The sequence below is a fragment of the Phocoena phocoena genome, chromosome 14, assembly GCF_963924675.1.
Source record: "Phocoena phocoena chromosome 14, mPhoPho1.1, whole genome shotgun sequence".
NCBI lineage: Eukaryota > Metazoa > Chordata > Mammalia > Artiodactyla > Phocoenidae > Phocoena > Phocoena phocoena.
The window spans coordinates 12,597,652-12,669,740 of NC_089232.1; the positions used below are offsets into that span (position 1 = coordinate 12,597,652).

A 72,089-nucleotide genomic window follows, 5' to 3' on the forward strand; every position below is an offset into this window, starting at 1 on the left:
ATTCCTATTTTACTGCAAAACTGACAAAAATTCTATAGTAAAGACAAACAGTCAAAATGGCACCATACTGTTTTATTTCAACCTTCAAACAATATAAAGAGGTAACAACTTCTGATGCCGAACCATGCAAATAACAATAAAGGAACAAAAAAAAAATTAACGACGAAAAGACAATCATTCAAAGGTGTTTCACAGCAGTGCTTTGGCAGTACTGGCAAGTACTTCTAGCCAATGGCTTCCAACAAGAGGGATCTGAATGAACCCCCTGTTCTCAGCAGAAGAGCCCCCACATTTTCCCCCTGGTGGTCTACACACTCTGAGTCACACACACCACACCCCTACGCTCACCGGGTTTCTGTCATTCACATCTTACAACACGTAACTGCACACCGTGCGTCTGTACACAACAAAAACTAAAAATAAAACAGGGTGGTAGAAAAGTAAACAAACTCCAGTGTTTCCAGTAAGGCATCAGGGAATCGCTGCCGGCTGGGCCCTTCATCTCACCACTTTAAAGAAAAGTTTGATTTACATTTCTCAGCAAACCCAATATTCAGAGGCGTCACCATAACCAGCAGGCTCAAGTTAAAAGTTTAAAAGACAGTCCTCCTTTTTTTTGGTAAATGTTTCATATAAAACATGAAATCAAGTTCTACTTTATAAAAAAAAACTAAGTATTTTTAATAGTAAAAATATATATGTTTATATTTCTCTTTTTAAAAAGACATTTAATAACAATACTTCAGAAGACCAGATTTAACCCTCAACCCCCCCACCCTGCCAAGTGTCCACCTGGCACAGATACATTAAGGCAAAGGCTCCTGGAGAGGCATGTCCGCCTCGGCGGCGGGCTGGGGACACAAGGGGAACACACTCCGCTCCTGCAGGGCCAGTTTAGAAAGGCTTCTCCCTCATGTTCACCGAGCCGTCCTGCATCCCAAAGTAGACTCTCTCCGCCATGTTGATGAACAGGCCCGTGTCCACCACGCCTGCAGGACGAAGGACGGGAGGGAGCATTAAGTTTCAGGTTCCCAAGGCGAGAAGAAAACCAGGATCACAGGGCAGGGTCCGTAGGAGCAACTACCATGAACAGCACCGGACAAAGAAATGACAAGTCTAAAGCCCTCCCTCCCTCATGACAATGAAAAGAGATTCTGATTACTTTTATTTCTTCTTGCAATGCCTTCTCCCCTGCAATCTTGGCTTTCCCTCTATACTCAGATGTGCAAAGCCTTTCCTGGCCTTCGGGCCTTTGCTCACACTGTTGCCTTAGTCTGGACTGGTCATCTTTTCAGAGAGGCCCCCCCAGGACTACTCGAAGTACCCCCACTTCCAGTTATCCTCAATCACACTATCAGCCTTAGAACTTTCTCCTACAAAGGGCTGGAACATACGTGCAATGCATATACCACATCAAAATATATAAACTCTCCAAATCAATAAGACGACAGACAACCTAGTAGAAAAATGGGCAGAAGACTTGAAGAGGGACTCCCCTGGTGGCACAGTGGTTGAGAATCCTTCTGCCAATGCAGGGGACACGGGTTCGAGCCCTGGTCCAGGAAGATCCCACATGCCGCGGAGCAAAACTAAGCCCGAGCACCTAAGAGCCCATGCTCTGCAACAAGAGAAGCCCACGCACAACAATGAAGAGTAGCCCCCGCTCGCCACAACTTAGAGAAAGCCCATGTGCAGCAACGAAGACCCAAAAATAAATAGAAAATTTATTTATTTTAAAAAAAAAAAAAGACTTAAAGAGGCACTTCACAAAAAAGGTTATCCAAAATGGCCAATAAACAGAGAAAACGGTGCTCAAACTAGTCAAAAGAGAACGCAGATTAAAACAAGACACCACAACACACTCACCAGAATGAGTATAATGAAATTTGACTAGAATGCAAAGACACTCCCACACGCTAACGGTAGGAGTAAATTGGCAAAACTACGTTGGAAAACGTCTGCTGGTACATCTTCTAAAGCTGGACATATTCATACCTGATGATCCAGCAATTCTACTCTTTGGTATATAAGCTATATATTAGGTATGTATATGGCCCTCAAAAGACGTGTATGAGAACGTTCACAGCAGCACTTTTACTAATAGCTAAAAACTAGAAACACCCGAATGCCCGTAAGAGTAGAATGGATATACAGACTTTTTTTCACACACATAAATATGATGGTATACTGTTCAGCAGTGAGAATTAACCGTAAGCAACCTTCACTGAAAATAGTTACGTATATACACGTGCTACAATGAGATAATACAGCAAATCCCCTACACGCGAACCTTCAAGTTGCGAACTTTCAAAGAGGTGAACGTGCGTTCGCATGTCCGATCGCGTAAGTTAGTTCACAGGTCTGGCGTACATTGCTACGTCCGTGCGTCCTCTACAAGTGGCTGTGCTTTTGTGTACTTTACTGTGGAGTACTGCATAGAGTACAGTAGTATACTATCCTTGTTTCAAGCCCGGGATGTCTGGAAGCAAGCGTAAAAGCAGCAGTGATGTAGCTGGTACTACTGTACTTTTCAAGGTACCGTACTGTAAGATGTTTTCTTGATTTTTTGTTTGCTTTTTATGTATTATTTGTGTGAAAAGTATTATAAACCTATTACAGTACAGTACTATACAGCCGATTGTGTTAGTTGGGCACCCAGGCTAACTTTGTTGGACTTATGAACAAATTGGACTTACAAATGCGCCCTTGGAACAGAACTCGTCCATATGCAGGGGACTTAACTATACTGTTCAACTGTCGAAAAAAAAAAGTTTGGGAATTCCCTGAGGTCCAATGGTTAGGACTCCGAGCTCTCACTGCTGAGGGCGCAGGTTCGATCCCCGGTCAGGGAACTAAGATCCTGCATGCCACACAGCGCAACCAAAAATAAATAAATAAAATTAAACTAAAAAACAAAGAGTTTGATGGATCCAGTGCGTAGGGCAAGCGGCACCTGCATACACTGTTAGCAGGAGGGTAAACTGGTGCTATCCATCGAGGGCAATTCTGCACCAACAGCAAAACCAGATACACTTATTCTCTGATCTGGTAATTCCCTTCTGAAAAAAAACAAAAACAAAAAAAACTGGAAACAAACATCTGCTAGTGGGGACCTGGTTAAATAAATTCTGTGATAGCCACAAAATGGAATGCCATGCAATTATTTAAAAAACAATGAGGAAGCTCTTCTGTGAACCATTACATAATAATCTTCAAGATGGGAAAAAGTAGGAAGCAAACCACTTGTCTAGTGTGCTGTCACTTATGTAAAAGGAGATGGGGGCGGGGGCTGATTTGCATTTATGAAAGATCAACTCAAGAAGGACACACGACTTTGGCAGGGCAAAGGGACAGAAGATAGAGACTTTTCACTGTTTACTTTTGTAATTTTGAACTACATATATTAAAAAGGATAAACAAAATTAAAATTTTCAAAGACAGCCCCCAATACATAAACAAATAAAATCATTTACCGGCAATAAAAAGCCATCAGATAGAGAAAGGAGCTGCTGAAACACAGAGGTCTCCAGCACCACACTGGGCCGCCACAACTGGGGCCTCCCAAAGACATGCCAAGTGGCCACTCAAGACCCATCCTTTTCAAAAATTTTATAATACAAGGTGACAGCTTCCACCTGATCCAAGAGAAAGCCATACTGGCTCCAGATAAGACTTCAAAGAAAGCGCAGAGATGCATGGCAGCAGTCTAAGGTCTGATCTTAGAGCAAACTCTCTTCAGATTACTGAGATGCTAGGAGCGACTAACCCATTCCTACCCCCACCCTCCCAATTAGTGGAAAGGGCAGAGGTGGCTCAACGTGAACATGGAGGAAAGAACCTCTGCTCTGCGTGCAAACAATGGAACACCCAAGGGCGTGACCAGCCATGGACCGGTTTAACTGTCCTTTAAGTGTCCTCACATAAATGAACGTACATGGGACAAGGGCAGGGTGACAGGACAGACAGGATAGACAGGGAAACTTGCCCTCTTTTCCTCCCTTGATCATGGTCCAGCGGCAAGTATCTTAAGAGACCAAAGAGGAAGAGAAAAGAGAATGAGAAAGAGAACAAAATCTCACTGATGATCCTGGTGGCACTGCACTAAATAATTTAACATCTAGCTTCTCTTTTTTCGTTTTCTTCATTTTAAGTTCCTAATGAAACTCTGAACTTCTCTAGGATGTAGCGTCTACTTACTAAGGTGGAGAGCAAAGCGTGGGAGAAATCTGCTCACGAAGGAGATCTCAATGTCTCAATACACCAAGAAAGGTCTAAACAGGTGCAACAGAGCTACCTAGTGGGCACTGCAAGAAATCCACCTAGAGAGGAACAGCGCTGGCAGTGGTGAGCGGTTTCCTGTGCGTCCCTGGGTTTGTCTGTATTATCATTTGGGGCTAATCCTCCCACGTTACTGACAGTGACCTCTATGGCTTCTCTTCCTCCTGCCTTCTTAGAAGGCTCTTTAGTTCTTCCACTAAAAAGTTAACACTAAGTAAGGGAATAAGCTTAATTCAACCCATCTTCTTTACATAGTAAATCTGGAAAAAGATTGTCAATAGAAGACTAAAATAGTAGAGTAAAGTAAGGTTGGAGAATTAGCTCTTCATTACATGTCTATGTACTTTTCATTTTATATATTTATATGTATTTCATTCCCAAATAGCATGGGTAAATCAGAATGTAATCTAGCAACTTAATTAACGATGAAGACAGTATACTTCCTTCCTAGGGATGTACTCATTCAACAAATATTTCCATATGTGCTGAGCACCATTTTAACCCATTTACTGCTCCCAACAATCCTAAGGTAGGTACTAACAGCAGACGCCTTTACAGAGGAAGAAACTGAGCCGCAGAGATTTAACTGACTGCACAAAGGTCATACTGATAGAGCAAGCCTGGGTTTGGATCCTTACCCAGGATGTCTGCTCCAGAATCCACCCCTAGCCACTACAATCTACTAAACTGACTCCATCTGCCCCATTAGCTTGCTCTGGCCCAAGAATACTTCATGTCATGCAATATTCCCAGTTGGAATCTTAGTCGCTCGATATACCTCTCGCATCTGCCTCCTCTTTTTAATCCCCTCCTATGAGCCCTCAGTACCACCTCTGGCCTGGACTCATAACTCACCTCGATACTGCCCACCCAGCCTTCACCCAGGGCCCGGATCCCTGGCACAAGGTGGAGTGGAGACACCCCACTGCTCCAGATGTCCGTGTCACACAACCCCCTCCTGACCTGGCTCTCGACAAAGGAAGGACTTAGAGTTCAGGGTCTAGAGGCAGACAACCCAGGCTCCCACCTTGGGGCTGCAGCCCTTGAGCAAACCATGTACCCTTCCTCGATCCGTGTCTTCCTCTGTAACTATCTTATTAAATTGGGGGGTCAATGAGACGTTTTTCAACACTTAGCACAGTGTCTGGATCACTCTACACTAAGGCAGAGGTCCAAAGTCACCTCTCCTCCATGAACCTCCCCCTGCTTCGCAGAAGAAGCAACTCTAGACTCCTGGTATTCCACATTCCATCTTATTTGTAGGCACAGCTTCTAGGCAGCCCCACACAGCTTTCCCCAGGTTCACATCAACTCTCCCTGAGGCAGAGCCCATGTTCTATTAACAGAACTCCCTGTAACACGTGTCACAGCGCCCTGCCTGTGGCAGGAATCTAGTGTGTGGGTGACCTGAGTCATTCTCCCCCAGAGAACATGCCAAAATCAAAGAGGCTGCAGTCAAGCTCCTGAAAGGAAAGGCTCTTCGCAGAGAGGGCGGGCTTATTTCAAGGCAGGCCCCATCTGACACCCCATCAACTCCAGGCCTACCCCAACTGAATGGGTTGTGAAATGCCAACCAACGAAGCTGCTAGGTGAGCAATAACTCTTCTCGGAAGGAAAAGGCAAAGGCGTGAAGCTAGGAATTCCAAACACAGCATGAAGGAAATTCTTTCCAACCAAGTCTTGCAAAGCCCACATCCATCCACGGCCAGAGGCAGGGGACAGCTACGAAGGGCATGGGCGTCTGTGCTCAGTGAACGCCACTCCCATTACCTGGGATCATTTTGATAGTTGTGTTCACTTCACTCCATTTGTGGACCCGGTCAAACTTCCAGTCCAGGATAAAATTCCCATTATCCGTCACCACAGGACCCTAGAAGATAATTCCCCACACTTACAGAGGCCGTGTAGATACAGGCAGGCAGAGAAGAGCAGGAGAGTGGAGGTGATAACCAAAGGCAAGTATCTGAATTAACCCGCTCCAACCAGTACCCCTGTCTCATGCTTTCTAGGAGGCAGGAACTTGGGAGTCAGAACTGGAGTCTTGAAGCCATCCAGGCATAGATCTCACAGGAGCCATTAACCTCTGTAAGCCTCAGATTCCTCAATGGCAAAAAAGGGATAATGAAACATACCTCATCAGGCAGCTTGTGGGAAAGCCACATGGGTTAACGTTAGCCACAGCGAGGGCGCACTGATTCTTAGCTATTATTAGAGTGAAAAACTACAGCAACAGAACACACTACCGACACGGCTCAACACTCCCACAGCTTCATGTTAAGAATCATCAGTGATGCAACATAAGACAAGGCTCCCCCAGGTGGGGCAGACCCATCCAAAAGACAGGGCGCAGAGAGGGGTCCTGGGGTCAAACAGGCTGGGGGTCGTTTTAGTTAAGTAAGCCAGGATTCCGCAACAGCTTTGCGCACTAAAAAGCGTTTAGCAGCATAAACGTTGACAGAACACTACAGTCGAAGGCAAGGAAATGAGGTCTCCTCTGCAAACTGGAGAAGGGCTGGGAGCCCAGTGCAGAACCCCATGAAGGCACGATGCTGGGCTCTAGTGTGGAGGAACCCCAGCCGTGAGAGAGCACCCCAACAATCTCCTCTTGGCTTTTCAGCTACACAGGGAGCCAGAGTCAGAGCTCTGTACAACCAGTATGATTAGGATTATGATTCTGTAAAAGTCACAAAAGCACCAGGCAGAAAACACGCCACAATAAAAGTTCGTCAGGGTAGTTACAGATAACTTGCTTTCTCTTCTGCATGTTCCAAACTTTTTATATATAGTTCCGTCTGCAACTACAGTTATGTTTTGGAGTATTGCTGTTGCTTTTTTGTTTATTTAAGTGTAAGAAAGAAAAAGTTCTGTGCAACCCACTTTAGACACTGAAGAGAAACATTTGGACGAAGTTTCTGGAGCATATTCCTGGGGAGGAATCCACATCTCCCAAGAAACTCTACTTCATTTAACCACAGAATGAGAAAAGAGGAGGAAAAATAAAATTACACCATGAAACCTGAATAACTTTCTGCCCCAGGTGGGCCTCCCAAAACCCATTTTTAGCAGCTGTTAGTCAGAGATCCAGGCCTCGGGTACAAAGACCAGATAACCTAAGGAGCATAGATCCCGAGCGACAGAAAATACGTCCATCTGTACAGAGAATACGCATTGCATTAAGTATAGTCTTATCTACATGAGTTTGAATGTGGAAACTGATAAAGCCAGCGCTCTAAAAGTAAACCAATAGGCTGATTGAAAATAAATAAACAGAAGCCACCTGCCCAGTCTAGGCACAGACCTAATGGAAGCAGGAAGGAGGACACAGCCCTGAGAGCCTGGAATGCCTTCCAGAAACCTCCCCGGCCACTTACTGCCTTGTTGACAGCCATTCGAAGTTCAATCACGCCCCCAAACTTCTGGGTCACAGCTCGGCTCACTGGGACATAGGCCATCGGGATGACCTCGATGGGGATTCCCCTGTGCCACTGATCCCCAAGGTTCTTTGAATCTTTCCTGGAAAGAAAGAGAAAGTACAACAAATGTAAATAAGCTCAGTGGGACAGACACAGCAAATTCAGGCATGCGGGTAATAATGAGGTAAGAGGACAAGGGAAGCGAGAAGGGTCGAGTGCGCGGGGCTTCAAATGCATTGGCTGTGTTTTACCGTTTAAGAAAAGCAGTAGCTTTCGTAAGTAAATATGACAAAAATGTTAAAACCTGGATGTGACTGGCTTGTCATATACAGGTGTGAAGAACATCATCATTTACAGCTGTAATTTTTTTTTTAATTAACATGCTCGCAGAAGTGCCTTCTATCAGACTCCCTGCAGGAGAATTTGACAGCCTGGTCAAAGACTGTCCACGACACAAGTCACGTGTGACCCCAGAGGCTGCAGGGATGCTGGGTCACTACCCAGGGGCAGGGCTTGACCCGCTTCTTCTGAGGCTCCTTGCTAGGAAGGCGCTCTGTTAACAAGCATGACAAGCTGTTTCCTCCTCCTTCCAGTGGACACATGAAATAGCAGTGCCTAACTTCAGCACGAAAGCAGAGCTTAATCCTCCACAATACTGCCCTCTGTCATAGACTATTAGGAAAGCCCCTCCCTCCACCTGTTTCCTCCTCTGTAAAATGAAGCCTGCGGTCCGATCTACCTCCTCAGGGGACAGTTCAGAACACCGAACATCGTACCTGAAATCGGCAATCACGATGAAGCGACTGGCATTGCCAGCCACAATTTTCTCCTGGGTCAGGCAGCCTCTGGGGCATGGGGAAGAAGCAGCAAATGAACACAGGGGTAAGTTAAGACAAAAACTGAATTTGGGAACTAAAATCAGATGCGGGAAACCAAAATCCACTCAATTCTGGCACTTAAAGAGAAATTGAATTTTTAATTCTTAAAGGAACCCCCCCCAACTCCATCATACCGTGCAACGGACTGACTTGTGTCTCCCGGCCCCTCCCCAAAAATTCAATTGTTCAAGCCCTAACCCCCAATGTGACTATACCTGGAAGATGGGGTCTCTAAGGAAGTAATTATGGTTCAATGAGATCATTAAAGTGTGGCCCTGGGCTGGTAGGATGGATATCCTTTTAAGAAGACACCAGAAAGCTCTCTTACTCTCCCCTCCCTCCGCCACAGGGGGCTGCACTGAGAAGGCCGCCATCTGCAAGCCCAGGGCTTCCAGAACTGTGAGAAATAAATTTTTCCATTTAAGTCACTAAGTCTAAGGTTTTTGTTATGGCAGCCCAAGCTAAGACATGCTGTTTCCAGTAAATGGACTATGGAAACACAGCCTGTGTCTGGGAGAAATGGTTCCCAGTCAGGCAGCGGGCGTAATCCCATCTAAGATGCATCTGCCAGGAAGCACTGTGCCTGGGGAGAAGCCACCTGAGCACGGCATGAGGCGGAGGTTCTGCAACTGGAGAAGTAAGGACAAGCTCTGAACAACCTGCCGTATCTGCAGTGTGACAGCCAGGTTATAAAGTGGAGAGGGCACAGTGAGATGTGAAGCAAATTCTGTGTCACTCCACAGTCTGCTTGATTGTACGAACGAGGAGACCAGGACTTCCTTCAACTCACCACTTCCTAACCCCCCAAAATCAACACCTGAGAAATGTTTTCCAAATCAGTGAATACATACATCACTAACTGCTCAGAGCCCACAGACCTCGTAATCTAGTCCTGGTAATACGTTTGCTTTAGCCTGTACAGTTTTTAAAGCTGGAATCAGCAGAAAGCAGCAAAGAGAACCCTTTAAGATGAATCATTTCATTGAAGAGGCCCAGGTTCCTGTCACCAGACTGCTACTAGCAACCAGAAATGCCAGGCTGGTTCTACAGCCTTATGTGAGCCACATCCAAGTAGAGAGACAAACTCATGTACATCACAGCGGCAATGTGTTTATTCTGTGTTCCACTTTGCTTTGCTAAGGATTAACCAGCAGATACTCTGCAAAAAAATCCCCACGACACTCACCCACCACCCTTGATGAGATTGAGATCAGCGTCTACTTCATCAGCACCATCGATGGCAAGGTCAATCTGTGTTGAGGGTAAGGAAAGATATAAAAACCACTAAGCTTGAACATGCCATAGCTCATCAGGTCCCAGCAGCCCTATTAGCCAGCACAGTTCTTCCTATTTAGCCAGTCAGGAAACTGAGGCCCTGAGAGGTTAAGCTATTCCACTAAGGTCACCAGGAAACAAACAGGGGAACCACACCCGGGTCCAACTCTCATCCACCACTTTACACTCCCTTTACTCATTGATGGGCTTCTCTGGGGATGAGCTGGAATTACTGAGAGCATGCAATCTCAACATGAGTAACTTCACCTCCAAGTACAGAAGGAGGTATACAGTATACCTGTGAGATTAAAATTTCATTGGGCGTGGGCATTAATGGAAAAAAGGCTGAGACACACTGATTCAGAAGTCTCCGTACTAATGTGGCAAAAATACCGGCATGCTGACACACATCTGATGCAATACAGAACTGGAAATTTTCTGAGGTACCCCCGCTATGACCCACCAAGGCACCTGTCTGGGCTGGCCCACTCCCTTTACAGGAAGCTCCACTGCCAGGCCCAAAAGCAGTGGGAATAGGTTCATTCATGTTTCAAAATTTGAAATCAAGAAAGGGATGTACTTCTTGTCACTCCTGGTACTCTGCAGAGACAAGGTGGGAGCCTCAAGTATGGTTTTTAAAAGAGCAGTGTAAAACCTCAGGGCACAAATTCAGTTCAAGCTGCAGTTAGAAGCTGCTTGGCCCAGGGCCTACAAAGCTTCAACGGGGCATCCTCGCTTCCACCCTTTCACAAGGATGGAGGTACAGCCTGCGATGTTCCTCCCCTCTCTGCACCATGGCAGCTCTCTGGGGCCTGGAAGGCGGCAACCTTTTCTGTCTGGGTTTCACGCCCACCTTCAGCCCAAACCACTCTCCCCACAGAGCTGAACAGCTGATTCAGCCTGTGCCCTGGCTTTACCCACAGATATCTCTGAACAGGCCCTTCCCGTGGTACTTACTAACCCATCTGTGGCCCACATGTCCCATGACACAGTGGATTAGTAGACCACCATCAAGTCTGTGTTCAAGCTGCCGAAATCCCACCTCACTCTTCCAATGCAGCCTTGCCCTCTCCTCTCCTTCTCCCTCTCCCCCTCCCCCTGCTGTGCACAAAGCCATTCCACTCACTCGGTCCTAGACACCCCAGCCAGTCTCAGCACTGCACACATGCCAGACTGGAACCGCTCCCATGGTTCCCATCTACCCCTCTCTGGAATGCTCTCTCCTGCCCTTGCCACCTAGCCTTCACAGCTCTGCTCAAACTTTACCCCTTCCCACAACACCCTTCTAAGCAGCATCCTCTAGAGCCAGAAGCACCTGGATTCACTTTCAGGCTCTGCCACTTACAAACAGCACGGCCTTAGGCAAATGCCTTGCCCTCTCTGTGCCTTTCTCCCATCTGTAAAATGAGCTAATAATGGTACCCACCCTCAAGACTACTGGAGCTTAAATACAGGTGACCCTTGAACAACATGGGTTGGAACTACACAGGTCCACTTATACAGATTTTTTTCCCACTAAATACGTACTACAGTACGTGACCCACGGTTGGTTGAATCCACAGATGCTGAACCGCAGATACAGAGGGCCAACTACAGGACCTGAGCATCCGCGGATTCTGGTATTCGCAGTGGGTCCTGGAGCCGCTCCCCATCAGATACCCAGGGACGACTGTGGTTTAATACAGGCCCGGCACTTAGCGTAGTAACTGGCACACAGTCAGGGCTCAGTAAACGCCAGCTGTGAGCATGCTGCTCGCTCCTCAGTCTCCTCCGGACTGTCTGTGTGTTTAATCATCTTCACCATACAGCTTCATTTTAATCTGTTTTCAAAGACCCATGGCTGCCTCAGACGATGCTTCTTATCTCCACTTAGTTCTGACGGCCGCCCTGCTCGTATACGTCTGTGTGAGAGCTGCAGGAAGCCCTGGGTCCCTGAGCCCTCTCGGTTAAACCACAGGGAATGTCCTAGAAATTAATAAGCTCTTCTCTTCTGACCTCAGCTAGGATTAATATTCAAAGTCCTAGGAGAAAAGCTAGTATGACTAACTGACTCTTCTCCTAGACTCAACAAGATATGCAGAGTCCACGAACAAGTGACAGCTATTTAAAAAAAAAAAAAGAAAGGAGACCAAAAAACCCAGCAGCCTCTCTCTACTTACCTCTGGGTGTCGGTCCAGGTCACTGAGAGTTAAGCCATACTGTAGGATGAGCTGACGGGCCTGTGGAGGACAGGAAAAAGCACCTTTAATCATTAACTCTAAGTGACGGCAAGAATCCCCAGAATCCTCTTGGATTTAAGTGTCAGACACTGAGTCCCACCAAGGCTTCATCTCAAATCCAACCTGGTCCACCACGAGGTAGGAGATCTAGCCCCATGAACAGCAAAAGTTAATTCATTCCAGAAGCTGGAAGAAGATAGACAGCACATAGTGAACACTGCTCCAGTGCTAGGCTGAGAGTTCCTCCTCAGTGACCTGTTACTTAAGATAATGTCAAGGGGGACTCCCCTGGTAGCGCAGTGGTTAAGAATCCACCTGCCAATGCAGGGGACAAGGGTTTGAGCCCTGGTCCGGGAAGATGCCACGGAGTAACTAGGCCAGTGCGCCACAACTACTAAGCCTGCACTCTAGAGCCCACGAGCCACAACTACGGAGCCCGTGCACCACAACTACTGAAGCCCGTGCGCCTAGAGCCCGTGCTCCACAGCAAGAGAAGCCACCACAATGAGAAGCCTGCACACTGCAACAAAGAGTAGCCCCGGCTCGCCGCGAGAGAAAGCCTGTGCGCAGCAACGAAGACCCAACGCAGCCGTAAATAAAGAAATAAGTAAATAAATAAATAAAGGTAGCGTCATGGCCTCCCAAAGCCTCTGGTAATACAGTACCAGTAGTTCCCTCCCCCCCACCACCCCCTCCCCCCCACCACCACCCCCCTCCCCCTCCACGGCCATTCAAGGTTTCACTTTCCACGGTTTCAGTTACCCAGGGGCAACCTTGATCCAAAAACATGAAATGGAACATTCCAGAAACAAACAGTTCACAACTTTTAAACTGCATGCCATTTTGAGTAGCTAGCCCTCATCCCTTTGTCCTGCGTACCCTGCCTATTTGTCATTTAAAAGCCATCTCAGTTATCAGATTGACCGTCACAATACCCCAGTGCTTGTGTATCAAGTAACCCTTACCTCACCCAATACAGGCATACCTCGTTTTATTGTGCTTCAGTGTACTGCACTTTGCAGGTACCGCATTTGTTACAAGTTGAAGGCTGTGGCAACCCTGACTCCAAGGAGTCTAGGGGTACAACTTCTCCAATAGCATTTGCTCACTTTGTGTCTCAGTGTCACATTTTGGTAATTCTCGCAATATTTCAAACTTTTTCATTATTGTTATTATATTTGTTACTGTGATCTGTGATCAATGATCTTTGATGTTACTACTGTAATTGTTTTTTGGCACTTTTAGCAATAAAGTCTATTTATTTATTCGTTTATTTATTTATTTATAGCTGCATTGGGTCTCCACTGCTGTGCGCGGGCTTTCTCTAGTTGCAGAGAACGGGGGCTACTCTTCCTTGTGGTGCGTGGGCTTCTCATTGTGGTGGCTTCTCTTGTTGCGAAGCACAGGCTCTAGGCGCGCAGGCTTCAGCAGTTGTGGCACGCAGGCTCGGTAGTTGTGGCACACGGGCCCAGCTGCTCCACGGCATGTGGGATCTTCCCGGACCAGGGCTCGCATTTTTGTCCCCTGCATTGGCAGGCGGATTCCTAACCACTGCACCACCAGGGAAGTCCCTAGCAATAAAGTATTTTTTAATTAAGGTATGTACATTGCTTTTTTTAGACATAATACTATTGCACATTTACTAGACTTCGATGCGGTATAAACATAACTTCTATATGCACTGGGAAACCAAAAAATTCATGTGACTCGCTTTATATCATACTCACTTTATCATGGTGGAATGGAACCAAACCTGCAATATCTCCAAGGTAATGGTCCCAAAGCGCAATAGGGATGCTGGCAATTCAGATATGCCAAAGACAAGCCATAAAGTCCTTTAAGTAAAAAAGTGAAAGTCCTCAATTTAGTAAGTTAAGAAAAAAAAGTTACATGCCGAGGTTGCTAAGATCTATGGTAAGAATGAATTTTCCATCCATGAAGTTAAGGAAGGAAAAAGAAAGCTGTGCTAATTTTGCTGTTGCATCTCAAACTGCAAAAGTTACAAGACTACAGTGCGTAAGTGCCTAGTTAAGATGGAAAAGGTATTAAATTTGTACAGTAGGATATTTTGAGAGAAAGAAAAACCATATTCGTGTAACTTTTATTATGGTGTATTGTTATAATTGTCCTATGTTATTATTTGTTGTTGCTAATCTCTTACTGTGCCTAATTTATCAACTAAACTTTATCATAGGTATGGCTGTATAGGAAAAAACACAGTGTATACAGGGTTCAGTACTATCCGTGGTTTCAGGCATCCACTGGGGGTCTTGGAACATATTCCTCCCAGATAAGGGGGAACTAACATTTTTTTAAATTTCCTAAACTAAGAGCCAAACCTACAAAATATTAGAAACGTCTCTAAAAAAATCTAGCAGTATGAAAAAAGACTGTGGAAGATCACTACAAATTGATACATACTGATTTCCAGACTACACTGTTGAATAAAAATAAGCAAAAGAATACATACACTCAGAAGAATATGTAAAGGCTGGACCTCCAGAATGGCTAGGTGAGAGCACCTGAGAGCACCAGACTGGGAAAGATTTAGGATGTTTGCAGGAAGAGTCAGCACCACCGACTCTATGGACATGCCTTTCACACAGGCTGACTTTAGGGGAGGGTTATCACCACCACAGGGCCCAGAGCAGAATTCGTTGCTGGAATAAATGCACCGTGAACCTTTGAGTCTGACCACTCAAGTTCAAGTGATAAGGATCTGTGTTCATGCCACTGCTTACAATACGTAGAGGAACTAAAGGATGGAAAACTTCTTTTCAAAAGCCACGTCTTGAAAATATTTTCTGCTTGAAAGTCAAAAGCACCTGAAATGTAGGATCCGAAGGTCTCGGTTCTAATCTTAAATGAACCAGCCACGTGACCCCTGGCAAGTTTTCTCATCTATAAAAAGATGCAGATGGGTAATGACCAATGTCAATCTTCAAATCCAAAATCCTAAGACTCTAACAATAAAGTACAAAGACCCTGGAATTTGCAATATATGGGACCTATTTGGATCCTGATTCAAACACACTGTAAAAAAGGATAAGACAATAGGGGAAATTTGAATCCTGGATTTTTATTTGATCCTATTAAAGGTTACCGTTTGATTTTTTTAGTATTGTTGAGATGTTTCAAAGTCTCCCTACTTTTCAGAGAGACATAATAAAATACATACAATGAAATCATACTACGCCTAGGATTTGTTTCAAAATAACAAAGGTGAAGGAGAATGAGGTACAGATGAAACAAAACTGGCCATGAACTGATAACTGTGGAAACTGGGTGATGGATCCGTGGAAGTTCATTATTCTTTATCCTTTTTGAAGTTTGAGATTTTCCACAATGAAAAGCTAAAATAAAATACTGACTGAAAAAAGTTCAAAAGAAAAAAAAACATGATTTTGCTCCTCTTAAAGAGAAATATATAATGAAGGGAGAAAACAACAATAAAAATGGTATTTCTGGATTATTTCTCAGTTCCTAGGTTTCTCCGAATGTAACACTGGAGGACCATACTAATTCCAGACCCTAAGCCTATGAAAACATTTGGAACGTCTGGAAGATGAACCCTCAAAGTCCCCCACGCCTCTTGGTATTCGTGCCTTTGGGGAATCCCTGCCCACAACGTCCCAAGGCTGTTCTGTGTTACCAGTGGCACACAGCAGAGGAGATAGCAAGACACTTCTGCGATTAGTTTATAAAGAAGGGGGGGCGTGCTCCCACAAGAGATCCTTCCCTCCCACCCTCCTTCCCCCTCACCCTCGCTCTCTTATCACACACACTGGGGGAAACCAGCTGCCAAGTCCTGAAGACATGGAGACAGCCCTGGGGACAGGCCCCTACCCCACAGGCTGTGAAGAATTAAGGCCCAGAACACCCACAAGACGGAGCTGGAAGCCCTGGCCAAGAGCTTAACTGCAACCTCCCCGGAGACCCGAGGCCAGAGCCCCCCAGGTAACCACTCCAGGTTCCTGCCCCTTGGAAACCAGGAGCTAATAAATGTTTGTTTTAAACTGCTAAGTCTGGGCATAATTTGTTCCAGCAAAGATATCTAATACAGATGGTGCTGGAATAATGCTGGGAACTGCATAAAGTTCAGTGTGATGTTCTATCATGCAAATAAAACTGTTACATACTACGGTTCCTGTTAATTTTATGTACTACTTTAGAAACAATACTAAACTGCATTCAAACGTATTACATGAACACTGGGCGTCAGGAAACTGTTCTATCATGATTCCTATAGGGAAACATCCTGTATATCATTGTAATTTAACATTCAAGTGTTAAGACTGCCTGCACCACTTGGCGGTGTTACTCTTTCATGAGGATGTCCTGTTTGTCCATCTAGATTGTAATCAGAGAGCACATTTCACATACACTTTTCACCCTATAGCCGTTAGGGTCAGTTAAGCCAATAGTTGAGTGAATAATCAATTATTTTGAGTTCAGTCAAGTTACCTAGTGCAAACTCCTGTTTTAAGAAAGAAATGGATGCCCAGAGAGGTCCCAGTGCTAAGTTAGGGGCAGGGCGAGGACCAGAAATACAGTCTCCTGCTCTCCTGCCCTGTCTAGGGACTAGGAAGGAAATCAGAAGATAAGGCAAACAAAGGGAATGTAGAAGAAAAAGGAAAGGAGAGGACGGCCTCTGCTTATAAATGGAATTGATGTCATCTCACATAATAATACTATGCTATTAATAACGTTTTTAACAATAACAATTTTAAAAGGAGTTCTTTGGCATTCCCTCCTCTACCTGAAATGCCCTGCCTCCTCCCAAACTCCAGCCCCTCACGCCCGGCTTTCCAGGAAGCCCCCAATCCCCTGTGCAAGGAGTGGGCTCTCCTTCCTCCAACAGGCACGTTACCTCTACTTCTTCTCTACCATATATTTGTAAAACATGACACACACAAATGTAGCATTTATTCATCCAACAAGCAGAGTGCCTACTAAGAGCCAGGCACCACACTGGGCACAAGCACTGCTGAATAACACCCGCCGTGCACAAGGAGCCTTGCACCCCTTTGAGAAGATAACCCCTCGGTGATCACCACGCTGACTGAAATCTGCCTCACCACCACCACCAGCTGCCCGTCTCAACACCCGTCCAGAGTCCGCACACGAAAGGAGCCCAGCAGATACGTTTGTCTATGTTATGTGGCTGGGAGGCCACCCCAACCTCCACAAGCCCTGTGTCCTCCCAGACAATAAGCAGTAACGTAAGGACAGGATCTGTTCTCCCTTTAAATCGTCTGTATCCCCCCCTTCGCGACGTGGAGGACCCTGTACAATGACCTCAAAGAGCCCACTGGGGTCGGACCCTTAAGTCCTGCTTCCATCAGCAGGTCCTCCAACTCTCCCTTCTCCCCATCTTTGACCGGACTCCGCACAAGACCCCCGCAAATGGCCCTGCACACAGAGAGAAGTCATCGTCACAGGTGGCACTAGCTTCCTCCTCCCTGAGTGTTATGGGTTATACTGTGTTCCCCTACAGAAAGGTATGTTGGAGTCCTAACTCCTAGTAACTCTGACTGTGACCTCATTTTGAGATTGGACCTTTACAGAGGTAATCAAGTCAGAATGTCATAAGGGTGAGCCCTAATCCAACAGGACTGGTGTCCTTAGAAAGGCAATTTGTACACACAGACAGAGGCACACCGGGAGAACGCCACGTGAACAGGAAGGCAGAGAGCAAGGATATGTGCCTACGAGCCAAGCAATGCCAAAGATTGCCATCAAACCACCAGAAGCTACGAGAAAGACAAAAAGGATTCTCCTTCATAGCCTGTAAAGCAATCAACATCTAGCCTCCAGAAAGGAGAGGCAATAAATTTGTTTATTAAGCACTCAATTTGTGGTTCCTTGTTATGGCAGCCCTGGGAAACGAATCCACTGAATTCAACACTACAGCCCTACTGTGGAGATACGGACCCATCACTGGCTCAGCCAGTACTAACGCAGACACAGGTGCTCAACTGAGATCAGTACCTGCTAGACACCAGACACTTCAGGCTCACAAGCTAAGGGGCTCCTGAGGGTGTAGAGCAAACAGCTGTCTCTTCCAGCTCTTAAAAGTGCAGGGAGCAGGAAAGCTAATGATTAGCTTGTGATTTTGAAAAAAAAAAGACAGGAAGCAATGCCTTCTCATTGCAATCCCACAGCTGGTGCCCCCAAATGCCTCATGTGATCAAGGACAGTGGCATGTGGCAGGCTAGCCGTCCTGTTTTTCATCAATTTCACAATAATACCTGAAAACGCTGCACTTCCCCTTCTATCAACTAACAGAGGTAGACTGAAAGCCAGCATGGGCAAACGCTGTTTTTTTGCCTAGACCAGATCTGGCTTTTAAATCCTTTTTTAAAATTTTCCTCTCCCAAAAGCTTTTAACTTTAAAGGGAAAATCTACAAAAATCCTTTTAAACACCTATGGGTTTACTTGTTTAAAAGGCAGAACATGAAATATCTTGATTTCCTTTCAGTCATTTCAGGAAGATTGCGGCTGGCTTAAACTTAACACAAAATAAGTTTGGGTTTGATGGTGGGGGCGGGGAAACAGAACAGTAACTCTGGACAAGCGAATTTTTTAAAGTCCTGTGAACTGTGAATGACTCCTCTACCTGATCAGCTGGAACCGGCCAGCATTTTCCAGTCTGGGTACATGGTTATTACTAACCACCACAACACAGAAGTGGGCTGGGAGGATGCTACCTTAAAAACACAGATCAAACTTCCCTTTAAAGATAGCAATTGAACACCTGTATTTAGCTCAGCTCTTTCCCTAAACCTCTCTAAATCTATGGTACAATAAAGGAATTTTTCTCAATGGCATAAACCAAAAAGAGGAAAAAACAGCAACCAACTTCTAAAAGCCAGATCACTGATGCACAATGGTAAATGGCAGAAATGAGGAAGAGAAATCCTAAGCCAGTGTCCTAAACCAGTACTGGAAAAAGCTAAGAAGCGACCAAATAAACGGCATAGAACCTCCCAAAAGGTTCAAGGACCAGCAGCCCTGTGAACTTCCGAAAACAGACACAACGGTGGGAGTGAAAAGCATCTTGCTCCACTACTGCCAAAGCAGCACGTTTATTCTCTGGCGGTCAAACAGCAGGTGTCAGGACTGGGCTGCGAGGCGCAGCTGAAGATGGGGTACTGCATCAGCAAGCTTTGGCTGTGCAGCAGCTACCCCAAGACTCAGAGGCTTAAGAGAGCCTCTCATCCTCCAGAGGAGGAGCCGAGGCCTGTTCACATGGCCGCAGAATGGTTTCAGCAGCAAAAGGGCCAAGCCACAAAGCAAAAGCACTCACTGTTCAAGCCACTGATGGCCTGCCATTTGGTCACATCCCATTGGCAAAACACGTCACACAATCAGGCCCAGAGTCAAAGAAATACTGCAACGTGTAGCAGGCACTTTTTCCCCGTCTACCACAGGCACTACGCTGAAAACGGGGGTTATGTCCCAAATAATGACAGACGTCTTCTAGCCCTCTTCTCTTACTTGGCTCCCGGGACACAGGCAGCCATGCATACCCCTCCTGAAAGGGCACTGGGCAGTCTTCTCTGGGAAACCTGACCAGCCAGAGGAAAAAAAAAAATGATCTGACACTAGGGGTTCCCCAATGATCTGTCTGCCACGAGTGCTCTTGGCAGACAAGCCGAGAGCAAGGACCACCCTCACCCCGAGAGCTGGTTTCCGGTCAGCTTCTTAGTCCACTAGTCTTCAAAATGAGCTGCAAAATCTTCTTTAAAAAAAAGAACAAAGCATTCTAACAATATTTGACTGTGTTGGTTGTTACATGACTATGTCAAAACTCAGAATTATACACTGAAAAGAGTAAATTTGGGGGCTTCCCTAGTGGCGCAGTGGTTAAGAATCTGCCTGCCAATGTAGGGGACACAGGTTCGAGCCCTGGTCCGGGAAGATCCCACATGCCGTGGAGCAACTAAGCCCGTATGCCACAACTACTGAGCCTGCGCTCTAGAGCCCACGAGCCACAACTACTGAAGCCTGTGCACCTAGAGCCTGCGCTCTGCAACAAGAGAAGCCACCGCAATGAGAAGCCTGTGCACCAAAACGAAGAGCAGCCCCTGCTCACAGCAAATAGAGAAAGCCCGCACGCAGCAACAAAGACCCAACTCAGCCATATTTAAATAAATAAATAAATAAATAAATAAATTTTTATAGATATTAAGAAAAAGAGTAAATTTTCTATGTAAATTATACCTCCAACAAACTGTTAAAAAAAAAAAAAAAAACTTTGAGAAAAGAGATATAGGAGAAGAAATACTAAAACAAAAACCAAAGTATTAACATCCTCAGGGAGCTAAGAGAAGAAATTGAAAAAAACTGCACCCATAAAACAAAAACCTTTTCAGAGAACAATAAAAAAAAGTTATTTGAAATTAAATACATGAGAGCAAAGAAAGCTCAACAGAAGGGTTAGAAAAAGGTAAAGCTGAAAAGACAAAAGGACAAAACAAGTCACAAGCACCAAGGGCATAACAAGTACCCTAAAAGGAAAGACCAGAGCCAGAGAAAACAGAGAAAAGAAAATTAAAGGAATAATAGGGGGGAAAATCCCCAAAATTGAAGAGTGTGAATTTGTAGAATGACATGTCCCAGCAAGCGCCCAGCATAGTGGACAAAAATAAACCCACACCAAGGCACAACATGGTGAAATTTCAGAACATTGTAGACAAAGAAAAGATAATATAAGGGTGTAAGAGTTCAGAGAGAATGAAAAATAGGTTTTATACAAAGGATCAAGAATCAGAATGGCTGCAAGCTCCTCAACAGCAAACTGAAAGCCAGAAGAGGGAATTCCCTGGCGGTCCAATGGTTAGAGCTCCACGCTTCCACTGCAGGGGGCACAGGTCCCATCCCTGGTCGGGGAACTAAGATCCCGCGTGCTGCACAGCGCGGCCAAAAAAAAAAAAAAAAAAGCCAGAAGATACAACAGAGTACTAAGAAGTGATTTAGCACAGAATTCTCTACGCAGGGGACTTCCCTGGTGGCACAGTGGGTAAGACTCCGCGCTCCCAATTCAGGGGGCCCGGGTTCAATCCCTGCTCAGGGAACTAGACCCCACATGCGTGCCACAACTAAGAGTTCGCATGCCACAACCAAGGAGTGGGCGAGCCACAACTAAGGAGCCCGCCTGCCACCACAACTAAGACCCGGCACAACCAAATAAAAAAATAATTAAATATTTTTTTTAAAAAAATAATTCTCTATCCAAATAACTGACTTCCAGAGGGGCTAAAGACTTTTTCAGACAACCAAAGTGCTGACAAGTTTGCATCCCGTGCACTTGCGTAGCTACCTAAAGGATGTGATTCACCAAAACTGAAGGAAGCAAAACCAAAGGGTTTCGGGGAGTAGTGGGGAGGAACGGGATGATCCAAAAGAGCAAGACAGAGGGCTTCCCTGGTGGCGCAGTGGTTGAGAGTCCGCCTGCCGATGCAGGGGACACGGGTTCGTGCCCCGGTCCGGGAAGATCCCACATGCCGCGGAGCGGCTGGGCCCGTGAGCCATGGCCGCTGAGCCTGCGCGTCCGGAGCCTGCGCTCCGCAACGGGAGAGGCCACAGCAGTGAGAGGCCCGCGTAGCTAAAAAAAAAAAGAGCAGACAGAGAAGGAAAGTTCCTGACAGCAAAGGGAGATCCCAAGACAACAGCCGAGGGTAGCTGCTACCAACCAGAGTACCAAGAAGATGAAGCTGATGGGAGAAGAATATCCACTGGGCCAGAATGAGGTGAGATTTTCCATCCAAGTAAGAGTTTGGGGTTGACTTAGTAAGGAGTCTTCAGACAACCAAGGAAATGGAAAAAAACAAAGGCATCATTTACTTAACTTTCAGGAAAACAAAATAATGAGCAGGCAGGCACGGAAGCGCAATCATAGCTGACCGCACAGTTCAGCTGTAGCTTGGACATCACAATTCTGAGTGAGGCCTCACCAAAACGTAACTGTACTGCAGACTAGGAGAAGGGTGTCTGACCTGTGACGGCAAGGAGGGAAGAGAGATAACCGAATGCTCGTCTTCCCTGCATCCGTTCAGCGTGGAATTATTACCTCAAGTTGAAAAAAAAAATTTAAATGGCAAGAAAAGCATGTAGTTTCCAGACTTTGGAAATACCCAATCAGCTAAAAGAGTTTTAAAAGTATGTCCATCTCAAGAGCAAGAAATGGTGGTGGTCAGGAGTGGGGGAGGGTGTGAAGGGAGTGTCTTATTTTTTAATAAAATGACTTGAATTATTTGATTCTTCAATCTATGTGTATGTATGGCTTTAATTAAAAATAAGCACCAATATGAAATAATTTTATTCAACAAGAAATTAAAAATACTAGATGATCAAGTCACTTGGAAAAATCAGACACTTCGCTTTTTCAAGAGCGAGGCAACCCATCACAGCCCCTCTGACTTTAAGAGCATCTCCTCAGAACATCAGGATTTCCAAAGCAAGAAAGGCCAGGTAAAACCACTCCTTTTCTAGCCTGAAGCAGGAATTATGGTATTGTCTTCAGTTCCCTGGGTGTCCGGGCAGCTTGTCAGAGCCTCCAAGAGATTTAACTTCAAAACAGCTCCGACAGCGCGCACTATCCTTCCTAACTTCCTATCCTGCCTACCTGGAATCCTTCCTCCACTCCCTACTCTGACAGGCTGGGGCACACACCTGACACATCCTGCCTCCAGGACTGAGAGTTTCTTAAGACCTAGCTGTCCAAAACCATGTCCACAACATCACAGGAGCACAAATCACCAGCAATGCCAACCTTTAACCCCAATTCACAGGATCCCTGCGACGAAGCCAATGAGAGACGACACACATACCCTCCCCACAACAGCCAGGTGAGGCATGGGGCTCTATCTCGGCACCTCTCTTCCCTCCTTTCCTGAAGTCTACTATTCCCTTATCTCTCCCTGTATTTAACTGGCTCCACTGCTTTCCTTCACCAGCCCCTATTATTTCATGGTGGAACAGCATTAGACATGGACTCAAACTACTGTACTTGCATTTCTAATGCATCACTTAACGCCCTTTAGCCTCAGTTTTTTCATCTATAAATGGAGATAATACTCCTTGAGGACGGAGACCATGTGGTTCTCTCTACGTACTCTGTGGTGCCTAATACAAGATACACTAAAATATTCACGTCTAAAACCATGCTTCCGAGGAGCAATCTCCAATCACCTGCGCTCCCGCTCCTGGCTCTCTCGCCCAGAAAACCCTGGTACACAACCCAGAGCCACACCCCTACATCCTCAGGGACCCAGAAGATTCATCCAACTGCCAAGATGCAGAATGGAAAGCAGGACATACCTGGAAGGAAGTGGGAATACAGACGAGGTTCAGATTCTCTTGTTTCACTCTTTCAGCTGTGGAGACAAAAGCCGCGTTGGTGGTTTTTCTCTCTCCTCACCTTATTTTCCTTGTACTCACATTTGCTCAAATCCCACAGAAAAGGTCCAACCCCTCCCCCCACTGAAATGTCCCTTTCATTCTATGTCCCCACCCTTGCTGAAAAGTTGGTAAACAGCCTTCACATGTCACTAGACAGGGACAAAAAAGCCTAAGGAGGTAAGTATTAACCACAGAAAGAGCAACGTGAGGGTTTGCTAGTATGTGCGTGGTGATATTCAAAGAATTTTGTACACATGAACTTTTAATCCAGTAACCCAAAGATAACTTACAATTACTATCCCCATTTTACAGATGAGGAAACTGAGGCACAGAGAGGCAAAGTAACTGGTACACAGTTAACAAATGACAGAACTGGGATCCGATCCCAGGCAGTCTAGTGCCAGTCTTAACTACTTCCCTATATAGGCTTTTACAGAGAAAAGCTAGAATTTGACTTTTACAGTTAGTAAAAAAATATAATCATTTATAATAGACCCCAGGGGGTGGTTAAAGAGGGTTTATTTATTCACTTTGGATTTGTACCTTTCGGGAAAACTTGATTTAAACAAAAAGAAAAGTCTTGGGAATTCCCTGGTCGTCCAGTGGTTAGGACTCGGTGCTTTCACAACCGGGGCACGGGTTCAATCCCCGGTCAGGGAACTAAGATCCTACATGCCGACGATGCGGCCAAAAAGAAACAAAATACAAAAAGGAAAGTCTTAAGGGATGCGGACAAAGAACGTCTCCCGTCATTTCAGTAAACAAAGGATGTCGCAGCCATCAAGCCCTCAGCCTCTGCAGCTGCCCCCAAGCGGTGCACCCCTGAGAGAATTCAGGACGGAAAGAACAGGATACTGGCTCTAGATTAAGGTGCATATCAAAGGAATAATTTCATTGAGCCCAGACCCTTGCATCTTCCATACACAGGAAGCACTACACTCGTTAACTTGAGATGTCTGGTTTTTCTTTAATTAATCTTTTGATGTTTGACTGCCCGGGGGTTTTTTTGCAAAAACTCCTATATATCCTGGCTCCTCAACAGTCCCCCAGAGCTATCTGGGAGGCTGCATCCCACGTTTAAGTCCTCAGTAACACCCCCAAATAAAACATAATTCTTGGGCAATTCTCTGGCGGTCCAATGGTTTAGGACTATGCGCTTCCACTGCAGGGGGTGCGGGTTTGATCCCTGGTCGGGGAACTAAGATCCCACGTGCAACACAGCATGGCCAAAATAAATAAATAAATAAACAACACACACATACAACATAATTCTCAATTTTGAGGCTGTGTATTTTTTTTCAGTCGACAGGGAAAAACTGTCTTATTAAAAATTTCAAGTCTCCTTAATCACTGGGTGTACACCTTGGCAGATTCAGATGCCACTATTATGAAATCCACAGTAATCCCTGCGCCCTAAAATCCTTCACATACTCAGTGCTGAGGCAGAAAGGTGTGCAACACTGAGTTCTCCAGAAGCCATCACACCCGCACCACAACCATTCCTTAAAGACAAAGCATTCCTGCGCTTTGTCCCCTGAGCACAGCCCCTTGGCACCTACCAGAGGAGATCCACATTCAGGCAAGCCTGGCCTCTGGGCTCTGTTCTCACAAACAAGAGCGGGGCGGTCAAACCTGTCCAGCAGCCACCGGGGTTGATAATTCTTGAGCCCTTCCTGAGCCCAGAGACACCCAAATCAGAATGAAGTCAGCGTCTGCAGAGCCTGCCACCGACTGCAGGTTCACGGACAGGCCGAGCCTGCGCTGGCCCGGCAGACCTCGATTTGTTTGCTTGAGAAACCGCAGGCTTTAGAGGGTTTGCCTGCCTCGGGATCCATGAGGCCACACACACACACACACACACACACACACACACCACTGATGACAATTAAGATTCTGTGGAGACCTCACCCTAAGTCAGCTCCTCACCCAGCTCAGCAGAGTAAACAAAGCCAGGGCAACTCCAAATTTGGGTGAAGAGGTCCAAGAATCCCACCCAGAGAAGAGCAGAAACACTCACCTGGCCACGGGCTCCACAATGCTGGTGCCAAGCTGCGCCCTGCTTCCTCCCTCTCCTCTATGCCCCCATCCCCACCACCCCACACAAACATCCAGGAGTCAGCCTGAAAACATACCTATTCGCTGCACAGCGTGGACGATTGTAGAACCACTCCCGATTCCCAGCACTTGGTTATTCTGCAACAAAAAGGAGGAGGGAAATCCAAGACTTATTAATACCGTGTTTCACTCCCTTCTGCAGCCCACTTCCTAGGGCTATAAAATTATTAGGAACAGCAATTCACCAACTTGGGTGCAAGGTACTGTGCCCACAGAAACATAATCACTGACCCTCAAAGCTGTGCTATGTCCTGGTGCCCAGTGGCAATTTATCAGCAGAGCCCTCCTCCTTTCATTCCTGACAATGACATCACCATTTCCTCCTGTAAAAAGATAAACTGAAGCCTATTAAAAATGGTAAGCATTTATTTCAGCAAAAATCAATTTGCATTGGGCAGCACTCAGTCTAGCAGGCAGGAGGGAGCTCTGAGGAGCTGTACAAAATTAAGACTTTTATAGCAAGAAGCAAGCGGGCACAAGGAAGTTATATTGGGCAAAAAAGCAAGCTGGTTATTGTAAGGTTACTTCCCTGTAGGGGACGGCAGGGCTCTACCAGGCAGATGACCTCAATAGTGCTGATAAGGTGATTCCTGACTGGCTGAGCTAAGATTCCATGCTAAGATTCCATTTCCGGGAGAGCCAGAAGTGTAACTAGGTATTGTTTGGTGATGCGGGGCTTGGCGTAAGCGACTCCATTTTGGGTCTGTTGTCTCATTTTTAACACTCCCTACCTCTTATCAACACAAAAGATTTGGCTTATTTGCGACTTAAGTCAGCCTCACGGAAATGGCCTGCAGATGGACGCTGAACGATTTTTGGCCATCCCCGGGAGCACGATCAGAAAGGAAAGACCCTAGGAGAAAAACAGCCTAGCTGAACGTTAAGAGCAGAAAACAGAGGTTTCTGGCTTCAGCGCCTTTTCACACAAGTTTAACATCTACACAGTCGCCATCAAGTTGGTGGCATCACAGCGAACCTCAGAGACACATCAAGGCTACCATCCAGAGCTCCAGCCCAAGTCAACAGAAGAGAGTCTGAAGCAACCTTGAACGGCAAATCACGTCAACTCTGTCCGACTGATCCCAAGGGGTCCTCATTTTGCACAAGCCTGCTTCAGACAAAACGGGGAGAGGGTGAAGGCTTAGGTGGGAACATGAGAAACAGTCTTCATCTGCCATATAGGAAGCCACTCCTTGAGTACAATGGAGAAGAAACAGGCAACTTACTACTGAGCTTATTATCTTAAGAAGAGGGGGCAGGTACCTCAGAGTAGACCAGAGGCAGAGCCGGGGCCCAGCCAAGGTCAGTTAGACCACAAACGGCAAAACAAGGTCAGAGTACAAACAGTCAGGAACTAGTGTGAAGCTTGGTTCCTAAGCAACTTCCTGGGAGTAATCTCCTGCCTGTTTAGGGCAAAACAGCTACAAGCCAAAGCTTAACATCATCTGTTAAGCACCTCCCAGGAAGATTCATAAATGTTAATATAAGTCAAATCTCACAACAACCCCTTGTGACCTCAAGGCCCTTAGCCTCACTTTAGAGATGAATCCAACACCCTAAGGAAAAATTTAAGACTTAGAAATGAGCAAGAGATTACTAGACATACTTTCAATGAAATGCTGGAATCTGCAGGTAGTATCTGATCCTACAGGGGTGCGTGTCTTTGCTCAAAGTTTCAAAGTCACCAAATAACACCAAGGGGCCTTAAAACAGGGCTTGTGCTAGGTCAGGATTTCACCTGTGATGATGCCCTCAAGAAGGCAATGCATCCAATAGCCATTTAGCTACTTGGGCAAACCTCAATAGCAAGGTCTTCAAGACCAGTAAATGCTACATCACGACACAAAATAGCTGAATATCAGAAAATGTACAAACCTTCAAGTAACGAGGAAATGTCTTGACTAGGTAGGTTCAACCTGACCTTCACACCCAACCTGAAGCTGTGAGCTCTAGCTGTACAGTAATTCAACTGTCAGGTTCCGCATTACCATACGCTGCCATATACTCACGTCACCCAGCAGGCAGGTGGCACACAGATGAACTTGGGTGAGTCACACAAGCTCTGCGCAAGGCTCCTCCCTTGGCTTTTGGAAGAGGCCAGGAATTGCACAGGCCTGCCAGGCCCAAGGCTCCTCAACCCTGTGGTCCTGCTACCTTGCAATCAAATGACTGGCCGAGAATCGGTGTACCAGCCAAAGCCAAATAGATGCGGCCCAACAGCAGAAGGCTGCCAGGCAGGCTCTGCTGTACGAGCAGGCTCCTCCTAGCGGCAAGTACTTGACAACAGGTCATACGTGCAAAAGCACAACTTGGGTCACCTTGTCCGGTAGGGTGACCTCTTCTGTTGACCAACCGGAACCACTGCCCACCAACTCCTTCAAGCCAAGCCAGCCGAAAAGCTAAGCCCAGGCTCCAAAGAGAACAAAGGAGGCTAGGGACCTTCAGGAGAGCACGGCCCTGCACGGTGACCCATCCTGCAACAGGCACATCTGAGTCCCGGGTGGCTACCCAAAGGCTTCAGCTGAGAACTCTCCAAGTTTTCCACCCACCCGGAAATGCAAGTAGTCACCAACGGGCTAGGGAGATTCACCCCACAACCTCCATATTCGTGTCCACACTCCGCATAATTCATCAAGCATTTACTGGGAAGGCCCCACTGTGACCAACACGGAATGAAAATAAGGTTAACTACCCTCCAGAAGCTTACCCTTCAGGGAACTGGGAGACGCACATACACATAACTAGACCATAAAGACACCTAAGAGGCATAAGGCACCTAAGAGGTATGGAGTGCTACAGAATTCAAGGGGAGAACTGCTTCCCCTACGAGACTAAGGAGAAACTGAAAGGAAGAATGGCCTTTGAACCAAACCCTGAAGGACATATACGATTTTAATAGGCAAAAGCAGCGGACAAGAAAAAGCACTCTTGGTCAAGGGTTTTGATATTAAAACACACACTCTATGCCAGTAGTCTGTCCTTTCCAATGTTCTGGTACATGGGAGAGAAGGGGGCAGAGAAGGAAACAAGACTGTGGGCTTAAAGACAAGAACCAGAGCCTCTCATCTGTGTATCCCCTCCACCTGCCTCAGTACTGGTTGACAATAGATGCTCCTGATGTGTCTTATGGAGGTTAGGACGAGGCCACCTGAGGGGCACAGTGACAAGAGTAGATTAAAGCTTCAGAAGATGGTAATGCACCACTTGGGTGGTCGACAGAGGGGACGAGATAAAGGCAACTGCAATCTTCTGGCCATGAGGAGAGCCTAAACCGGGAAAGTTGGCAGGCCAACAGGAAGGGTCAGTTCTAAGAACATTCCAAAGGTGGAACCAACAGGACCTCGCACACAACCTAGCTTGATAAACTTACACAAGTGAGTATGAAACGGAGCAGGACCCTATGGGGTCCTCCCGTACAAATCCTTTCCGTGTCCTTCGCTTCCTGTTTGTAGGAAATAGGCTTCTTTCAGCCTCCTTGACCTCCCCTGAGTTCCAAAGGGCAGATTCAAACAGTTGCTAATCAGGGAAGGAAGGGACTGCAGCAACCAGGGAGGTGAAGTCAGGAAGCAATGGTGCTGCGACAGGCAAGGTCCCGGTTCCTTCTCAAGGAATATACAAAACAATACAACTCTGAGTTCCTGTACGGGAACTAAGGCCCCACCCAGGTGGAAGATGGTAAATTCAGGCTGGGCGCAAGACTTCCGGCTAACCATCACCCAGTTACCTCACCATCAACCAATCAGAAGAAAGTCTGCACTCAGTGGAAGATAAGACTCTGAACGCCCCCTCCCCAAATGATTAACTGCGATTAACTTCCCCTTTCTCCCCTGGAGTTGATCCTTGGAGTCTGCCTTCTCCCCAGGTTGCCGGCCTCCAGAATAAAGTAACCTTTTCTTTCCAACCAACACTTGTCTTTGGAGGGGTGAGCAGCAAAACCTGGGTTGTGTAACAAGTAAACAATTGCAAGACACAAAGTGCTAAAGGAAAACTCGGCCTTAGATGGAAAAAAGGATAGGATACCCCCTGGAGAGAGCAGCTAAGCCTTGACAGTGAGGTACGGGACTATGCTCGATAAACCTGTGGTTCTGAATTAAGTTATCTTGTCTGCAAAGTATCCAGGACCAGCCTCTCCTCCTCCCTTTAGCCACATTTCTGACCACCACACCAACTACCTACACATAGTAGGCACTCAACAAATACCTGCAATGAATGAATCAAAGTTACAAAGCAGAAAATACAAAATTCAAGTAGTGTTGGCATCTCAGAAAAGAAGTTTGAAAAGGAAAGTGGGTGTAACAGATTGGGGTGAGTGCCCCCAAAAGGCCTATGACGATCTCCCCAGGATTGCCTGGTAACTTCACGCAATAATGTAGCCAGAATACAGTGTTTTGCGGCTCTGGCCTAAGGTGGGAGCTTGCAGATTGTAATTTAACCAAATACAAAATAATAAAACAATGGTCAGGGAGGGGCGTGCCACAAAACAGGAATGCAAACAGGTTAACAGGAAATCTAATACATGGGTCTTTTCTAATTGTATAGATCTCATTTATCCATTACATTTATCCATTACGATTCACTTTATCCAGGCATTTTGAAATTTCAGCTTACCGTCCCAATTTTGTAGCTGAGGCACGTGAATCCCAAAAGGAGAGCCAGATTACACATTTTACATCATCTCTGTGAATCCCCATAGAAAATCCTATTGCTAACCACACTATTAAACCAGAACAGAGCAGCTGTGTAACAGGTGGAAGGGCACTGGAACGGAAGTCACTCGGTTTGGGTCCCGGAGGATCCTTGGTCATTCCTCCTACAGAACACGCTGAGCCAAAGGTTACCACACTCGCCCCTCCCACTTAGCCAGGCGGTGGGAGGATCAAACATTTATCTAGCTAGGCAAAATAACTTTGTACACGAAAGCATTACCAAATGTAAAGAATAAAGAACCATCACTAGAGAAAAGGGAATCTGATACCACTTTCCAGGAAGCAGAAAAGAAAGACTAAAAGCCAATAAAGTCAAGAAAACTCCACCTAAGGGCAGAGATACTCCACTTGGCCGCCGGTATTACAATTAAGATAACTGACTGCTGACAGCAAATGCGCTCGGGTTAAAAGACTCCACCCAAGAGGACCACACCCACAACACAGCAAACAAGCAGGGCCACGACCTCGCCAAGTAAGAGGTAAACATCTCCACATCCCGACCTTAAAGAGGGTCCTCCAGACTTCAAGTGTCAAAAGGAGGAGGTTTAAAGCCTGGGTTTCTCCTCTGGCTCAGTCTCCTCTTCCCTCCAAGTACCCTCAGGAGCGGGTGCGCGCCCAGCTAAGTACTTTCTTGGAGTAAAATTTCAAAACACTTTTAAAATCAGCTCCCCCACCCCCGACTTCCCAGGGCAGTGAAGCGAGTGAAGACCTCTCGCAGTCCCAGTCTCTTATTTGTTGAAAAAGAAGCCACATGCTAAGTCCCTACTAACCCCACTCCAAACATTAGACACACACCACCAGGCTCCACTTTGCAAACTTATCTGGCCTGGACAAGCAGTCTTTAGATAGCACAACTTTAGGGAACGCGACCCCAACCGATTCCACATCTAAAAGGCCTTGAAGGAGCAGGTCTCAAGGTAGGTGAAATGCGTACCCCTTCCCCTCTCACGCAGCTCCCTCCCTGCCAGGAACTAGGCGCAACCGGCAGTGCCCAGAGCGCGAGCCCATCAGGCCGAGCACGGGCGCCCCACGTCCTGAGCTGCTCACCCTCACGTGGTTCTCCACGGCCGCGCGGCCCGCCAGCTTCTTGGCCTCCTCGGCCTTGGACATCGTGGAGGGGGCCGGGCAGACGCTGTTAGCGTCCCCGCCAGCTGTACTTGTGCTGCCAGCGCCGAACTGCGCGCGTCCCGGCAACTGCACGTGGGAACCCGGAACGCCCCAGCTGCTCCCGCCTCCGCCAGAGGCCGCGCCCCCGGCCCGCCCGGGCAGCGGGGCCAGGACCCGCCCGTAGAGGGTGCTGAAGGGCCCGGGTCGCTGCATCCCGCCGCCCCGCTCCAGCCTCCGCCACGGTCCCGCCCCTGGCTCTGCCGGAAGTCTGGTAGCTGACGTACTAGGTCCGCGTCTGCTGCAGCGCGGGGCTTTCTGGGAAATGTAGTTCTACGGCTTCAATGGCCTAAAGCCGTGCCCCAGCCTGGACTACCAGCCCCACAATGCTCCGCGACCGGGTTCGCAAATCTCGGCGACAGCCATTGGCGCAACGGCTTGTACCGCCCAAGTAGCCCCGGTGGGGTCAATCCTGGAGATTTTTCTCTTTGCTCCAGCATCTGCGAGGGGAGTGTTAGACCTGACCCTGTTGTTTTTTCTAGAAGTAAGAACGTGGCGGTGGACGAGGCCTGAGGGCAGTCGCTCTTCTAGAGATGTCCTTTTGGGAGTGACTTCTCTAGACTGACGCCACAGGGAAACGCACCTGGGGGCTCCGACTCCCACTTTAGTCCATCCCTAGGCCCCCCCGCCCCCCACCGCAGGCCCGAGGCTACAAATTAGAACGCCCAGCCTTAGATGTTGTTCTGCATTGGGCAGCGTTGGAAGGCACGGTTTTCCTCCAGATGGAGCCTGGCTGGGAACATACGTGTGCCCTGCAGAAACCCTGCAATACTTGTTGATTTAAAAAGGGCTTTCACTGAACCTAACAGCTTTCTCTTTTCTTCTCTACCTTTAAAGTGTCTTGCTGTAGGTGTGGACGAAAAAAAACGCACGACGTAAGGGCAGTGACTTTCAGCTTTATTCTGGGACCTTACTAGGGACTCTAGCCTGGGAGATAAACCTCTCAGCTATGTGGAACTATTACGAAGAGATAGGGGAGGTGCCGGTATATATATATATATATATATATATATATATATATATATATATATATATACACACACACATATGTATACATATATATGTATATGTATACATAGAATTTTTGATCTAGGAAATGTAGTTAAGCATACATCTTGGTAAAAGATGACTGCTAATCATTAAAAATATATATATTGAATATATCTCAAGTTAATGATTTTAGTGCTTTCCCAAATATGGGAAGATCCAAGAATCTAGGGTCATTGAAATTCTTACTTAGATATGCATTTAACTATCTAGGGGCCATGTATCCAAAACACAAAATGCTTCATACTGTTTTTCTTCATCCTGAATTCCCCTCAGGGTGCACTGCTGGTGGGGCAACTGCAGGATTGAGACTTAGCCCTTCGTGTAACTGGATGATGAGTGAGACTCTTTGTCCTTTTGTTTGTTTGTTTACAGAGGGAATAGGGAGGGTCAGAGAATTCTTATTGTCCCCATTTTACAGGTGAGAAAGCTATTGCTAACACCAGCCTTATAAACTACTTAGAGGTCTTTAAAAAGCACTAGCCTTTGTGCTACTCCTCCAAGTTGGTGGAATCCATTCTGTCTGCCATGAATTCATCTCCTTCAAAGTCACTTCAGGTCTTCTCCCTCTTCTGTGTGCAAGGCACCGGTAAAAGTTGTGTTATCGCCCTGGTCACCTGGATTCTCTTTGTCATGACCCCTGAGGCTGTCAGCCCCTGGACCTTCTGAAAGGAAAATCAAAATGGAGTCGGTAAGAGAGTTCTCTAAGATGGAGTCAGGAGGCCGTTGGGGAAGTGTGATTTATGCACATCTAAGCTGACCACTTTCTGTCTTAAAGCAGGCATTCAGGACATCTGCCAGAAGCTCGGGATACTTATCAGACCCTTACCCTAAAATAACTCCAGACAGCCTATCTACTTATTGGGACCCTTACCCTAAAATAACTCGTGACAGCCTAGTCTTTCAGGACAAATATTTTCTTACCTGCCTTGAGAATCAATTACAATTCTTGCTAGACAACTCTAATAACCTTGTGGTTTTGTCCGTATAAGCTCCTGGCTTTTTCTCTTCCCCAGAACACTCTTGAGTTTTACCTGAATCTGTGTCTCCCGAATTGCAATTCTTAAGACCCCAAATAAAGCTCCTTCTGCTTGACAGCCTCGGTACTGATCCCACTACAATCGCCCACCAATAGTTCAACCACCTCCACCTTGGCCTGCAGGAGGAAAAGTTATTTGAGGTGATACTTGAATCCTACGTTTTAGGCAGAATTTGGAAATTAGCGCAAAGTTCTGGCTGAGATGCAGGAAAAAAGAAAAATACGTGCATCTTCACTACAGTTGCTCTCTACAAACTTGTGGCCTCTCCTGCATCCTCTTGGGGGCAGTCTCCCCCCCTTCAGATCTCTCCATCAAAAGGTTACTGGAGCAAATATCAGTGCCAATCTCTGCTTTACCCACCTCACTCCCCACCGCCCCCAGCTGCCCCCAGTCTCCAGCATTTGAACTGGGGCTTCCCACCATCTTGATTGCTCTGCCTGTCTGTCTGCCCCTCTCTGCACTGCCAGCTCCATCTTATTCTTTAGACTCAGCTGAAAACCACCTCCTCAGAGAAGTCCCCCTGACTACCCTATCTAAATTGGGTTCCCACCCACCCATCCTCTATCACTTTACCAGTGTTTCCTTTCATTCATAGAACTTTCCTTGATTATTTATGTTTACTTGGTTTTGTATTTGTTTGTCATCTGTCCTCTCTAGAAAATAATATTCTGGGAGTTCCCTGGCGGTCCAGTGGTTAGGACTTCGACACTTTCACTGCCATGGCCCTGGGTTCAATCCCTGGTAGGGGAACTAAGATCCTGCAAGCCGTGTGGCGTGGCCAATAATAATAATATTTCTGAGAAGAGGGAATTTGCTTTTTTTCCTCTACAGTATCCTCCGTGTGTCTGACATGTAGATGGTCCGTAACAAATACCTAAAGCGTGACTAGATAACCGATACATTTCATGCCTAACCCCACACTTCACCTTCAGCTGTACAGAATTTCAATTCCTGCACACGTGCTCTTACCTCCATGTCTTGAAAACACTGCACTCTCCTCTCAGATGTTCCTAAGGTCTCCACTCTTGTACATGTTACTCTGTAACCCTGAACCCCACTGCTTCCGGGGTTGGCTGCCCTTCTGTGCTTCCACTCACCTCTACCCTCTCTGTGATAGTTCACCTTGCTCTATTGATGCGACTGTCTCTCTCAAAAGATTGTGAGACTGTGTCTCTTGATAGCACAGTCTATTCCTCATAGAATGAACAGTGCCTGGCTCAATATTTGGGGAGTAAGCAGTGTTCTAAAAGGTCCACCTGTCTGTGCCTCTGTTTTTGTTTCTTTTCTTTCTTTCTTGTCTCTCCTCTCTCCATCTTGCAATCATTTCTCATTCCTGCCTTCACTTTTAACCCTTCTCCTTAGGTCTGCCAATGGTACCCAGTGACTCTCACGGCCAATCTGAAATTCCACTGGCGGCTCTTGGGGCTGAGATTATGCTGACCCTGAGAACAGTTTGAGTATCGTGTTCCTATGACGCTTTGCATTTGCATATGTATTAATAACAGGCACCATGCTAAATGCTTTGCGGATGTTATCACATTTAATTTTAACAGCTCCAAGAAGTGGGTACTCTTATCCCCATTGTTCAGATAAGACATGAAAGAAGTCCTGACTGACCTACGGTCACACTGCTCATAGGTGAAGCTGGGCTGCAAACCTTCAGTGACTCTAGGATCAAACTTTGATCTAATAGAATCACCTAGATGGATATGTATTAATTGTCTTCCCACACACAATATAGCCCTAAACTTTGTATAAACCACACAGGTAATGTTTTTTCTCTTTAAAGTCACAAGTAATAGCAACGGACCTTAAGACAAAATAGTTAATAAGGGAAAAAAGGAAGGAAAAACTCTATAAATGAAGAAGTAGTAACTGAAGGGAAGTCCAAGTTTTGGCTGCTAGACCACTTTCAGGGTCTCACAGAGTGGGGATCAATCTGTGTTACAATCTTAACAAACCACTAAAAATTCTATTTCTTTCTAGATTAGTTGCACTGGCAAGAACCACATGGGGCTCACTTTCCCCTCTTTCATGGGCCCTAATATCCTTGGAAAAGAGTTTTCAGGGACAGAATGAAGGATCACAGAGCCCATTTTCCAGCACTATTATTGATGGTGAGAGGGAGGGCCTTGAGCACCTCACCTCCTTGATGGCTCCAGTGTGGTTCAGTCTGAGAGGAAACAAGGCACCTTGGCCACTCCCTCAATCCCAGGATGCAGGCTCCCCCAGGGAGATACACAGCCAGCATGCGTGCCTGCCTGGGCTTCAGCAAAGCAAGAAAAACTCTCTCCCTCCCCACTTCCCCACTTCCCTTTCCACTCCCTTCTCCCTATCTTTTTCTTCAGTGTGTTCATTTGGAAGGGGACTCCAGGGAAGACTGTCCAGATGCAGGGATGGACTTGAGGATCCTGACAGAGACTGGCGTGGGGCTAGCTCAAATACACCTCAGGCTAGAGTTCGGATTCCCCTAGTTTTATTCAGGAGTTAGACTCATTTAGAAATAGCTCACATTCTCTTAGCATCCAACTCCCACAACCTTAGAATGGGCCTTTGGAGCCTCAACCTGTGGCCTGACTTCCTTCATCCCGTTTCCACAAGAACAGGTTTATTGTCTACTAGTAATTTTGACTGCGATTTAAAGCATTGGAAGAGAATGAGACCTTGTTATTTCTGATGGTCTAGTGATCAAAATGAGCCACGGTTAATATACCAGTGTTCTGACCTTGCTAGACACTTAGCACTAGAAGGAAGCATAGAGCAGGCCGTTTACCAAAAGCAAGTCTTCCTTCTGGTTGACCACATGGTCAAAAAATATGTATAGGACAATTTCTTACTGCTGTGTGAAACCATTCCTTGCGTAAGGATCAAGCTGCCTTTTGAAATCTTTACAGCAATGGTTGTCAACTCGGAGTGATCTTGTGCCCCCCACCGGGGGACATTTGGCGATATCTGCAGACATTTTTAATTGTCATGACTGGTGGCTGCTACGGGGCAGAGGCCAGGGATGCTGCTAAACATTCCACATGCACTGGTAGCCACAGAGAATTTTCCCACCCAAAGTGTCAGTAGTGCTGAGATTGAAAAACTCACCTTAAAGCATCCTCAAATGGAAATTCACAGGTGGGTCTTCTACCCCAGGCAGTTTGTTTCACCTGCTTCACCCAGAACTTTCACGTGATCGGCCTTCTCCAGTCCATCCTATTGCCAAACATCTCCCCACCTCCTATCACCACCACCCCTGTTGCTTGTCTCCTGTTCCCCAGAGTGCCCTCAGGAATTCACCTCTTCTCTTTGGTCAAGGTCGTCGCTCAGTTCCATTGTTCTTTTTCCTCTGGATGGAGCTGGAAGAGGCTTCACATCCCTGTGAGTTGAGGAGGGGTCGGAGGACACGAAGGAACACAAGCTTTGCCTGGCGGGCATGGGAGGTGGGGGGAAACATCCACGAGAAGGTTCATCCTTTTCACACTGTCAGAGGGATCAGCTCTGGCCCTAATGCCTGCACAATTACCCCGAGAGCCTGTGTCTGTTCAGCCTTGAGCAGCACCGGCCTGGCTTACCAGGTACCCGGCCCCAAAGAAGGGAAGGATTTGTGTCCTTCTTAAAGAAGGAGGCTGGGGACTTCCCTGGCGGTCCAGTGGTTAAGACTTTGCCTTCCAATGCAGGGGGTGCGGGTTCGATCCCTAGTCGGGGAGCTAAGATCCCCCATGCCTTGTGGCCAAAAAAACCAAAACATAAAACAGAAGCAATATTGCAACAAATTCAATTAAGACTTTAAAAATGGTCCACAGTTTTCAATGTGGTCCAACCGGTCCAAAATAACCTGTTCTGCCACTTCAGTGTACAAGTGAGTCCTCCAGAGGAATCAGGGGCACTTTCTAAGGCTGGACCACACGTTTTAGCCATGGACCTTCACTCTCCCTCAGGTTCCTGCCCACTCCCAGGTCTTCCCTGATCATTTAATAAAGTACCACTGCCCCAATCCTCAGCCCTCCAATCCCCACCTCGTGCCCACCAGATCGTCCTATTCTGCTGTAACATCATCTCTTTAAGTAATCTGTTTCTTTGTGTATTGTCTGTATCCCCTATTTGTAGACTATAAGCAGAAAACTTGTCTTTCTTATTCACTGCTGGATACATGCACTTGCAGAATGAATGAATCCACAGCCCTTGGCCCCTCCTCTCCCCTCATCCCCCAACTCCCCGCCTTCAGCCTCACTGATGTGGAATAACCTCCCTCTTTATCAGCTTACAAGAATGTTTAAGAGTGTAAGAAATAGTTTTACCAAGAAATTATGATAAAACAATGGACCAAGATAACTCTATCCCAAATGTTTCTCCTGCATATCTGGAGCTGTTTGCGATGTATGAAGCACACTGTAGGCATTACTGGATGCTCTACACAGTGTCTCTGATGTTTTTTACAGTAACTGTTTCCTTGCTGATTTCCCTGACTCAAGGCCCAGCCAGAGCTCAGAGGGGAGGGGCTTCTGGTAGAGACTGCTGGGCCTTGGTGTCACCACACATGTGCGCGGTTCAAGGAGGAGCTGAACAGACCTGAGGTCAGCCACTTCTGTTCTCCCCACTAGAAAAGCAGGACACCGTGTCTTGAACACCATTTAGAGTGGCCGGACATACGTTCTAATAATGAAAAAGGGAGCTGCAGGAAAGGAGCACTGTTTTTATTCTTACCGGGAGAATAAAAGCGAAAACGAGTTACTAGTTTTCTGAGCATGTTTTTCTTAAGTTGGTTAGAAAGTCCATGCTCTCCCAAGCTTCAATTTCTTCTAAATTATAATCTAAATATTTATTGGGTTTATGAATAATATGTTTTGATTATAACTTTTAAAAACAGACTTTATTTTTTAAAGCAGTTTTACATTCCTAGTAAAATTGAGTAGAAAGTAAGATTTCCCACATACTCCCTGCCCCCCGCACATGCATTGCTTTCCCCCATTATCAACGTGGTAATAAATACAGGGTAATCCCACACCATTGTATCACCATTGATGAAACTACATTGATACATCATTATCACCCAGAATCCATAGTTTGCATTACGGCTCACTCTTGATGTTGTACATTCTATGGATTTGGACAAATGTATAAAGACATGTATTCACCATTGTAGTATCATATAGAATAGTTTCACTGCCCTAAAATCCTCCGTGCTCTGCCTATTCATCCCTCCTTCCCGCCATCCCTGGCAACCACTGATCTTTTGACCGTCTCCATAGTTGTGCCTTTTCCAGAATGTCCAGTAGTTGAGATCATATACTATGTAGTCATCGCAGATTGGCTTCTTTCACTTAGGAATATGCATTTAAGTTTCATTCATGTCTTTTCATGGTTGGATAGCTCATTTCTTTTCACACTGAATAAATAGTCCATTGTTGGGATGGACCACATTTTATCCATTTTACCTACTGAAGGACATCTTAGCTGATTTCAGGTTTTGGCAATTATGAATAAAGCCGCTCTAAACATCCAAATGAAGGTTTCTGAATGGATATAAGTTTTCAGCTTCTTTGGGTAACTACCAAGGAGTGTGACTGCTGGATCATATGGTAAGAGGAGGTTTGGTTTTGTAAGAAATTGCAAAACTGTCTTCCAAAGTGCACATACCATCTTGCATTCCTACCGGCAGTGGTTGAGAGTTTCTTTCTCTCTGCATCCTCGCCAGCATTTGGAGTTGTCGGTGCTATGGATTCAGGCCATTCTAATAGGTGTGCAGTGGTATTTCATTATCGTTTTAATTTGCATGTCCCTGTTGACATATGTTTTGGAGGATCTTTTCATATGTGTATTTGCCATCTGTAGATCTTCCTTGGTGCAGTGTCTTTTAAGGTCTCGGGCCCATTTTTAAAATCGGATTGTGTTATTATTGTTCAGTTTTAAGAGTTCTTCATGTATTTTGGATGATAACGGTTCTAACAGTTCCCTTTTTCTTTTTGGCCAAGCCTAGTGGCATTCGGGATCTTAGTTCCCCGACCAGGGATGAGCCGTGCCTCTGCAACAGAAGCGCGGACTGCTAACCACTGGACTGCCAGGGAATTCCCAATAGTTCTTTATCTGATATGTCTTTTGCAAATATTTTTTGCCGGTCTGAGGTTTGCTAATTCTCCTGACAGTGCCTTTCACAGAGCAGAAAATTTGAATTTGAATGAAATCTAGCTTATCAGTTCTTTCTTTCATGGCTTGTTCCTTTTGGTGTTGCATATAAAAAGTCATCGCCAAACACAAGGTTACTTAGATTTTCTCCTATGTTATCTTCTAGGAGTTTTATAGTTTTGCATTTCATATTTAGGTCTGTGGTCCATTTTTAGTTACTTTTTTTTTTTTTTTTTTTTGCGGTACGCGGGCCTCTCACTGTTGTGGCCTCTCCCGTTGCAGAGCACAGGCTCCGGACGCGCAGGCTCAGCGGCCATGGCCCACAGGCCCAGCCGCTCCGCGACATGTGGGATCTTCCCAGACCGGGGCACGAACCCGTGTCCCCTGCATCGGCAGGAGGACTCCCAACCACTGCCCCACCAGGGAAGCCCTTGAGTTACTTTTTGTGAAGGGTGTAAGGTCTATGCCTAGATTAATTGTTTTGCATGTGGATGTCCAGTTTTCCAGAACTCTCAGACCTCATGGCCCCAGAAACCTCTGTTTGTTCCCCCTGGTTAACAGGTATACTTCCTACTAGTAGACAACAAAAGCTAGGCTCAGGCTTTTTGGGAACTCAAAGCTTCCACTTTTTAGTGATGGAATACAGCTGGTGGATTTCTTCAGTACGTTTTTCCTATTTTGTATATTTCCTATTATCCCAGTATGTTTGAGGTTACCTTGTATTATCCCCTTATATACTCACCTGGGGCCAAAAATACAGGCAGTACTGTACTTACTATATGTTATGAATGCCTTTAATTTTTACCCCGGAAGTGTTTGATGTGAGTTTAGGCGAATTTCCTGGCAGTCCAGTGTTTAGGACTCCACGATTCCACTGCAGGGGGTACAGGTTAGATCCCTGGTCGGGGAACTAGTCACCCTCTGTTCATTCAAATTACGCTCACTGTCTAGACTGGACCATGCAATGTGCACCAGATGATAGAGCTGCCAGCAATGTCGGGGACTGCGCATTCCCTAGCACCCTACCCATTTAAACACAAGTTTCTTCCCATTATCCAGTCAAATTTTTCCTCCCCTTATCAAGTCAATTTTTTCCTCCCCTTAAAGAAATCTCCCCTTCTTTGTCCCCACAGAGAACACAGGTCTTTTCTTTCCCTTTTTCTTCTAGAATCTACTCAGCTTCAGCAGAATGTTTCCCATTCAGTTGCCTCGCATATTCCCTCAGCAGATATTTATGGAGCAATTCCTATGTGCTGGATGCTGCTCCAGGTACCAGGAATACAGCAATGGGCCACACAGACAAACGCCTGTCATTCTGAAGCTCTCAGGGGAGTCTGGGTTCCTGCCTCCATTGCCAAGGCCGGGGCATATCTTCCAATGGAAATGATTCCATTTCCTCAGCACCTCAAAGGTAGATGATGCTGTTAAAAGAAAATTCTCCAAAAAAGATGAAGTATGACCCCGATACAGGGTTTTTTGGTTTTTCTCTTTGCCTACTTTCTTTCTTTCTTTCTTTTTTTTTTTTTTTACAGTGTGCGGAATATAGTCATTTTTTTTTTAATTTTTAAATGTTTTTCTTGAGGTATAGTTCATTTATAATGTGTTTCAAGTTTACAGCAAAGTGATTTGGTTATACATGCATATATTTGTATTTATATATATATATGTATATATATATATTCTTTTTCAGATTCTTTTCCATTATAAGTTATTACAAGATATTGAGTAGAGTTATGTATTTATTTATATATATAGTTATTTATATATAAATATTTATATATAAATGTTATTTATATATAAATATTTATTGTATATATATATATATCTGAATCACTTTGCTGTACAGCAGAAATTAACACATTGTAAATCAACTATACTTCAATAAGATAAAGTTTTTAAAATTAGGGTTGAAGAAAGAAATGGATGCTAGGAACTTGAAAACAGCACATGGCTGCCATGCATGGGAGTACAAAGATTACCAATCTTTTGCTTTGTATCCACTGAGCTTAGGCTTATTGTATCTGTGTTTTCATAGTAGGCTGTTCCAAATTCTTTTTGGAAACAGGTGGAGTTATAAATACATGAGACAATCAGTCAAATATTAGAATGGGTTGGTATCTCTCGCATACCCAGCTGGCATCTCTCGCATACACATCTACCATCTGCTAGTGTCAGGGATATGATCAGTAAGTGAGCAAGTGACAAAGGGAAAAAAATAGCTGGAATCAATTCACCTTGTTATAAAGCAGAGACTAACACACCATTGTAAAGCAATTATACTCCAATGAAGATGTTAAAAAAATAGCTGGAATTAAAATATCTTTGTAGCCAATTTCCATTATGGATATTTTATACAAAAAAAAGGAAAGTTGATTTGCAATGCTTTTTGACATAGACCCACACCGGGGATGTCTCTATCTCCCTGCAGATGATAGATTTAAGCAACCAATAAGCAAGAACCATTGCAATGAATGAATTAACAAATTCTGAGCTAGGATTTTAAGAAGAGTCCTCTCTCTCTCTCACTCTAGTCAGTTAATTACTTTTACCTACAGGTCCTACCTCCTTTATAACTCTCAGACCCGGCCCCTTTCCCTATGTCTGAGGGGACCTTCCTGTTCCAGCATCTAGATTACTGCAACAGCTTCATAGCTTCTCTCCTTCCTCATCCTCAGCTCCCTTCTGCAGTCATCAGAGCAATTTTTAAAAAACAAATCTGGGGCTTCCCTGGTGGCGCAGTGGTTGAGAGTCCGCCTGCCGATGCAGGGGACACGGGTTCGTGCCCCGGTTCGGGAAGATCCCACATGTCGCGGAGCGGCTGGGCCCGTGGGCCATGGCCGCTGAGCCTGCGCGTCCGGAGCCTGTGCTCCGCAACGGGAGAGGCCACAGCAGTGAGAGGCCCTCGTACCGCAAAAACAAACAAACAAACAAAAAAACCCAAATCTGATCATATTATCCCTGTTTAAATCTTGATGGCTCCCCATCGTTTTCAAGATGAGTTCCAAACGTCTTAAGGCATGCCAGGGCTTCCCAGGAGCTGACCTTAACCTTTTCCTTCAGCATCCTCCTCTCTCAGTAGCACCCTCAACTGCCTAAGCACCAATCATAGCCAGCCAACAGAGTTCCCCGGTGTACCCCTCCCCTCCCCACTCCCACTTCATCCTCTTCTGGCTAACACCTGGTCATCCTCTAAGACCTGGCTCAGGCCTCACTTCCTGAATAATCTCATCATAGTACTTTTCACACTGATATACATGTGTTTGCCCACTAAAGGGCAAGCTCCTTGATTCAGAGCCTAGAGCCTGCATCTTCTCTGTCTGTGTCCACAGGGCTTTACAGTGGCCCAAGGTAAGTGCTCAGTATGTAGTTCCTGGATGATGAATAGACAAAATCAGCACGTTAAGATTATGGTACAACCCAGAAATTGTATAATAGCTTACAATTTATTAAAATATGATTTAACATATGCAGCATATCTGATTTAACTTATAACATCATATAGCAACGGTAATGATGCGATGGGAAGAATAAAGAATTGAGTTAGAACACACCACTATGTGTAAAATAGATAAACAATAAGGACCTACTCTATAGCACAGGGAACCATATTCAATATCTTATAATAACCTAAAATGGAAAAGAATCTAACTATCTACCTATCCATCTATCTATCTAAAACGGAATCACTTTGCTGTACACCTGAAACATTGTAGATCAAGTATACTTCAGTTTAAAAAAAACCGAGTTTCAAGAATCGATTTTTAGTCCTGTCTTTGTCACTAACAGGTAGACGCTGCCTGCATTTCTTGGCTGACGGCTCCTTCCTACAACACTCCAATATCTTGGTTTTGTAGTCACATTTCCTACTACTCACTCTGATCTCCTCGACTCCTGTTATTAGAAGCCTTGTGATTGCACCCGGCCCACATGGATAATCTAGGATAATTGCCTCCTCTCAAGAACCTTAATTTAATCACATCAGCAAAAATCTCTCTTGTGATACTGAGGCAGGAGGTAGATGGGCCCCAGGCTGAGCAGCTGGAGTTTGTCGCCTGTGGACAGATATTCCAAGATGAAGAAGAGGAGGAACTGAGCCCTGCCCAGATAAGAGTCCACATATTTCTCATTCTCAAGGTCAAGGAGACCCTCCCGACTACACAGGCGCAGAAAGGCTCCTTGGAGGTCAAAAAGGGAGTGATGTTCAACCTACCCATAGGCCTCTTCACTAGAATCCATCTTGACTAAGAGATGCGCAGGCACACATGGGAGGACCCTGAGATAAACCAAATACGGACTCAGAACCAGGCAAAGCAAGATGATTAACCAGAGGAAACCTGAAAGGAATGCCCCATAAAAGTGATTCAAACTACCACCAGGGCGCTCTCTCTCTCTGAGCCCGCCCACGTGTCTATCCACACGTACTCTTTTTCCTTCTAATAAGCATTTTAACTTGTTTCACTACCTTCCGTTTCTTTGTGGAAATTCATTTTCTGAAAAGCTGTATGGGCCAGGGTCTTGTCACTGGCCCCTGGTCTAGTGGCCAGGACTCAGTGCTCTCACTGCCGTGGCCTGACTTCAGTCTCTGGCCGGGAATGGAAATCTTGCTTCAAGCCGCTGCAAGCCGAGGCCACCCAAGATCAATACAAGGGTACAAGGTAACATTCACAGGATCCAGATATTAAGATGTGGACATCTTTGACGGGCTGCTATTCAACCTACTGAAAATAACCATAAGAAAACAATGGCAAACGTCAATGTAAACCTCACACTTTTAGAAGATTACTGAAAGAAAAACCCCTTTTACCTCTCTGCTCTACTATTACTCTCAATACTTAAAAAAAAATTTTTTTTAACTTATTTTATTTATTTATTTTTGGCTACATTGGGTTTCTGTTGCTGTGCACGGGCTTTCTCTAGTTGTGGCTGTAAGGCCAACTGGCCCGAGGCAGGGTAACGCAATCAGATTCACAGGTTGCATCAGACCGAAACTCTCCAGACCACCCAGTTCCAGAAACTGACCTGGAGACTTTCCACCCGGCCCAGCCTTCCCGCCTTTCGAGGGGCGGGACTAACGGTCCCCCAGGATACCCGAAAAACCACCAAATAAGGAATACCCTGCGCCCTCCCGGATTCACCACACCCCTTTCCCTTCTTCCCCTATAAAATCTTGCCCAACCCTCGCCCGGGTGCGACTTCTCTGGCCCCTTTCTCTCGGACCAGTGAACCTCGCCCGGGAGCGCTCCCTAATAAAGCTCACTTGAAGCTTTCCTCTGTTTCGCGGTGCCGTTTGTTAAGATCCGACCTTTCATTTGGTGCCGAAACCCGGGAGGGGTACCAAGCCCCGCGGGTTACCGTGCGGGCCGCTCCTCCCCTCCCCCAGGAGACAACCAGGGAACCTCTACTCATCCACCCGATCCGGCAGAAAACGGGGTAAGTCCCCTTCCCTTGTTCCCTCCGACCCTCAGAGTCCCTGCCCACCGGACTCCCTGTCCCTAATCGCGGCCGCGTCAGGGACTCCTCCGTCCTCTCTCGGGGCCTCGGGCAACTGTGGAGACGTCCCAATCGCCTGACCGTCCTCCGACCTGACGTGAATTGGAGACTGAGACCAGGGACGCCTCTCTCCCTCTCCATTCACTCAGGGACAGACTGGGGGTCATGGGAACCTCACAATCGAAACCAGATCCTAAGACGCCCCTGGGGTGTCTCCTAGCCAATTTTACAGCCCTCGGTTTCTCCCAAGATCTCCGTAGCCGATGGCTTATCCTCTAGATAATCAATCCAAATGGCCTCCTGAAGGGACTTTCGATTTTAACATCCTCCGTGATCTAGATAATTACTGCCGCAGGACGGGCAAATGGTCTGAGGTCCCCTATGTCCAGGTTTTTTGGTATTTGCGCTCCCGCCCCTCCCTTTGCGTCAATTGTTCTACCTCTCAAATCCTCCTTGCCAAACAAACATCTCCTCCTTCCAAAACCTCAATCCCCTTGGATTTGTCCCCACTAACCGACCCTCCCGAATCTCTTACCACTCCCCCCTTCAGAACTCCTCTCCATCCTCCACCCTGCCCTGAAGCGGTCCCTCCTCCTCCCGAACCGATCCGGCCCCTCCAACCGCTCCCCCGCCTCCCTCAACGGTTTCTCCTCCCACGCCCCTTGCTTCGCCAATTAGTGCACGTACACGCGCTCACGACTCCCAAGATGCAAATCTCCTGTGCCCTCAGAGGGAGGTAGCAGGAGCTGAAGGACTGGTCAGAGTCCATGTCCCTTTCTCTCTCCAGGACCTCTCTCAAATAGAAAAACGATTAGCCTCCTTCTCTGCCGACTCCTCCCACTACACCAAAGAATTTCGCTACCTCTCTCAAGCTTATGATCTAACCTGGCACGATATCTTTGTGGTTCTGTCCTCTACCTTAACCCCTGACAAAAGGGAAAGAATTCAAACTGCTGCTCGAAACCACGCAGACCAGGTTCACCTTACCGACAACTCCATGCCCGTCTGCGCGACTGCCGTACCCGGCACTGATCCAGGCTGGACTTATCAGGATGGCCAAGATGGCCGCCGTAAACGCGACCTCATGATCCAATGCCTCCTGGCTGGCATGCAGGATGCCGCTCATAAGGTGGTCAATTTTGAAAAACTAAAAGAGATAACCCAAGACCCTAACGAAAATCCAGCTATCTTTCTCAATCGCCTTACAGAGGCCTTAACTCTCTACACCCGGCTGGATCCCGACACCCCGGCAGGGGCAGCGGTACTAGCCACCCATTTTATCACCCAATCAGCCCCGGACATCCAAAAGAAATTAAAACGGGCAGAAGACGGCCCTCAGACCCCTATTCGAGATCTGGTAAAGATGGCCTTTAAAGTCTATAATGGCCGTGAGGATTTGGCAGAATCCAGCCAACAGGCTCGGATGCACCAAAAGGTGGCTCTCCAAACCCAAGCGCTTGTAGCCGCCCTAAGGCCGGCCATCTCCCATAGATCACAGCATCCACGGGGTCCGCAAAAGGCAACCCCGCCAGGGGCTTGCTTCAAATGCGGAAAAGAAGGCCACTGGGCTCGCCAATGTCCCAATCCCCGACCTCCTTCTAAGCCCTGTCCCAGCTGCGGGCTAACGGGCCACTGGAAGAGTGACTGCCCTACGACTGGCCCTCCCTCAGCGTCTCCACGCGGGCGGCAGGCCGACCCAACGGCATTACCACTCGAACTGCTGGGATTGGCTAACGACTGACAGCGCCCGGACTCGAAGACCCCCCATCACCCTCGCCGAGCCCAGGGCAACGCTACATGTAGCGGGTATCTCATTTCTGGTGGACACGGGGGCTACCTATTTGGTCCTGCCTACTTATTCCGGGCCAGTTTCTCCTTCCCAGATCTCGGTCATGGGTATCGATGGCAAACCATCCTTCCCACTCCAGACCAGTCCACTCCCATGTCATATCAAAGGACTCCCTTTTACTCATTCCTTCTTAGTCATACCATCCTGCCCAGTTCCCTTGCTATGCCGAGATGTCCTTGTCCACATAGGGGCCTCCCTCCAGCTGGTTAGACTTGACCCTAAGGTCCCCTCCTCCCAACTCCTGCTTCCTCTTCTCGGCCTGTCTCTAGAACCCTCCCGCTCCTATCCCCCTCTTCCAATCACACCGAATCCAATCAATCCCCAAGTCCGGGATACTTCTAAGCCCATAATAGCAACACACCATTCCCCCGTCCTCATCCGCCTAAAGGACCCCTCCAAGTTTCCATCAAGACCCCAATTTCCCATCTCTGAGACTCACCTTAGGGGCCTACAACCTATTATCACCAGACTCCAAAACCAGGGACTCCTTTTCCCCACTGACTCTCCCTGCAACACCCCCATCCTGCCTGTCCGCAAGGCCTCTACGGATTATCGCCTGGTCCAGGATCTCTGACTAATCAATGAGGCCATAATTCCTCTCCACCCAGTAGTCTGGATCCCTAACTTTGCTCTCCTCGCTAAACCCTTATATCTAGCCGCTAAAGAAACCCCTCAAGGACCCCTCACCTCTCCTTCCGCCGTTCGACAGGCCTTTCTCACCCTCCATAACGCTCTGATATCTTCTCCTCCCCTTTCTCTGCCCAACCCAAACCGACCTTTTCACCTTTTTGTGGATGAACGGGCCGAATAGCCACAGGACTCCTTGCCCAGCCTGTAGGGCCTTCCTACCGCCCCGTGGCTTACCTCTCCAAACAGCTAGACCCAACCATTTGGGGATGGCAACCATGCCTTCGGGCCCTAGCAGCACAGGCGAACTGACCAAACAAACACTCAAACTGCCTCTGTCCCACCCACTGTCCCACCCACTAACTGACCAAACAAACACTCAAACTGCCTCTGTCCCACCCACTAACCTCTGTCCCACCCACTTTCCTCCCACCGGCTGGTCGACCTTCTAGGCCACAAGTCTCTCTCCCTCCTGGGCCCCTCCCGCATCCAGGAGTCCCACCTACTGTACATTGAAAACCCTGCTATCTCCCTCAACCTCTTCCCCCCTGCCTAAACCTGGCCTCCCTCTTGCCTATCTCCGATACGGGGACCTCCCCTTCCCACTCCTGCCCCCAAGTCGTAGAGGCCCTCAGCCCGCCGAGAGAGGGACTCTTTGACACCCCTCTTTCAAAAGCGGACCGCACCCTCTTCGTAGCACGCCTGCTCCCTGTTTTCTTAGGTTCCTTCGCAGGCGCATGGAGGAAGTCTCTCGGGTGGCCACAAACCAAATGCTCCTCGGTCCTTACACCTTGCTTCCTACAGAACCCCCCACTGGTCTCCCCTAAGCCTCGGACCTCTGGTCGCCTGACTCCCCTTTAGACGCCCCCATTCAGCATGAAGTAGCCAGAGATCAGAACGCCACCCCATTAAACCAAAGATGTCGGGATGTAAGGCCAACTGGCCCGAGGCAGGGGAACACAATCAGATTCACAGGTTGCATCAGACCGAAATTCTCCGGAACACCCAGTTCCAGAAACTGCCCTGGAGACATTCCGGACCACCCAGTTCCAGGAACTGACCTGGGGACTTTGAACCCAGCCCAGCCTTCCTGCCTTTCGAGGGGCGGGACTAACGGTCCCCCAGGACACCTGAAAAGACCACCAAATAAGGAATACCCTGCGCCCTCCCAGATTCACCACACCCCTTTCCCTTCTTCCCCTATAAAACCTTGCCCAGCCCTCGCCCGGGTGCGACTTCTCTGGCCCCTTTCTGTCAGAACAGTGAACCTCGCCCAGGACGCTCCCTAATAAAGCTCACTTGAAGCTTTCCTCTGTTTCACGGTGCCGTTTGTTAAGATCCGACCTTACAATAATAAGGCTACAGACACCCCAAAACACACCACCAGAGGTGGACCTGCCCACCAGAAAGACAAGGTGCAGACTCATCCACCAGAACACAGGTACTAGTCCCCTCCCCCAGGAAGCCCACACAACCCACTGAACCAATTTTAGCCACTGGGGACAGACACCAAAAACAACGGGAACTACAAATTGGCAGCCTGCAGAAAGGAGACCCCAAACACAGTAAGATAAGCAAAATTAGAAGACAGAAAAACACACAGCAGATGAAGGAGCAAGATAAAAACCCACCAAACCTAACAAATGAAGAGGAAATAGTCAGTCTACCTGAAAAAGAATTCAGAATAATGATAGTAAAGATGATCCAAAATCTTGGAAATAAAATAGACAAAATGCAGGAAACATTTAACAAGTACCTAGAAGAACTAAAGAGGAAACAAGCAATGATGAACAACACAATAAATGAAATTAAAAATACTCTAGAAGGGATCAATAGCAGAATAACGGAGGCAGAAGCACGGATAAGTGACCTGGAAGATAAAATAGTGGAAATAACTACTGCAGAGCAGAATAAAGAAAGAAGAATGAAAACAACTGAGGACAGTCTCAGAGACCTCTGGGACAACATTAAATGCACCAATATTCGAATTATAGGGGTCCCAGAAGAAGAAGAGAAAAAGAAAGGGACTGAGAAAATATTTGAAGAGATGATAGTTGAAAACTTCCCTAATATGGGAAAGGAAATAGTTAATCAAGTCTAAGAAGCACAGAGAGTCTCATACAGGATAAATCCAAGGAGAAATATGCCAGGACACATATTAATCAAACTGTCAAAAATTAAATACAAAGAAAATATATTAAAAGCAGCAAGGGAAAAACAACAAATAACACACACGGGAATCCCCATAAGGTTAACAGCTGATCTTTCAGCAGAAACTCTGCAAGCCAGAAGGGACTGGCAGGACACATTTAAAGTGATGAAGGGGAAAAACCTACAACCAAGATTACTCTACCCAGCAAGGATCTCATTCAGATTAGATGGAGAAATTAAAACCTTTACAGACAAGGAAAAGCTGAGAGAGTTCAGCACCACCAAACCAGCTTTACAACAACTGCTAAAGGAACTTCACTAGGCAAGAAACACAAGAGAAGGAAAAGACCTACAATAACAAACCCAAAACAATTAAGAAAATGGGAATAGGAACATACATATCGATAGTTACCTTAAATGTAAATAGATTAAATGCTCCCACCAAAAAACACAGACTGGCTGAATGTATACAAAAACAAGACCCGTATATATGCTGTCTACAAGAGACCCACTTCAGACCTAGGGACACATACAGACTGAAAGTAAGGGGATGGAAAAGGATATTCCATGCAAATGGAAATCAAAAGAAAGCTGGAGTAGCAATTCTCATATCAGACAAAATAGACTTTAAAATAAAGACTGTTAGGAGAGACAAAGAAGGACACTACATAATGATCAAGGGATCGATCCAACAAGAAGATATAACAATTGTAAATATTTATGCACCTAACATAGGAGCACCCCAATACATAAGGCAAATATTAACAGCCATTAAAGGGGAAATCGACAGTAACACAATCATAGTAGGGGACTTTAACACCCCACTTTCACCAATGGACAGATCATTCAAAATGAAAATAAATAAGGAAACACAAGCTTTAAATGATACATTAAACAAGATGGACTTAATTGATATTTATAGGACATTCCATCCAAAAACAACAGAATACACATTCTTCTCAAGTGCTCATGGAACATTCTCCAGGATAGATCATACCTTGGGTCACAAATCAAGACTTGGTAAATTTAAGAAAATTAAAATTGTATCAAGTATCTTTTCTGACCACAATGCTATGAGACTAGATATCAATTACAGGAAAAGATCTGTAAAAATACAAAGACATGGAGGCTAAACAATACACTACTTAATAACGAAGGGATCACTGAAGAAATCAAAGAGGAAATCAAAAAATACCTAGAAACAAATGACAATGGAGACATGACGACCCAAAACCTATGGGATGCAGCAAAAGCACTTCTAAGAGTGAAGTTTATAGCAATACAATCCTACCTTAAGAAACAGGAAACATCTCGAATAAACAACCTAACCTTGCACCTAAAGCAATTAGAGAAAGAAGAACAACAAAACCCCCAGAGTTAGCAGAAGGAAAGAAATCACAAAGATCAGATCAGAAATAAATGAAAAAGAAATGAAGGAAACAATAGCAAAGATCAATGAAATTAAAGCTGGTTCTTTGAGAATATAAAATTGAAAAACCATTAGCCAGACTCACCAAGAAATAAAGAGAGAAGACTCAAATCAATAGATTTAGAAATGAAAAAGGAGAAGTAACAACTGACACTGCAGAAATACAAAAGATCATGAGAGATTACTACAAGCAACTCCCTGCTAATAAAATGGACAACCTGGAAGAAATGGACAAATTCTTAGAAATGCACAACCTGCCAAGACTGAATCAGGAAGAAATAGAAAATATGAACAGACCAATCACAAGAACTAAAATTGAAACTGTGATTCAAAATCTTCCAACAAACAAAAGCCCAGGACCAGATGGCTTCACAGGCGAATTTTATCAAACATTTAGAGAAGAGAGAACACCTATCCTTCTCAAACTCTGCCAAAATATAGCAGAACGAAGAACACTCCCAAACTCATTCTACGAGGCCACCATCACCCTGATACCAAAACCAAACAAGGACGTCACAAAGAAAGAAAACTACAGCCCAATATCACTGATGAACATAGATGTAAAAATCCTCAACAAAATACTAGCAAACAGAATCCAACAGCACATTAAAAGGATCATACACCATGATCAAGTGGGGTTTATCCCAGGAATGCAAGGATTCTTCAGTATACGCAAATCAATCAACGTGATACACCATATTAACAAATTGAAGGAGAAAAACCATATGATCATCTCAATCGATGCAGAGAAAGCTTTTGACAAAATTCAATACCCATTTATGATAAAAACCCTCCAGAAAGTAGACATGGAGGGAACTTTCCTCAACATAATAAAGGCCATATATGACAAACCCACAGCCAACATCGTCCTCAATGGTGAAAAACTGAAAGCATTTCCACTAAGATCAGGAAAAAGACAAGGTTTCCCACTCTCACCACTCTTATTCAACATAGTTTTGAAAGTTTTAGCCACAGCAATCAGAGAAGAAAAGGAAATAAAAGGAGTCCAAATCGGAAAAGAAGAAGTAAAGCTGTCACTGTCTGCGGATGACATGATACTATACATAGAGAATCCTTAAAGATGCTACCAGAAAACTACTAGAGCTAATCAATGAATTTGGTAAAGTAGCAGGACACAAAATGCACAGAAATCTCCGGCATTCCTATACACTAATGATGAAAAATCTGGAAGTGAAATCAAGAAAACACTCCCATTTACCATTGAAACAAAAAGAATACAATACCTAGGGTTAAACCTACCTGAGGAGACAAAAGACCTGTATGCAGAAAATTATAAGACACTTATGAAAGAAATTAAAGATGATACAAATAGATGGAGAGATATACCATGTTCTCGGATTGGAAGAATCAACATTGTGAAAATGACTCTACTACCCAAAGCAATCTACAGATTCAGTGTAATCCCTATCAAACTACCACTGGCAGTTTTCACAGAACTAGAACAAAAAATTTCACAATTTGTATGGAAACACAAAAGACCCCGAATAGCCAAAGCAATCTTGAGAAAGAAAAACGGAGCTGGAGGAATCAGGCTCCCTGACTTCAGACTATACTACAAAGCTACAGTAATCAAGACAGTATGGTAGTGGCACAAAAACAGAAAGATAGATCAATGGAACAGGATAGAAAGCCCAGAGTTAAACCCACGCACATATGGTCACCTTATCTTTTATAAAGGAGGCAGGAATGTACAGTGGAGAAAGGACAGCCTCTTCAATAAGTGATGCTGGGAAAACTGGACAGGTACATGTAAAAGTATGAGATTAGAACACTCCCTAACACCATACACAAAAATAAGCTGAAAATGAATTAAAGACCTAAATGTAAGGCCAGAATCTATCAAACGCTTAGAGGAAAACATAGGCAGAACACTCTATGACATAAATCACAGCAAGATCCTTTTTGACCCACCTCCTAGAGTAATGGAAATAAAAACAAAAATATACAAACGGGACCTAATGAAACTTTAAAGCTTTTGCACAGCAAAGGAAACCATGAACAAGACAGAAAGACAACTCTCGGAATGGGATAAAATATTTGCAAACGAAGCAGCCGACAAAGGATTAATCTCCAAAATATACGAGGAGCTCATGTAGCTCAATATCAAAAAACAAACAACCCAACCCAAAAATGGGTGCAAGACCTAAATACACATTTCTCTGAAGAAGTTATACAGATTGCCAACAAACACATGAAAGGATGCTCAACATCACTAATCATTAGAGAAATGCAAATCAAAACGACAATGAGGTATCACCTCACACCAGTCACCATGGACATCATCAAAAAATCTACAAACAATAAATGCCGGAGAGGGTGTGGAGAAAAGGGAACACTCTTGCACTGTTGGTGGGAATGTAAATTGATACAACCACTATGGAGAAGAGTATGGAGGTTTCTTAAAAAACTAAAAATAGAACTATCATACGACCCAGCAATGCCACTACTGGGCATATACCCTAAGGAAACCATAATTCAAAAAGAGACATGTATCACGATGTTCACTGCCGCACTATTTACAATAGCCAGGACATGGAAGCAACCTAAGTGTCCGTCGACACATGAATGGATAAAGAAGATGTAGCACATATATACAATGGAATATTACAGCCATAAAAAGAAACAAAATTGAGTTATTTGTAGTGAGGTGGATGGACCTAGGGTCTGTCATACAGAGCGAAGTAAGTCAGAAAGAGAAAAACAAATACCGTATGCTAACACATATATATGGAATCTTAAAAAAAAAAAAAGGTTCTGATGAACCTAGGGGCAGGACAGGAGTAAATACGTAGACATAGAGAATGGACTTGAGGACACGGGACAGGGGAAGGGGAAGCTGGGACGAAGTGAGAGAGTGGCATGGACATAAATACACGACCAAATGTAAAATAGATATCTAGTGGGAAGCAGCCGCATAGCACAGGGAGATCAGCTCGGTGCTTTGTGACCACCTAGAGGGGTGGGATAGGGAGGGGAGGGAGACTCAAGAGGGAAGGGATATGGGGATATATGTATACACATAGCTGATTCACTTTGTTATACAGCAAAAACTAAAGCAACATTGTAAAGCAATTATACGCCAATAAAGACGTAAAAATTTTTAAGTGTATGTAGCTCATAGGATTAAATGGATTAATTCAAGTAAAGTTCTTAGCACAGTTCCTGGGCCAATAGACATTGCAGGAGCCAGATCTTAGAGGCCATGATGAGGGGTTCAGGTTGTATGAGAGACAGTTCTAGCGGTAGTATGGAGAAACAAGTAGAAGACAGGCAAGAAGCAGGGATACTAGCTAGAGAGCTTTCGCAAATATTCCGTCAAGAGCTGGTGATAGAGCATGGACCTGGTTAACGGAGTTGGAGGTAGTTCAAGTTTGGAGGAAACTAGAGCAGGGTTCATGGAGGGAAATTATTTAAGCTGAGCCTTGAAGGAAGATATTTCCAAGAGAACCTTGGAAAAAAGCACAGATGACATGTCTTTAGCAGTGAATAGTCAATGTGGTAATGGAACAAGAAATGGAAGAGGAAGTTGAAAGATTGAGACCAGAAAGGTGAGTACTTTCAGAGCCTTACTTCACCTGTCTATTTGATGCATAAAAGAGCAGTGAGAGAAATTAATAGAACAGAAAGACATGGCTATGTCTTAGGAGTGACAGAGGAAGACCAATCAGACAAGAGGATCAAAGAAAAAGGGGTTATCAACCATGTAAATATTCTGGTAGGATGAAGATTAATGCCACTGATAACTTGAGGCAGACTCAAATTGTAGCGGCTGAAGACAGATTGCAAGCAACTAAGCAGGTGGGGAAAACTGCAAGTCTTCATTTCACTACAGGCTCTTTCTTGGATTTCAGCAGATAAAGGTAAAGAACTTTAGCTTGAAAAAAGTACTAGGAGTCTAGGAGGGAGTGGAAGTGGCGGAGGCTGACAAAGCGAAAACCAGAACATGACTGTAGGAGAATGCTTGAAGATTAAGATGCAGGGCAAGAGAAAAAGAAAAAAAAAAAAAAAAAAAAAAAAGCTGCTGGAGCTCTGTACCAGAGAATGAACATAAGGTACAGTGTGATCCAAGACAATGATGGAAACCATGCTTTGTGAAAAGAAGGCTATCAAGCTTCAATATGTGCTTTTGCCATGGCAATTTTAGAGACTCATGTTTTTATATAAACACCACACTAAAGAAGGAATATCACAAGTGACTTCATGAATCGTCAGAATGAGAATTTGCTCTTGAATGTGAACACTTTACTGAATATAAAATCCTCTAGATAAAGTTTCACTTTTGTAGCAAGGTCTCTTTGATTATAAGATCACTTATAGAAATTAAATCGTTTCACATTATTTTACCTTTTTATTTTCTAAAAATGTGTTAGGTAACATGCAGAAAATATGTGAATTTCAGGGTTACCTAGAGTCTTAAATTTCTTTGAGTAAATAGGAAATAGACTCTGGAAGTAGCTATAATGAATACCTGTTATATGGCTGCCCAGTATCTATTTTTCTTCCTTCTTGGAGTAATAGCCTGAATTTCTTTTCAGCACCTACCCCATCCCTCCATTCTCACCGTTGTGATTTAGATAGAAAATGGGCCTCACCTGCCCCAGAGAAAGGCCCTGACTCATAGAGCCAATCTGAATGTGCCATCTCTGAATGTTTTAGAATTGGCACGATTACCTAGGTTGGTCCAATCAGTGACTCTTAGACACTTTCGCTGAATATATGATATAGATTCTCTTTGTTTCACAAAAAGGATTCATGTAATTCTTAGAGTTCCTCAAAGTCAGTTTAGGATTATGAACTGGGGGGTGAGGGGGGAGGGAGTGAGTTTGTCCAAAAACAGTCAACACCAGGGAAGTGACAGTTAAAAACTGAAAGAAACTAGGTTCTAAGTCACATTATGTGAGCTTCTAGCCTCACTCCTAGCAACATGTATCTCTGTAGTTTCAAAGGAAGTTAATTGGTTCACTCTATGTAAGCCATTCTCAGTTGGGTTTTTCTATTACTTGCTGTACTTGAAAGCTTCCTAGGTGACAGAATCTGTGATCTAGACCCTAAAGCCTATGTGTCACTTTTCCATCAGCTGTCAGGATGTTGGTGAACTCGTCTATGGAAATAGATGTCATTTTTATGAAAAGTGAGCATTTGGGGACCCTTATATGTGTTGTATAGGTTCTTTAAAACGTTTAGTTTTACAGAGAAACTTTTTTTATATAATAAAGATATTCAACTCACCATGAAAAGCATAAGAGACTTAGAAAAATAACTAAGACCTGCTTATAGTTGAAGGCCCAACTACACAGAAGTTGGATTTGAAGGTTGTCCCTTATCTATTTTCTGACAGCAAATATTGCAGGATTATTTGTTTATATTAATGTAAGTTTCAATATATGTTAATTATGAATAGAACAAGCCTAGAAAGTGATAAAACCAATTCACACTCAACTTGTCAAAGGAAATAGTGACAAGCTTCTTCCCTTAAGTGAAGCATGTTAACCTCTTCTGCACCCAGGTTCTAAAGTAATTCATAAGTAGACAAGAGGTATGTGGAACATGATGTATTATCTTTATTTCTAATAACACTCATTCTCTAATTTCAGCCTTATATCTGTGTAAAAGAGGGCTTCCTTACACTGAGCCCCATAACGATACAGACATACGCATCCAGCCGCAGACAGCACTGGACCCAGACTGTTTTGCCGCCTGCCCTAGTAAGACTTATGGAGAAACGGGGCCCAATGCACGCTTTCTGTGAGCAGCTTATTCCCAAAGAGGGGGGAGAAAGTGCTACCTATGCTCACTTCTTTGTCCCACACTCAAGCAAGTCATCACACCTCTACCAATCTAGGTCCAACCAGGAGACGGAACACGGTAAATTTAATCAGAATTGTTAAGCTATAATAGAGTGAAATAAATACAATTACCCCTCTGTACCACGGGTTCTGCACCCCGGATTCAACCAACCATAAATTGAATTGCAGTAGATTGAATCCTCGGATGCAGAATCCTCCATTGTGGAGCCCCGGGGTACTGAGGGCAGACTGTTCTACTCCATTTTATATAAGAGACTTCAGCAATCGCAGGGGACTGGGGGGGCAGGGGGAGACTTAGAACCAATTCCTTGCTCCTGCAGAGGGATGACTGCGTGTTGAGAACTCTTAACAGTACCCTAGGGCAGAGGGAGAGTACCCAAGGAAAGGCAAGCTTGGAAGAGGATCCCCCTCTGGCATTCATACCTCTGATGGAATAAAATGTAAAGGCAGGACAAAAAAAATTAAACACGGAATTCTGTTCGGGCCTTCTCCCTCCCTAATGTCCAGTGTGCATTTGCATTACGCATTAAGCAGACCTCCTCACGTCTTCACGATCTAAAACAGAGAGAGAGGATAAGTATTTTAGCTGCTCAAAACTTGAAAGAGATACTCGTTACATATCTTCTCGCCGTAGATCAGAGAGAGAGTGAAGGCGGAGCAGGTCTCGTTTAAATCTGACAGAGGTTCTAGAACTAGTTCATCCTATTCTCGGTCAGAACGATCCCATTATGACGACTCTCATTATGATGGTCGTTACCATAGGAGTTCCCCTTATCGAGAGAGGGCACGCTAGTCTCGGCCATACACAGATAACAGGTGAAGACAAAGTTCTGACTCGGATGGTTAGTATAAGAAGACATACTCAAGGCGCACCTCGTCTCTTCCTTGCTCTTACAGAGACCTAAGGACGCCATCCTCCTATTCTAAATCTGATGGAGACTGTAAAACTGAGTCCTCTTACTTAGAGATGGAAGAAAGACGAAAGGATTCTTCAAAATTAGGAGAATCCAAGGATTCTTCAAAATTAGGAGAATCCAAAAGGACTTCAGAAAATGAAGCAATGAAAAGATGTTACTCTCCCACTAATGAACAGGGATTCCGACGCGGGTCATCATATTCCAAGCACGGTAAGAGTGCTTCCCGTTATAAATCTGCCCCCTTCAAAACCTGCACCCAAGTCTGATATTTAAAAATTCCTTCTGTTGTACAGAATTGAATGAGGAAATCAAACAGTCTCATTCTTTTAGTTTACAGACTCCTCGTTCAAAAGGTAGTGAATTAAGAGTGATTAGTAAAGTTCCTGAAAGAGAGAAGATCGGGTCTCCATCTCCATCAAATCGATTAAATGATTCACCTACTTTTAAAAAGCTAGATGAATCACCTGTTTTTAAGTCTGAATTTATAGGACATGATAGCCATGATAGTATTAAGGAATTAGGCTCTTTGTGTAAAGTGAAGAATGATTAATTAAAAAGTTATTGTCCCACAGAATTTAATACAAACGGATCTCCTGGGGCAGAATCTGATTTGGCAACATTTTGCACTTCCAAACGCGACACTGTTTTGATGTCTTCTGATGATAGTGTGACTGGATCAGAGGTATCCCCTTTGGTCAAAACGTGCATGCTTTCATCAAATGGATTTCGAAACATTAATAGATGTAAAGAGAAAGACTTGATGATACTCGCATGCAGCATAGTAAGTCAGAAAGCCCATTTAGAGAAACAGAACCTCCAGTGTCGCCACACCAGGATCAACTCATATCTTTGCCAGTTATGACTATAGATTATTCCAAAACAATAGTTAAAGAACCAGTTGACGTGAGAGTTTCTTGCTGTAAAACCAAAGATTCAGATATATACTGTACTTCAAACGACAACCCCCCTTCTTTGTGTCATTCCAGAGCTGAAAATACTGAGCCTTTAGTAACAAATATTTCTTCAAATAGCTTCATGAATGTGCATTTGAAATCAAAAACAGTTATATGTGATAATGGAAGTCTGACAGAACAGCACTCAAAATTTGCATGTGGAGGATATAAGGAGAGTGTTGGTAGTACTAGTTCAGCTTCTATTAATCATTTTGATGATTTATATCCACCTACAGGGAGCTCATGCATTGCTTCATCTCTTCAGAGTTTTCCACCAGGGACAAACGTAGACAGTTCAACTCTCTTGCAATGTGGAGAGAATGCATCTCCAGTTTCGGATGCTGTGCTGAAGAGTAAGAGCTCAGAGTTTTTAAAGCATGCAGAGAAAGAAATAATAGGAGTAGCTAGTGGCCTCCCTGATTCAGGAAGAGGATTTGCTTCCTGGGAAAACAGGCGTAATAATGGACTATCTGGGAAATATGTGCAAAAGGTTCAAGAAGAAGGGAACTCCGTACTGCCTGATAGAAGAGGAAGCCCAGAAATCTCTTTAGATGAAGAAGGTGGAAGACGACATGCACATACTTCTGATGACTCAGAAGTTGTATTTTCTTCTTGTGCTTTGAATTTGATCATGGAGGACAGTGATGGTGTAACATATACCTTAAAATGTGACAGTAGTGGTCATGCCTCAGAGATTGTATCCACTGTCCATGAAGATTATTCTGGTTCTTCCAAAAGTTCAAGTGATTCGGAAGATACAGATTCTGATGATAGCAGCATTCCAAGAAACCATCTTCAGTCTGTGCTGGTTGTGCCAAAGAATTCTACTTTGCCCATGGAAGAAACAAGTCCTTGTTCTTCTCGGAGCAGTCAGAGTTACAGACGCTATTCTGACCACTGGGAAGATGAGCGATTGGAGCCAAGGAGGCATTCATATGAGGAAAAATTTGAGAGCATACCAAGTAAAGCCTGTCCTCAAACTGAGAAGTTCTTCTTTCATAAAGCAACAGAGAAGAATTCAGAAATCTCTTTTACACAGCCCATCCAAAAACAGATAGATAATCACTTGTCTGAAACTGCTCATCCTCAGAGTGATGGGGTTGATAGTACAAGCCATACAGACATAAAACCGGACCCTCTAGGTCACCCAAATTCTGAGGAAGCAGCGAAAGCCAAAATAACTTCTAGGCAGCAAGAAGAGCTGCCAGTTTCTTCTCCTGACGATTCTGAAGATGTCTCAAGTAAGTCTCGGCAACAGATCACTTTCCCTAACAGGCCAGATAGTAGACTGGGAAAAACACAGTCAAATTTTTCTTCTTGTGAGATCTCCCGAGTGGATGGTTTCCGTTCATCATCAGAAGAGCTCAGAAATCTAGGGTGGGACTTCTCTCAACAAGAAAAGCCTGCTACCACATGTCGGCAACCTGACAGCAGCTATGGAGCCTGTGGTGGACACACGTATCAGCAAAGCGCAGAACAGCATAGTGGGACACGTAATTACTGGCAAGCCAATGGCTACTGGGATCCAAGATCAGCAGGTAGACCGCCTGGAACTGGGGTTGTGTATGATCGAATTCAAGGGCAGGTACCAGATTCCTTAACAGATGACCGTGAAGAGGAGGAGAATTGGGACCAACGTGGAGGATCTCGCTTTTCAGGCCAGTCCAATAAATGTTTCCTGTCCCTTCAGAAGGACAAGGGGTCAGTGCAAGCACCTGAACTAAGCAGCAATTCCATTAAGGACTCTTTAGCTGCGAGTGAGGAGAAAGATCTTTCGAAAAACTTAGGAAAAAATGATAGGAAAGATAGAGGGCCTCTTAAAAAAAGGAGACAGGAATTGGAGAGTGATTCTGAGAGTGACGGTGAGCTTCGGGACAGAAAGAAAGTTCGAGTGGAGGTAGAACAGGGAGAGACAGCAGTGCCTCCAGGCTCAGCATTGGTTGGGCCTTCGTGTGTCATGGAGGACTTCAGGGACCCGGAGCGGTGGAAGGAGTGTGCCAAACGAGGGAAGATGCCTTCTTACTTTGATCTGATTGAAGAAAATGTTTATTTAACGGAAAGAAGGAAGAATAAATCCCATAGGGATTTTAAGCGAATGCAGTGTGAGTGTACACCTCTCTCTAAAGATGAAAGAGCTCGAGGTGAAATAGCGTGTGGGGAAGACTGTCTTAATCGTCTCCTCATGATCGAATGTTCGTCTCGTTGTCCAAATGGGGATTATTGCTCCAACAGACGGTTTCAAAGAAAACAGCATGCAGATGTGGAAGTCATACTCACAGAAAAGAAAGGCTGGGGCTTGAGAGCTGCCAAAGACCTTCCTTCCAACACCTTCGTCCTGGAATATTGTGGAGAGGTACTTGATCATAAAGAGTTTAAGACCCGGGTAAAGGAGTACGCACGAAACAGAAACATCCACTACTATTTCATGGCCCTGAAGAATGATGAGATAATAGATGCCACTCAGAAAGGAAATTGCTCCCGGTTCATGAATCACAGCTGTGAACCAAACTGTGAGACTCAAAAATGGACTGTGAACGGACAACTGAGAGTTGGGATTTTTACCAACAAACTGGTTCCTTCAGGCTCAGAGTTAACATTTGACTATCAGTTCCAAAGATATGGCAAGGAAGAACAGAGATGTTTCTGTGGGTCGGCTAATTGCCGGGGTTACCTGGGAAGAGAGAACAGAGTCAACCTCAGAGCAGCAGGAGGGAAAATGAAGAAAGAACGATCTCGGAAGAAGGATTCGGTGGATGGAGAGCTAGAAGCTCTGATGGAGAATGGTGAGTGTCTCTCTGATAAAAACCAGGTGCTCAGCTTATCCTGGCTAATGGTTAGAATTGAGACTTTGGAACAGAAACTTACCTGTCTCAAGCTCATACAGAACACACATTCACAGTCTTGCCTGAAGTCCTTTCTGGAACATCAAGGGCTGCCTTTGTTGTGGATCTGGATGGCAGAGCTACGTGATGGCCGGGAAAGTAACCAGAAGCTTCAGGAAGAGATTATAAAGACTTTGGAACATTTACCCATTCCTGCTAAAAGTATGTTGGAGGAAAGCAAAGTGCTTCCTATTGTTCAACGTTGGTCTCAAACCAAGACTGCTGTCCGTCAGCTGAGCGAAGGAGATGGGTATTCTAGCGAGAATACATCACGTGCCCACACACCACTCAACACACCTGATCCTTCCACCAAGCTGAGCATAGAAGCTGACACAGACACCCCCAAGAAGCTAATGTTTCGCAGACTTAAAATTACAAGTGAAAATGGCACGGACAGTGCGATCTCTGATGCTACCAGCGAGCTAGAAGGCAAGGATGGCAAAGAGGACCTTGACCAGTTAGAAAACGTCCCTATAGAAGAAGAGGAACAACAGCTACTCACACAACAGCTGCCTGAATCTGAAGTTGATCGTGACATCACTGTGGAGGCCATTAAGCTACCCACATCTGAACCAGAGGCTGACACTGAAATAGAGCCTAGAGAGAACAATGGCACAAAACTAGACGAACCTATTGCTGAGGAAACACCATCCCAAGATGAAGAGGAGGGTGTGTCTGATGTGGAGAGTGAGAGGAGCCAGGAACAGCCACGTAAACCAGTAGATATAAGTGATTTGGCCACCAAGCTCCTGGACAGTTGGAAAGACCTAAAGGAGGTATATGAAATTCCAAAGAAAAGGCAAACTGAAAAGGAAAGCACAATAACCGAACGAGGAAGGGATGCTGTTGGCTTCAGAGATCAAACAGTTGCCCCGAAGACTCCTAACAAGTCGAGAGAGAGAGACCCAGACAAACAAACTCAAAATAAAGAGAAAAGGAAACGAAGGGGCTCCCTCTCCCCACCACCTTCTGCCTGTGAGCGGGGAACAAAAAGGCCAGGTGGCAGATATGATACACCAACTTCTAAAAAGAAAGTACAAATTCAAGATCGCAATCAACTTTCTACAGAGGAGCGTCGAAAGTGGTTTGAGCAGGAGGTAGCTCAGCGGGAGGCTCAAAAAAAACAGCAGCAGATGCAGAACCTGGGAGTGACGTCTCCACTGCCCTATGACTCTCTTGGCTACCATGCCCCTCATCACCCCTTTGCTGGCTACACACCAGGTAACCCCATGCAGGCCTATGTGGATCCCAGCAATCTTAATGCTGGAAAGGTGCTCCTCCCCACACGCAGCACGGATCCTGTGTGTTCTCCTTCTCCTTATGATTATTCTCAGCCCTTGGTGGGACATTCTACAGAACCCCTTGCTGCCCCTCCACCTGTGCCAGTGGTGCCACATGTGGCAGCCCCTGTGGAAGTTTCCAGTTCACAGTATGTGGCCCAAAGCGATGGTGTGGTACACCAAGACTCCAGGGTCACCGTCCTGCCAGTGCCGGCCCCAGGCCCAGTCCAGGGACAGAAGTATGGTGTTTGGGATTCAAACCAACAGTCCGTGAGTGTACAGCAGCAGTACCCTCCCGCACAGTCTCAAGCAACCTTATGTCATCAAGGACAGGCTGCTCCCACTGTCTACGGTGTGACGTCACCCTATTCACAGACAACTCCACCAATCGTACAGAGTTATGCCCAGCCAAGTCTTCAGTACATCCAGGGACAACAGATTTTCACAGCTCACCCACAAGGAGTGGTGGTACAGCCAGCCACAGCCGTGACTACAATAGTTGCACCAGGGCAGCCTCAGCCCTTACAGCCACCTGAAAAGGTTGTGACAAATAACCTCTCGGACTTACCACCCCCATCTCCTCCCAAACCGAAAACCATTGTCTTACCTCCCAACTGGAAGACAGCCCGAGACCCAGAAGGGAAGATTTACTACTACCATGTGATCACAAGGCAGATTCAGTGGGATCCTCCTACTTGGGAAAGCCCAGGAGAGGATGCCAGCCTTGACCATGAAGCTGAGATGGACCTGGGAACCCCAACATACGATGAAAATCCCATGAAGACCTCAAAAAAGCCTAAGACAGCAGAAGCAGACGCCTCCAGTGAGCTGGCTGAGAAAAGCAAACAAGTATTCAGAAAAGAGATGTCCCAGTTCATCGTCCGGTGCCTGAACCCTTACTGGAAACCTGACTGCAAAGTGGGAAGAATTACCACAACTGAAGATTTCAAACACCTGGCTCGCAAGCTGACTCACGGCGTTATGAATAAGGAGCTGAAGTACTGTAAGGACCCCGAGGACCTGGAGTGCGATGAGGATGTGAGACACAAAACCAAGGAGTACATTAAGAAGTACATGCAGAAGTTTGGGGCTGTTTACAAACCCAAACGGGACACTGAATTAGAGTGACCTTCAGGGCCAGGGTGGGAGGACGGGCAAGCTGGTAGGAGAGACTCTGGGGAGAAGAAGTCCCGTGGGCCCTCTCTCCCCACCCCACTGTCAGGGCTGTGCTACTGACGACACATCACCCTGGGGAATTCAAACCTGCAGAATGAGCTCACAAAAATGAGGTCCATCTACAACAAGCGGTCCCTGGTTGTGAGCTGTTGGTAGAGGCCATCTGAGGCAAGGGTTTAGGCCCTTGAGACCTTGCCTTCCGAGACCCCGGCCAGGCCTGACCCCACTCGCAAGGCTGGGTCTCCTCCTTGGCGGTGCTGTCAGGGCACAGACTCCTGCGCATCCCCACCCACGACCCCTTACCCTGACGATCTGTATTATATTTTAATGTCTATGAGAATACATTGAAAATAGTTTGTCTTTCCTGGTTTTTGGCTTTTGTTTTGCTTTTAAGCCGCTGCGTGTTAGGATCACAGAAGACTTTGTAAGGATGGTTTAAGTTCTCCTGCAAGGTTTAATGTGTTATGTAAATATTCCAGAGCGGGCTGCCTTGTGGTTCCGGCCAGCCTTGTGCTATGTTGATAAGATTGATTTACTGCTTAAAATCACTTTACTTGGGCTTCCCTGGTGGCACAGTGGTTGAGAGTCCGCCTGCCGATGCGGGGGACACGGGTTCGTGCCCCGGTCCGGGAGGATCCCACATGCCGCGGAGCGGCTGGGCCCGTGAGCCGTGGCCGCTGAGCCTGCGCGTCCAGAGCCTGTGCTCCGCAGCGGGAGAGGCCACAGCAGTGAGAGGCCCGCGTACCGCCAAAAAAAAAAAAAAAATCACTTACTTTATCCAATTTTTACTGAACTTTTTATGTAAAAAATAGAATCAATTAAAGAAAAAAAAAGCATAAGTCTATGCCTTCAACTTCTAACAGGTGGAAGAGTTCTCAGTGCTTTCTGAGAATCTGCTTCCCAGGTTATAATACTCAGTTTGGCTCCAACAGAATTCCCTTTTTCTTAACTTGATAGTTAATTGAATTTTGGAGAAGGTGCGGTTGCAGACAACCACTGGCTGGTGAGAACGTTTGCTGGGTTGCCTGTGCGAGAACTGGTTTAGGGTCATCTGATAAACAGGAAACAGTCACCTAGGACACAGGCAAGCCAAGGCATGTAAGCAGGTTGCTGAGGAAGCTGGGATGTTTCTGCGGGTGCCAAGCCGGAGCGGACATCGCCCACCTTGGAAAGGTCTCAGGAACAGCCCTGCAGGGGGCAGCAAAATCAGGCCTGGTCATGCCTGGGAGTGTGCGTGGTGAGGGCTGTGGGTTGCTACAGCATGAAGCCAGAAGCACGCGGTGTGCCTCTTAAGACCGCAGCGAGGTGATCACCAAGGCTCCTGGGCTGGGGCTACAAGGTAGTCAAAGGACTGAGCACTCTGGGTGTGCAATTGGAGAATGAATTTGGAGCTGGGAAGCAATAAGTTCATAAGCAGCTCAGTCGACCCCTTTGACTTCTCAGCTTTCATATGCACCATTCACCATTTCAACGCCTGCCCAGCAAAGAAACTACATTTTAGCAAGAAACAGCTAACCCTCTTGATAAGTGAAGTTCTTGCCCTTCCCCCAGGTAAAACACAAAGCCCAACGGTCACTGAATCCATTGCTGCCTATATTAATTAGGCCTCAATTTCAGTCTTAGGTCCCACTAAAGACTACATTGTAAAGTTGACCTCCACCTGGTGTTATATAAAATTAAAATGGGAAGGAGAAGTTAGAATAAACACATACATATAACAGAAAATATGCAAAGCTACCAGTCCTGGTTTCTGTAGTTATTCACGAGGTCAGAGGTGACGTCTATAGCTTCCACCTTCACCCACTTATTCCCTGTTTTCCTTGCCCACAGCCAGAACCCACAGCTCCATCCAGATTCTTTACTGGTAGAATGATTCAATCCTTCCCTTCTGAATGGTCTGAATCCTCAATTGTCCTGCCTTTTTCCAGTTCCTGTAGCTTTCCATTGATCTTTACTGTTGGCATGGAAGTATTGAAGGGAACCTCAGAAAATCTCCTGGGTTCCAGAAAAAATCTCCTGGGTTCCAGAAAAAATCCTCCTTGCTTCCATTATAAAGGCAACCAATTTCCTGCGGTAACTGAGATCATAACACCAGTAGATTAACCTTTTTCACCTGTTGGTTCAGTGGTATAAGGAGTGTGAGGTGGCCAGGGGGCAGTCTGTGGTAGGCAGAATTCTAAGATGGATCCCACAATTCCTGCCCCCTGGGGTAAACACCAGTGTAATTTCCTTTGAGCACTGTAGAGACCTGTAAATACCATTGGATATCACCTTCATGACTATACAACAATATGGCGAAAGGAATTTTGCAGATGAAATTAGGGTCCCTAATCAGCTGACTATAATTCAAAGGGAGATTATCCCGGTGGGTCCAACCTATCTAATCAGGCAAGTCTTTTAAAAGCAAAAATGAGTTGCTGTCCTGACCTGTAGTTGGCAACAGTCCTTCGGTGGTCAACAGTTGAACTCGAACGGTGTTGACTAGTTACCTCCGGGTTAACATGGCGTCGGCACTGGGATAACTGCTCCTGGGATGTGTCCACGTGTTAAGAGTGAGTTTCCCACCTCAACTGTTGTTTAAGTAGTCTCTTTGTAGCCCGGTAGCAGTGGGGTTGTAAGGCAGGTGGAAATGCCCCTGTATGTCCTTTGTATCGGTCCATTCCTGAACTTCATGGCCAATAAAGTAGATTCCTTGGTCATTATCGATGTCCACGGGGATCCTATATGTTGCATACAAATGAATAGTGGTTTTTTGCATGCTCAAAGAATCGGGTAGTTTTTTGTAATGTCTTCCACCTGTTGTAATGTATCGTAGACTGCATATAGCTGTTGTTCCATCACACTCTATCATTGCTCTGCCCCCTTCCATAGTTGGGACCAGAAGCCCAAGGGCACTCATTATTCCGCTGTTGCCACAGACCTCAGCCAAACACTCCCGGGTAATTGGCCATGTTAATTCACAAGTCTGTCTCTGAATTCATATCCCTAAAGCCTGTGTCTCTAATTGTTTAGGGGTGGTAGGTCAGGGGTATGCTTGTATTTTGTAGATAATCCAGGTCCTTGAGTTTTGTCTCTATTCACCAGCCAACTCCGTGCAGTCAGATGAATGAGGAGCACTGGGCTACTTTTAAACTGGGAAAAGACTGAGGTTGACAGGATATCAGCAACATAATGGAAGAAAAAGACATCTCTCATGGAACACAGCTACCACAAGGCCCCACATGCTAGTAGACGGCCTCCTCCCGATCACCTCCACAACTTTCTGTTTCCCGTCCTTACGTCCTGACATCTCAGCTCCCAGGAGTTTTCTCACCCAGAGACAGCAACAGAGACATCAGGGATTTGTTGGACAAGAGAAACCTACACATGAAGCAAGGTCCTGGAGCAACACCTCACTGTGCGTGGCAGATGGCAGGCAGGACATGGCAACAGTCTTCACCACTCCGGGGAGAAGGTGAATTATAGGGTGAATTGATGCCAGATTAGCTCATCAATTACCAGGAAAACCAGCAGCTGGGGCAGGGGGCAAGTAGGTAGGCAGTTATAATTAAGCCCTATAATTAAGAGGATTAGAGAGTCATGTGAGTAAAGCAGGGACTGGTTGATCAGGGGAGGTACAGAGAGCAAGAGAATAGCCATCTTGAGAGCCTGACCATACATCATAGCAAGCATCTTTTCTGACCACGGTGCTTTGAGACTAGAAATCAACTACAAGGAAAAAACTACCCAAAACACAAACACGTGGAAGCTAAACAATATGCTACTAAACAACCAATCGGCCATCGAAGACATCAAAGAGGAAATAAGAAAATACCTGGAGACAAATGAAAATGAAAACACAATCCAAAATCTATGGAATGCAGCAAAAGCTGTTCTAAGAGAGAATTTTATAGTGATACAAGTCTACTTCAGAAAGCAATCTAACCTTACATCTAAAGGAACAACAAACAATACCCAAAGTTAGTTAAGGAAAGATATCAAGATCAGAGCAAAAATAAATGAAATAGTGACTAAAAAAATAAAAATAGAAAAGATCGATGAAATTAAGACCTGGTTCTTTGAAAAGGTAAACAAAATCGATAAACCTTTAGCCAGACTCATCAAGAAAAAAAGAGAAGGTCCCCCAAAATAAAATCATAAATAAAAAGGGGCAGTTACAACAAACACTACAGAAGTACAAAGGAGCATAAGAGATTACAAAGAACAACTATATGTCGATAAAGTGGACAAACTAGAAGGAGAGGACAAATTCCAATAAAGATACAATCTCCTGACTGAATCAGGAAGAAGTAGAAAATATGAACAGATGAATGACCAGGAATGAAATTGAGTCTGTAGTAAAAAATCTCCCAACAAACAAAAAATCCCAGACCAGATGGCTTCACAGGTGAATTCTACCAAACATTTAAAGAAACATTTAAAGAAAAGTTAACATCTACCCTTCTCAAGCTAGTGCAAAAAACTGCAGAGGAAGGAACTCTTCCGAACTTATTCTACGAGGCCAGCATACCACCCTGATACCAAAACTAGATAAAGAGAACACAAGAAAACAAAATTACAGGCCAATATCACTGATGAACACAGATGCAAAAATCCTCAACAAAATATTAGCAAACTGCATTCAACAACACATTAAGAGGATCATACACCATGAGCAAGTGGGATTTATTCCAGGGATGAAAGATTCAATATCTACCAACCCATCAGTGTGACACACCACATTAACAAACTGAAGAATAGAAATCATATGATCAGCTCAACAGATGAAGAAAAATCTTTTGACAAAATTCAACATCTATTCACGAAAAAAAAAAAAAAGGCCACCTACTGAATGAAAGAAGATATTTACAAAGACAAATATTGTTTGGTTTCACTTATATGTGGAATCTAAAAAACAAAACAAATGAACAAGCACAAAAAAACAGAAACAGAGTCATAGATTCAGAGAACAAACAGCTGGTTGCCAACCAGACTTATCATGGCGATTATTTTGAAATGTATAGAAATATCGAATCACTATATTGTACAAAAGGAACTAACAGAGCGTTGTAGGTCAATGAGGTTTCAAAAAGAAACAGACAAACTTATGGAAAAAGAGATCAGACTTGGGGTTACTAGAGGTGAGGACTGAGGGGAGGGGGAAGTGGATGAAAATAGTCAAAAGCTACAAACTTCCAGTTATAGAAATAAGTACTAGGGATGTAATGTACATGACAAATGTAATTGACACTGCTGTATGTTATCTGTGAAGGCTGTTAAGAAAGTAAGTTCTCATCAGAAGGAGAAAAAAAATTTTTTCTCTTTCTTTTATTTCATATCTATGTGAGATGATGGAGGTTCACTAAACTTATTGTGATAATCATTTCAAGACGTACTTACGCCAAATCATTATGCCATGCACCTTAAACTTATACAGTGCTGTACGTCAGTTATATCTCAAGGAAACAGGAAGGGAAAAAAAGCTTCATGATATCCCATGCTGGCTAGGGTAGGGAGAACAGAAATTCTCCAACACTATTGGCAGGAGTGAAAATTGTCATAATAATTGAGGGTAAGCCAGTAATATACCAAAATTTGAAACTTGCTTCCTCTTGGACCCAGGGATAATTTGCCCTACAGGCAGTCTTGCAGAAATGCCCCAGGACATACTGTGTGTGCAAGGAAATTTCACTGCAGCATTGTTTGAAACAGCAGGAATAGGAAGCAATGTTAACAGTCAGTCAGTCACTAGGGTCTAGCTAAATAAATGATGATCTATTACTACAATGGAATGCTGTGCAGCTGTTTACGAGGATGAGGTAAACATACGTTTGTCTACATGAGAAGACATTCTTGGGACTTCCCTGGTGATTCAGTGGTTAAGACTCTGTGCTTCCACTGCAGGGGGGAACGGGTTCGATCCCTGGTCGGGGAACTAAGATCCTGCATGCTGCACTAGCGGCCAAAAAATAAATAAATAAAACAAAATCAATCCCACCGAAACAACAACAACAACAACAAAAGATGTTCTTAATGTTAAATGAAAGATAAAAACATATTTCAGAACAATAAAAAAGCAGAAGAGTTCTCTTGCTAGTCTGGAAGCAAAATAGCCATGTTGAGATAGGAGGGGCCGCGTGGCAAGGCCCTGAGAACGACCTCCAGGTGCTGAGAGCCATCCCCAGCTGACAGCAAGAGAACAGGGACGTTAATCATGCATCTGCAAGGCACCGAGTTCTGCTAACGACCACATGACCTGTGCAGAGGACCCTGAGCCCCACATGAGATTGAAGCCTCTGCCAACACTTTGATTTCAGCACGGTGACACCCTGAGCAGAGGACTCAGCTAAGCTGTGCCTAGATCCTTGACCCACAGAAACCAGGGGATAAAGACATTTCTGTTATTTTAAACACATAGTCTCATCTTCCAATTCAGTGGGAACATTGTTGTATCCCCTGGCAGAAGCATTCCCTTATTGGATACTTAGATATCCAAACCAGCAGAGCTCAAAGTTGTCAGGACAGGAAGCAAATATCTGCAAATGGGTTATAAGATGTAATAGTGAGAGAAGCCACTTCCACTTCTGCCACTTGTATTCTGGCTATAGGAGCGAGAACACCATGTAATGCTTTCTGATCCAAAGCATATACTGCACCTGTAAGACAGAACCCCATTCTTTCAGGATGTTGTCTACCAACTGGTACCATCAATGAGTCCTCAGTAAGCCATTTCCCCTCTCATTTAGGCCAGTCACTTCCAGGTGATGGGGGATGTGGAAAGACGAGTTAATTCCATGGGACAAGCCCTATCGCTGCACTTCTTCGCTGTGACATGAAGTTTCTTGATCAGAAACAATGCTGTTTAGAGACTTACCTGGTGGTCCAGCAGTTAAGACTCTGTGATTCCAATGCAAGGGGGCCTGGGTTCAATCCCTGGTCAGGGAACTAGATCCTGCATGTCGCAACTAAAGATCCCGCAGGCGGCAATGAAGATCCCACATGCTGCAACTAAGAACCAGCACAGTCAAATTAAAAACAAAAAATTATATATATATATTTATGTATAAAAGAAAAATCCTGTTTAGAATGTAAGGTGGTGGATAAGGCATTCTTGTGAGTCCATGAATGGTAGTGCTAGCAGAAGCATTAAGGGCAGGGAAGACAAATCTGTACCCAGAATATATGTCTATTTCCATGAGAACATATCTCTGTCCCTCCATGATAGAAGTCCAGGGTAATCAGCCTGCCACTAGGTGACTGGCTTGTCCCCCTGGGAATGATGCCATATTAGAGACTCCAGGCTGGACCCTCTGTTGGCCCATTAGGCACTCAGCAGAAGCACCAGCCGGGCCAGCCTTAGTAAGGGAAATTACATGTTGTCGAATCCATACATAACCTCCATCCTTGCCACCTCAGCCTCTTTGTTCAGGGGTCTATTGAACTAGCACTGGAGTGCCGGGGAAAGAAGCTGACTCACATCCATAGCGAGTTACTTTGTCCACCTCATCATTAAGAACCTCCTGAGCAGTTGATGTCCTTTGGTGGGCATTCACATGGGACACAAATACCTTCACAGTCTGTGCCAATTCAAAGAGGTCTTAACTAATGTTCTGGTCTCCACTCAATATGTCCTTCATCCCAGGCCCCATGTGTCACAATTTTTCCCCATCTTGGTTAACTTCTACCTCTCTTCAACATGATTTCATCTAGATCCCCTCGCACCCACTTTTCCTTTCCAGGTTACTCTGAAGCAAATTCCAGACGTCATATCACTTTATCTTGAATATTTCCGTATCTCTAAAATATAAGTGCTATTTTAAAATAACCACAATACTACTTCACACCACAACCCCAAATCATTTTATATCAAATATC

At 45.3% G+C, this 72,089-nt stretch overlaps 1 protein-coding gene and 1 pseudogene across 1 annotated transcript; one reads left to right on the top strand and one right to left on the bottom strand.

Annotated features, from left to right (window-relative positions):
- Positions 1 to 610: 610 nt before the first annotated feature.
- On the bottom strand, positions 611 to 31,615 carry RPIA (ribose 5-phosphate isomerase A). Its single transcript, XM_065891294.1, has 9 exons — positions 31,339 to 31,615; positions 25,603 to 25,663; positions 23,390 to 23,445; positions 12,004 to 12,063; positions 9,756 to 9,820; positions 8,468 to 8,536; positions 7,650 to 7,791; positions 6,049 to 6,148; positions 611 to 989 (listed from the first exon to the last, which is right to left on the bottom strand). Exons 1-9 carry the CDS (start codon positions 31,609 to 31,611, stop codon positions 895 to 897), a joined length of 921 nt encoding a protein of 306 aa, XP_065747366.1. The 5' UTR covers positions 31,612 to 31,615; the 3' UTR covers positions 611 to 894.
- Positions 31,616 to 57,581: 25,966 nt separating this feature from the next.
- On the top strand, positions 57,582 to 64,187 carry LOC136133961 (histone-lysine N-methyltransferase SETD2 pseudogene; annotated as a pseudogene).
- Positions 64,188 to 72,089: the final 7,902 nt, after the last annotated feature.

Coding starts and splice junctions, on each gene's coding strand:
- RPIA (XM_065891294.1), bottom strand. CDS start 31,611: ATGCAGCGACCCGGGCCCTTCAGCACCCTCTACGGGCGGGTCCTGGCC. Junction 6,149..7,649: donor GAATGGCTGTCAACAAGGCA/GTAAGTGGCCGG, acceptor ATTATCTTCTAG/GGTCCTGTGGTGACGGATAA. Junction 990..6,048: donor AACTATCAAAATGATCCCAG/GTAATGGGAGTG, acceptor TTCGTCCTGCAG/GCGTGGTGGACACGGGCCTG.